Source organism: Poecilia reticulata, linkage group LG2 (assembly GCF_000633615.1).
Source record: "Poecilia reticulata strain Guanapo linkage group LG2, Guppy_female_1.0+MT, whole genome shotgun sequence".
NCBI lineage: Eukaryota > Metazoa > Chordata > Actinopteri > Cyprinodontiformes > Poeciliidae > Poecilia > Poecilia reticulata.
The window spans coordinates 16,928,097-16,998,067 of NC_024332.1; the positions used below are offsets into that span (position 1 = coordinate 16,928,097).

General features: G+C 40.5%; 8 protein-coding genes across 13 annotated transcripts in view; all 8 read left to right on the plus strand.

Moving 5' to 3' along the window:
* slain1a (SLAIN motif family, member 1a) overlaps positions 1 to 9,968 on the plus strand; it is an 11,568-nt gene extending 1,600 nt beyond the window's left edge. Inside the window, exons 2-9 of the mRNA XM_008433731.2 lie at positions 1,837 to 1,973; positions 3,854 to 3,970; positions 5,052 to 5,162; positions 5,339 to 5,488; positions 6,704 to 7,045; positions 7,628 to 7,816; positions 7,908 to 8,241; positions 9,103 to 9,968. Of these exons, the coding sequence (XP_008431953.1) occupies positions 1,837 to 1,973; positions 3,854 to 3,970; positions 5,052 to 5,162; positions 5,339 to 5,488; positions 6,704 to 7,045; positions 7,628 to 7,816; positions 7,908 to 8,241; positions 9,103 to 9,178 (1,456 nt within the window). The 3' untranslated portion in view covers positions 9,179 to 9,968. The remainder of the gene's footprint in view (positions 1 to 1,836; positions 1,974 to 3,853; positions 3,971 to 5,051; positions 5,163 to 5,338; positions 5,489 to 6,703; positions 7,046 to 7,627; positions 7,817 to 7,907; positions 8,242 to 9,102) is intronic.
* Positions 9,969 to 10,980: 1,012 nt separating this feature from the next.
* LOC103479367 (ankyrin-2) lies at positions 10,981 to 12,144 on the plus strand. The gene is made up of 3 exons (XM_008433751.1): positions 10,981 to 11,370; positions 11,470 to 11,633; positions 11,881 to 12,144. The coding sequence occupies exons 1-3, from the start codon at positions 11,350 to 11,352 to the stop codon at positions 12,113 to 12,115; spliced, it is 420 nt and encodes a 139-aa protein (XP_008431973.1). The 5' UTR covers positions 10,981 to 11,349; the 3' UTR covers positions 12,116 to 12,144.
* Positions 12,145 to 13,423: 1,279 nt separating this feature from the next.
* Positions 13,424 to 17,063, plus strand: kbtbd7 (kelch repeat and BTB (POZ) domain containing 7). The gene has a single exon (XM_008433764.2). The coding sequence runs from the start codon at positions 13,743 to 13,745 to the stop codon at positions 15,624 to 15,626; it is 1,884 nt and encodes a 627-aa protein (XP_008431986.1). The 5' UTR covers positions 13,424 to 13,742; the 3' UTR covers positions 15,627 to 17,063.
* Positions 17,064 to 17,873: 810 nt separating this feature from the next.
* LOC103479386 (ras-related protein Rab-33B) lies at positions 17,874 to 20,346 on the plus strand. Its single transcript, XM_008433774.1, has 2 exons — positions 17,874 to 18,164; positions 19,147 to 20,346. The coding sequence occupies exons 1-2, from the start codon at positions 17,907 to 17,909 to the stop codon at positions 19,591 to 19,593; spliced, it is 705 nt and encodes a 234-aa protein (XP_008431996.1). The 5' UTR covers positions 17,874 to 17,906; the 3' UTR covers positions 19,594 to 20,346.
* Positions 20,347 to 22,161: 1,815 nt separating this feature from the next.
* katnal1 (katanin p60 subunit A-like 1) lies at positions 22,162 to 31,236 on the plus strand. Of its 5 annotated transcripts, none has more exons than XM_008433797.2 (11): positions 22,162 to 22,341; positions 22,788 to 22,962; positions 24,835 to 24,989; positions 25,220 to 25,373; positions 25,452 to 25,576; positions 25,680 to 25,785; positions 27,531 to 27,689; positions 27,807 to 27,933; positions 28,110 to 28,244; positions 28,367 to 28,493; positions 29,988 to 31,236. In XM_008433797.2, the coding sequence occupies exons 2-11, from the start codon at positions 22,801 to 22,803 to the stop codon at positions 30,184 to 30,186; spliced, it is 1,449 nt and encodes a 482-aa protein (XP_008432019.1). In that variant the 5' UTR covers positions 22,162 to 22,341; positions 22,788 to 22,800; the 3' UTR covers positions 30,187 to 31,236. The 5 variants fall into 5 exon arrangements, with proteins under 5 accessions (XP_008432019.1, XP_008432011.1, XP_017159237.1 ...); XM_008433789.2 differs by having other exon boundaries at positions 22,162 to 22,337; XM_017303748.1 differs by having other exon boundaries at positions 22,162 to 22,337; positions 25,455 to 25,576.
* A 3,104-nt stretch (positions 31,237 to 34,340) lies between these two features.
* On the plus strand, positions 34,341 to 46,615 carry tspan7 (tetraspanin 7). The gene is made up of 8 exons (XM_008433824.2): positions 34,341 to 34,562; positions 42,403 to 42,591; positions 42,826 to 42,900; positions 42,983 to 43,078; positions 43,861 to 44,016; positions 44,209 to 44,292; positions 44,395 to 44,481; positions 44,586 to 46,615. The coding sequence occupies exons 1-7, from the start codon at positions 34,497 to 34,499 to the stop codon at positions 44,461 to 44,463; spliced, it is 735 nt and encodes a 244-aa protein (XP_008432046.1). The 5' UTR covers positions 34,341 to 34,496; the 3' UTR covers positions 44,464 to 44,481; positions 44,586 to 46,615.
* Positions 46,616 to 56,070: 9,455 nt separating this feature from the next.
* LOC103479424 (mid1-interacting protein 1-B-like) lies at positions 56,071 to 57,268 on the plus strand. Its single transcript, XM_008433833.2, has one exon. The coding sequence runs from the start codon at positions 56,089 to 56,091 to the stop codon at positions 56,590 to 56,592; it is 504 nt and encodes a 167-aa protein (XP_008432055.1). The 5' UTR covers positions 56,071 to 56,088; the 3' UTR covers positions 56,593 to 57,268.
* Positions 57,269 to 61,955: 4,687 nt separating this feature from the next.
* The window catches only part of LOC103479434 (cyclic AMP receptor-like protein A), an 18,978-nt gene continuing 10,962 nt past the window's right edge, over positions 61,956 to 69,971 (plus strand). For both annotated transcript variants that reach the window (XM_017303652.1, XM_008433853.2), the window contains exons 1-3: positions 61,956 to 62,124; positions 65,911 to 65,963; positions 68,642 to 68,696. In XM_017303652.1, coding sequence (XP_017159141.1) covers positions 62,053 to 62,124; positions 65,911 to 65,963; positions 68,642 to 68,696 — 180 coding nt within the window. In that variant the 5' untranslated portion in view covers positions 61,956 to 62,052. The remainder of the gene's footprint in view (positions 62,125 to 65,910; positions 65,964 to 68,641; positions 68,697 to 69,971) is intronic.

Genomic DNA, 69,971 nt, shown 5'->3' on the forward strand with positions numbered 1-69,971 from the left:
GTGGACTCAAAGCTAGTGCCGCTATCAGAAATCCCACAACGGCTTTGAACTCTTCTATGTGTTACAATCCATAGAAACACTGGCAAAGAAAACTGAAAATTAATATTGGCCAGGAAGAGTTTGATGGCTGCGTCTCTATGTCAACAACTATTATTTAAAGCTACAGTTAGTATTTGTTTTGTAAACAAACAAGAGAAATTAATTGACTCATTTGGTCTTAAGCTGCTGTAAAGATTTGCAAATACAACCCCCCACCCCCCCCAAAAAAAACAATGTCTTTACTGCTACCAAGATCCTATACATTTCATACCAAAATCTTGTAATTTACAGGATGTGACTGATCACATCCTCCAAGACCCTTGAATTTAAAGAATTCATTGTTCGTCCACAACTTGACTAACACAAAAGTACAAAGGATCGAGCTTGGCAGAATTTCTAAGACACGATAGCAATGCCGTGGTGATTGGCGGAAAATGGCCCCAAAATCAATTTCTTCCTCCGTGTGCCTCCTTTGATTATGCTGTTATTCTTCTCATGGATTACACTCAGAAGCACTGGAAAGACAGTGTTTTTATTTTCACGAGGAAGCTGCAGTAAAATGAACCTGAATCTTAGGATGCAGGGTGCAGCATATGTTCTGGGATGGATTTAGAAACAATGACCCCCTTCAGTCTATGATCAAACAGCTCGGCTTTGTGTGTGGTTGTTCAGCCCCGGGCTGAGCTAGTGCGGAGCGCCGGAGCTGCTGCTGACTTGGGTCGCTCTCAAACTGAACTGACATGCTGACTACTGAAGCAGCTTTATGTATCTGATGCGATGATGCGGAAAATGTAGCACACAGCTGATTGCAGCACTGATGGGGGTACGGCGCTCATCTCCTGCCCTATCTTTTTTCCGTCTAGCATGACAAGCTGACCTTAAAATCACTCTAACGCTCTGCTGGCCTAGTTGTTGAATTTAAGGTCGCTCCTGTCTTATTTATGTTCTCTTAACTTTGGAGAGACCGGGAATAGATCCTTGCTAGATTTATTTCAGCACTCTGCCGAGAAGGCGTAGCAGAGCTAACGGAGAAGCAACTTTTATCATTTTAGATGTGTCTTCTTGTTTTCTTGAGATCATTACATTTCTGTTATTTTTTTTTCCATATAGTCCTCTGTAACAGTTTTGGTCGGAGGCTTGCATACCCTCGTCGTTGATACGATTCCCATATTAATCATTTGTGTAACTGCTATTTTGGGGGATGGATTTATAACTCAGATTATTACGACGTCAAGCCTCAAATTCATGCAACTCCACTATTATCTGGTCAAATGTCCCGTTTTATGCTCATTATTATCTTCTGTAACCATCAATTTTCTGATGTAGCTCTGGCTGGATTTTTAACCAATCCTCTTCTCAGAGTAGGTAGACCTCATTAAACTTGGTTGAATAATGTCATATATGAAGTGTAAAGCATGGCCCATCAATTTGTCCAGTGACAGAGGCTTGCGATGTTTCATCTCCTTAATATTAGTGAACATCGCAAAACCCAGTTTTAACGTGTTTGGGGTCACTGTCCAGTTGGTTCAAGCTCACAGCTGCTGATTTGAGCTGAATTTGAAAAATATATGTGCGTGGATATCCTTTTTGATTGTTGCATCAAACAGAACAAAATTCAAAACTCTCTCTCTCTCTTACATTTAGTGAAAAAATACATAAAGCACTCACTGTGTTCAGTTTTGAGCTACTGGTAGTGAGAGATTTCTCTGTAAATGAGTAAGTACCGCAACGAGTGAGATTATTTAAATGTTGTCTGTGAAGGCTGCAGAACATGACTGAAGTGCTTCTGTGTCTCAGGCTGTATGTGAATCCCAGAGCCAAGCCGCCCAGTGAAAGCACGCTCAGCCCTCTCCGGTGGTGCAGGCAGGTCCTGGACCACCCTGGGCCGGAGGTGGAGCTGGCTAAGATGACGCTCTGTCTCAGACTGGACCAAGGTACAGCGTGCTTATCCCTCAGACAAACAGAATTCATCTACAATCACATTTTAAATGGTCAACATGGTCAATATGTTAATTGCTGTGCAATGTTTATCCCTGAACTTGTTCCTTCAGTGTTTGAATTTACAAACCTGAGAGAAATACCTTGTTGTTTGTTTGTATTGCTAATTCTAGCTAGCGCCCATGAATTAGCAAATTGGACTGTTTTCTTCAACTTGCAGCTAAAATGAACTCAACTCGGGTGTGATGAAATTGAGTTCTGACTTTAAACAAATGAAGCACAAGATAAAAACATTATACAGCAGGTTCTTTAGCATCTATTGCTAATTATGCATTCTATTTGAACTTCAAAGTTGCATTTTTTTAAGACCTTATGATGGAAAAAGTTAAAACTGAACATCCCCGGGAAGTCAGAAATTTAATTTGGAAAGTCGGAGGTTCCAAATTAAATTTATCATCAGCTTTTCTTGCTAATGGTAGTTAGCCTGGACACTGAGCACATCAGTTAGTAAATCCCACAGTTTTTCCTACTTGCAGCTATAACCAGCAAATCTGTCATTCATGTGCTATTATAAGTCACATCAACAATTTACAATAAACCAAATCTGATTTCTGCCCGTCTAGAAACAGATGGACAACCTCTTACCACTAAGGCCACAATCCAGTTTAAAATATATTATCAACATCTGGGACAAGGGATTATTAAAATTACCAAAAAAAAAGATATTATGAGATCAGTTTATATAGCTTATATGTATATAAATGCAATAACTGGTACATATGTGTGCCAGTAAATAACATTTGCTGCTGGACTAGACCCTTAGCTGTAATGCGTGGGGATGTTGTTACCATAGAAACACCGGTTACATTAAATGCACATTTGAAGCAGATTTCACAGTTTCAACAGCCTGCTGAAGAGACTCTTCTTCAGTGAAAGCTCGTACATTGGTACAAGATGTTCATGGATGTGATTTTGTTCACGAAATATTTCCCCGTGGTTAAATATTCTCACAGCGTGGGCCTGGGTCCACCCTGTGACTCGGTAATGAGCATCGGTGTAGACGTTTCAAGGACTTGTTCTTTCTCTCAAGTTGGCTCTCCTCCTCGTGGGTCCTGAATACACCCCTGTGTCTTGAACAAACCAGAAGCAGTTTTGTAACTTGCTGTGAATGCCGGTTTTATTCGGTAATGGTTGGGCCTAATTGTGTAAGGAATGCAAAGCGCTCCACTTCGTCGGGAGAGCCCCTCTCCGACTGCTAATAGGCGAGGATGGACCCGGCGTTTTACACATTGGACAGGTCAGACGATGAAGACCAATTTACTCAACATTTAAGAACATTTAAAACGTTAAGCATTTGCTTATGCCCTACTAAATTTCAGTCAACCTTAATTTGAAGTAAATAAGTTAGGCGTTCAGCTAAGATATTAGGTCACATTTGATGAAAATTAGCAATATTCAGAAACGTGATGAATTGAAAAGCATTGCAGTTTTGTGACATAAAAGATTTGAAATAAAATAGACGTAAGCTCAGATTCTGAAGCAGTCCATGGATATAATTTCATTTTTGGATTGTGATGTAGCTTATATGCACAATCCCTGCTTAACCTAAGACCCAGCTCCAAAAAAAATAAAAAATAAATATCTGTGCTTTAGTTTAGCTCAGTAAGCTGCTATTGGACACTAAAGCCTCTCTTACCATCTTTGCTTTTTCTGATCCAATCATTTAAAATATCAATTCTGATCTGTAAGAGGCAGATTAACAAGGGCGTGAGTGTGTTAAACTGTATTAATCAATGTGCCGTGGGCGAGTGCGTAACATAGGGGAAGGGCGGTCGGTCTAACATGTCCTTCACTGCATGTCATCTTGTTTCTGTAGCAAAGCGGTGGCGAGGAGTGTCCTCTGTCCGTCCGTACAGCTGCATAGAGGGACTGTCCACCCTCAGCTGTCCCGTCCTGCCTTACACTAAACCTGCTGCACTAACTGAGACCCCAGGTAACACAAAGTTGTGCATATCACCCCAACTAACCACAGGAGTCACTCCAGGATGATTCCATCAGAATTTTGATTCCGTTAAACCAGACTGGAGCATCCGACTGAGGCAAAATGCTTTACGGAACCAATAAAGTCAATCAATGATGGATATTGATCAGATTTTTTTGGTGTGTTTTTATTAGTGTTATATTTGCATTACGTTTATCATTACACAAAGGCAGGTTTTAGGATGTTCCTGACACTGCCTGCTGTGCTCATCTCAAAATGAAATATGACAGCAAATTAGTACCTGAACGTTTTTGCAGAGTTTATGGGATGTGGAGAAGAAAGATCAATAGGTTGTTGTGTCTTGTGCGATTATTCATAGCCCTTCAGTTTTTAGCAACACGAGCCTCAGTGTGTGCTATTGGGATTTTATTAAATTGATCAGCACTAAGAAGGACGTGATTGAAATGTGGAAGGAAACTGATACATGGTTTTGAAACCTTTTGTACAAATAAATACTTTGTAGAACTGAATTTCACTGCAGTAACACCTGGAGTCTGAATATCTACCAGCTTTGCACATCTGAACGCTGCTTTTTTTTTTKATGTAAAAAAGCTCAAGCTCAGTCAGATATGCTGGAAAACATCTGTGAACTTTCAAGTCTTACCACAGATTAGAGAAGGACACTTTGACTGGGTCGTTCCAAACCAATGATGGTGCTTTGAGCTAAATCTTTACATTTATCTTGCCCTTTGAATATTTAAAGTCCCTTAGACTCTGTGCGTAATCATCAGACGTAACCTTCTTCAACTTCAAATTCATATTCTAATCCAAATTAATATGAAAGTTGCGCCAAAAGCAGTTGTTGCTTCCGTTATTGACATAACCCAGATTCTCCAGTGACCTGCTTCATGCTGCTTGGAATCAGATTACATCAAATTGCAGAGAAGAGATTATATATACAGTCAGACCCTGAAGATGTTTGGAGACAAACGGTCTCATGTTCAGCTGGAGAACAACTCAATCCAGCATATTTTAAGGTAGAAACAGCAGTAAAGTAAGGCTTAAATATTGTGTGTTTTGTTTCCTTTTGAAGCCCCGGTGCCATCGTCAGTCCAGCCCGTTGTCCAACCGGCTCCCCCTCCCAGGGCCGGCTGCAGCCTCAACGACAGAGCGCCCACCTTCCTGTCAAACTCAGCCCTCCACAGTAAGACCTCGCTGTCAACATGTCTGTTAGTCACTCAACTCCTTTAGTCGGAGTGAATCAATTAGGGATGAACGCATGAGCACACATGCAAGTGTTATCTGCCCACGGAGCATCTTTAATGGGTGTTATAAAAAAAAAAAGCCTTTTGAGAATGAGTGCCGCCTTCATCGTTTTAGATGTCGGTCGCCGCCACGCAGCCATCACACCCCAGTCCTCACTGGACAGTGACATAGGTGTGTCAGAGCTGGAGGAGGACTCCATCTCCATGAGCTACAAACTGCAGGACATGACGGACGTGGAGGTCATGGCACGACTCCAAGAGGAGAGTGAGTCACCTCTAAACTGAAAATATTATTATTTTTTATTATTATTATTTACTCTTTATTTAGCTAAAGTAACTCACAGAGATTTAAAAGATCTTTTTAAAAGAATTCCTGAGCAAGGCAGACAGCAGTACAGGTTACGGTAGGAGGAGTTACAGCAGGCTAAATATTTTCATACATACAAATATAAATACATATTCATAATCAGCGTTTTCATCAAGAAATACATCTGCATCTTTCTTCTACTAGTAGAAAGCTCAAACACTTGCTAGTGGAGTTAAATTCAATTGGCGAACCTTAAGAAGAAGTGATGACTGTTAGCAGACAAAATTTTGAATTTTGCAGACAAAATTTTGAACAACTTGAGTGTTTTCTCTGAGTTTCAAGCATAAACTGACAAATAATTTTATTGCATACATTGTAAAATAAAAATCTGCAGCTTTTACTTTAGTATTGACTCATAGCTCTCCTGTGTATCGGTAATAGCCATGATGAGCAGAACTGACCCAGAGACCAGACCCTGAGGGACAACAAACGGGCACTTATCTAACCGTCCCAAAAAAAAAAAAAAACCTTAGAGGCCAATATGTGTATGTTATGTGTGTGTGAATGATTGTCTTGTTGTAAAAGAGTACATAAATAAATATTTTCCATCATGTGAGAAATTTGTAGAAAAGTATGAACGTTAAGCTTTCAAATTTGTGAAAAAAACTTTTAAAAAATTGCAGAAATTAATTGGTGGTTCAAAAAAAAAACCCCACCAAGTAATAACAACACAACATACAGTAAATTGTAATGTGAGTCAGCCAAATTATAGCAATTGTTTCTTCTTTTTTTTTTTCCCATTTGACCAAAGCATTCAATAATTTTATTGAAATGAAAGATGAATTTACTCTAAGGATTTTTAAGCACCTCGTGGATGGTGCTGTATCTCCGCTCGTGCTTCTTTGTTCTGTCTGTGGCCCACAATGAAAATGCTGATCCATGGTTGTATGGAGGGACCGAGAGGGGCGTATGACCTCTGAAACGTTGACTTTGAGTAGCCAGCTCATAAATTATGCAGACCATTTCAGAAATATGCCCTATATCAGTCTGGCTTACTTATACGGTGACTGAATAATAGATGAGCGGTGCCTCTATTCGGACTATATCGTATACACCATACAGCTCAGACTCGCGTTTTTATCAGGATAAAAGTATCCATCCCCTCTCCTCTAGGCCTTCGCCAGGACTACGCCTCTACCTCTACCTCAGCCACAGCCACAGCCGGCCGTCGCAGCTCCAGTTTCTCCTTGCACTCCCTCAGGCGCTGCGAGTTGGACCTGGAGGAGGAGGACGAGGAGGACGAAGGCTACGACCAGCTGCCACCTCCTCAGCCTCGACTCTTTCGCACGGGCTCTATGCAGCGGGGCAGCATGCCCCACTCTCACACCTTCTCCAGCTTCAGAGACTGCAGGCGCACGTCGGCCGGCCCCCAGTTTTCACTCAGCGGACTCTCTCAGCTGTCCGGACCCTCCAGCCTGATCGCAGACACACACGCAGCCTACAGGAGCGGCGCGGGTGAGTGTTTTCCGTTTGCAAATCCAAAGCTGATGTAGGACTTTTGCATGCAGCCCTTTTTTTTTTCTCAAAACGTTTTAATGCAGTAGTTCAATACTGCAAGATCTGAGCACAACTGTTAAAAATGTAGGGATGATATGCTGATATTAACAAAAGTTCTGAATGAAAAAGAGTAGTCGGAAGAAAAACATCTACCTAAAGCCCTAACTCTTCTCTCAAAGGTCAATTCATTATGCCATAAAAACTAAGCATCAATCAAATATGTAGATACACCTTTAAGCAAAATATATATAAAAAAGGAATAATAACAGAGAAAAAAAGAAATCTTTTCTACTGAGTCAATATGCCACATTTAGGGTATGATATTATTTTTTTTAAATCTACTCTCTTTGGGTTTTTTTTTTTTGCCAGATTACTACACAGATTTGTTCCATAAACAGAAATACAATGTTCCATTTGCTGAGTTATAGTTTTTTTTATTTTTTTTTTTATCTCAGATCCTCTCATAAGTGCTATTTCCTTTAATAAATCTTTTTTTTTTTTTTTGCAAACGTGCTAATGTGCGCTAACATTGTCGAACAGACAAGCTACGGAGAAGCATGCCCAACCTGATCCGAGCTCCCAGCATGCCCAGTGTTCCCAGTATTCCGTGCCTGGCCTCCCCCGTCAACCCACCCTCCAACGGCCCCTCCTCTTTACCACCTATGCCCTCCCTCCGGAGCAGCCAGAGCTTTGACTCGTCCAGCGGGCTCCTCCGACTCCAGTCCTCCAGTAAGACCCATGTGTCCAAAAAATCAGCCACATGGGGCTCGGTTCTCTCATAATTCAAGCCTGTCTTGTGTGTTTCCCACTGTGCTTTCAGTCCCTTCCCCGGGTCAGCTCACCCAGCGAGTCCAGAGTGTCGGAAACTTCTCCAGCACTCCACGACAGCAGCTGAAAGCCACAGCCTACGTCAGTCCCACGGTGCAGCAGGGCCCCACCTCCCCTTCCCTGTCCACCTCCATCAGTTTGAGCTGTATCCCGAGCAGTACGGCACTTCCTCAGCCCCTGAAAGCCAGCGGAAGTTTGCTGCCGCACGCCCTGAAGGCCGGCATCAACCAGTCGGCTGCCCTGCGCAGCTCGCTTCCTCGCCCGGCTTCCTTAGTGGGGGCAAGTGGACTTCCGCGTGCGAGTAAAATCATGCAGCCCACGCGCAGGTATGGTCCAAACTGCACCATCAGGTACAACAGTGGGGTTTTTATTAATCTTTTTGTGTTGTTGTTAGGACAGTAATTTTTTTTTTCAATTTTCATTTTCAGATTCATGTTCTTACTTGGAAAGTGCTGTGTTTTGTTTCTTTTAATATAAAACTTGAAAACAAAAATAAAACTGGGCGTCCTAATCATTAAACTAAATTTATGTGGTAGGTACTCATAAATTTTTATCAGTTATCTTTTTCAAAGGATCGTATCAAGTTAATTTAGGATGAAGCAAATACAATTTTTATTTTTTTTGTTGCTGACCTCTGTTCTTGTACAATTATGGCTTGGTGTGGTCCTATAATACTAGTAGCACTTCAGCATGCTTTGTTCTGTACGATATAAAAGCACAAAGCCTGATCTGGACAGGCTTCAGATATATTTTACTGAACTTTACAGTTTAAGTATGCTGGAGTTTAAGTCAAACTTTAAACCAAACAAATCCAGTTAGTGACGCAGAAAACAAAGCACAGAGAGGAAAAATTGAAACAAAGCGAAACTACTTGTGGCAAACGTGAAAAACATTTCCAATAGCTACAGATCAGAAGCGATAACTGAGCATCAGCGTAGCTGCAGTAATTATCTCATGCCAGTAGGGGGCGACGCTGGCTCAGGTCTATATACAAACTGCGCGTCCATGCTTCTACATATCTCGTTCTTCATTCACTGTTTTAAATGAAGCCTGATTGCACTAGCACGTGTTCCCTCTGTGTTCTGCATGTTTCCTAATCTTATTGTCAGTGTGTTTGATTGGGTTAATTTGTTATTTATTACGTGCTTATCAGATGCTCAGTAGACTTGTTTCCTTCTTCCCCACAGTTTGCTCGCTCCTCCGAAGAGCCTGGCTGCTCTGAGCGCCCTGAGGGACGGCAGCTGGAAAGACGGCTGCTACTGAACCCAAACGGACTGAACCAAGGTTGAAGCCTGAGGGCTGCACAGGGTTACTCCGCATGGGAGCAAAAGTACTGAAGTACAAAAATGATGCTGCCAAGAGCTCCCAGAGAAAGTGACTGTTAACGTGAACACAAAGACTGAGAAAAAGTGTGGATCCAGCAGGCTGGATCTAAGCTACCTGCTTCAACACTGATAACACAACAATAGCAACAGGCAATACTCTGATAATAAGATGCTAAATGTGAAAGAAGAAATCCACTTTTATGTTTTGTTTTTTTTTCTTTTTTGAGTTTTCTTTGTTGATGATTATTATTTTTATTCATTAGAATGGAAATTTCTCTCAAGCCTAACGCTTTCGTACACGCTTTGAATGCTTTGGATGGTTTTCTGTGGTTGATTTTGCGAGCAATATTATTTCATTTTTCATTCCGTGGTAAGATGTAGAAGAAGGCTCAAACTGGAATGACGTTACTTCCTGTTAAACAGTGTTGTGTTTCTTGACAGTTTTGTTTTATGGCTGGATCTTGCAGCACTTTAGATGGGAATCATGATTCACCTGTAAAAGTAAATCATCTGATATTTTTTTTTGCGTTTTTTTAAATCAAATATGATATTCATTTGCACACACATTTCATGTTGACGCTACTTTCTTTCATTTTCTGTAATTACATGAAATCTTTACACTTGTTTCATAAATTTAATCGCTGCAGTAATATTGCACATGCTTTTTATGGATCACAAGGACAAAAAGAGGGGCTTAATTTTTAAAATGAATAAATCATTTCAAAGCATCTTTGTCCGCTCTCTTTCTCTCCCCCGGTACAGTAAGGAACAAAATGGATTCAGAATCGGTTAAAGCTCAAGTTGAGCAGCACATTTCTGTTTTGTTTCTATGTGTAAAGAGATGTTGACGGTGTTCCGCAGCGTCTAGATCAGAGCTGTTTACTCAAAACTGTTCTTCCTAACAGGGAAAGATGTGCTCTAGAATTTTTAATTCTTAAGCCACAAGACGTAGTAAAAACTGACAAGAGATTTAACAGTAGAGCCGCAAAGAACATGGATATAGTTCCACAAAATAGTATTAAGAATGAAAAACAACAGCAACACCTTGAAGAAACATACCTTTCAAACACATTTTATCTCAGATTTAGATGTTTGTTTGTTTTTGTACACAGATTTGAGAAGCCAAGAGAATAACTGAATTTATGACATATCATTGTATCCTTGGGTGCTTGGGTTTTCATTTGTGTTTGTGTTTTGAGTTCCATATTTAGTCTTCCCATATTCAGTTCATTTCTTTGCGTTTAGTTTCTTCGTGTCTTCCTGTGTAAAGTTCTTTGTACCTTTGGATTTATTTCCTTTTTTCCTCTGGGTTTTGTGTCTAGTTCAGCTTTCTTTGTGTTAGTGACTCACATTGCCTTAGTTTGCCTGTTTGTTATCTTCCTAATTCCCATGTTTATTCATTTGTGCTCAGTGTCATTCTCCACTCTCACCTCAGTATATTACCTCTGTTTTTTTATTTGTTGGTTCTTCCTATTGGTCTGTCCATGTTCCATGTCCTGTCTGTCTTGTTCCACTTCTGCAAGTTTATCATTAAATCCTTTGCTGTGTTCATTTCTAGTTCATGTCTGCATTTTGGTCCTATTCACAATCACAAACTATTAAACATGACAGTAATAGTCGTTCTATTTTTCTGTTCTTTTTTCAATCAAAATTACATAGGATGCATAAAACATCCTGTGTTGTGATCAGATTCTGAGCAAATCGTTGATTCAAAACAAATATTTGTTTTGATACAAAAAAAATTGTATTTGGTGGATTTTAAATGGCTTTACATCAAACCCAATGATTGATATGTTTTTTTTTTGTAGCTTAATGCTGCAGGATACGTTTCATAATAAATGTAGAAAAGGAATGTTGAACTATTTATATGGTGTGGGCTGTAAAAGTGAGGCAGAGCATTGAACCGGACAGATGTTTGCTGCAGCGAAGACCCTGGAAGAGCTGAGCTGACTAATCTTTAACATGCTTGTGTTTTGAAGGGAAGTCTCCAAAGTAACGTTTAGCCTTGTACAGTTAAGAAGCCATAAGTATATTCTCCTGCTGTTGGGGAAACTTGCTCTGTACGTGCTAAAATCCTGGCCCCGGAGCGGAAGGCCGGTATTTCTAAAAATGCCTAACAAAGCTCAAGAGGTAAGTTTTAAGCCTTTTTTGACATACAAGCTTGACATACACTATATCTAAGATTGCTAGAGCATTTATCGTGCCTTTTAAAAAAAAAAAAAAAAACAGGATGCTGTGACCAACCTGAGTACGCTACAGGAGATTTCCCAACAACTGGGTTTTGAATGGACAGTTCTGGCATCTCAACTTGATTTCAGCAGGGCTGAAATACATCAGTTCCACACCAAATCAACAGAGAAGGGCGAACAGGCCAGGCTCATGTTGGAAAGATGGTACTATGTGTGTGTGTGTGTGTGTGTGTGTGTGTGTGTGGGTGCGTGTGGGTGGGTGTATGGGTGTGTGTCTGCGCATTCAGGTTTCAGAACTTGATCTTTTTGAAAGAAGAAAAAAAAACTAACACATTTTATTGTCAGTAGTTTTAGCACCACATTTACTTTGTACCACTGGATCCTGTATGGGATAAAAAACATTAGAAAATTTTGCACCTCTCCTTTTTTCTGATATTGGATTGATTACCAGGTACGAGAGGTCATGGGACAAGCCAAATAAGACCAAATTACTCCAAGACGCACTGGAGCGAGCGGGTCGGCGTGACCTCGCAGAATGGCTGCGCTGTCTCCACTGGGGTCATCAGAAGTTGAGTAAAAAGGTGGAACTGCCCTCAGCATTCCCCTTCATCATCACCGTCCATAAGACCATCCGCAACCAAAACGCCCTGCGCAGAATCAACGACCTCAATCACAAATTCACCTAAAAATACATGATTTTTGCATACAAAAGCCACTCATCTCTGGTCATATTTATTACTGATCTTACATTACATGAATAAATATTAAGCCTATAGATCAGTGTTTCTCAACCCTGGTCCTCTCCTCCCCCCTGTCCTGCATGTTTTAGGTATTTCCCTTCTGCCACACACCTGAATTGTATCTGGGTGATTAACAGGCTTTGACGGTCATGCAATCATTTGAATCAGCTGTTCTGGAATAGAGGCACATCTAAAACATGCAGAGCAGGGGGGCAGTGAGGACCAGGGATGAGAAACACTGCTATAGACTAAATTAATATCACTGACCAAACAATACAACTATCTTATGTGGAGCTTCTTGTCTTGTAACTAAATAAATACTTTGCAATAAAGCTACAACGCAGTTATCAGGGCTCCGAGTGAGTTATTTTAATTCAAAGTTTATTTGTTAGTCTTTAGGATTTTCTACAACTTGTAGGTTGTTGTGTTGGGGAAAGGGGTCAATTTTAGGTACATAAAAAACCACGTATTGTTATAAAATGAGGTTACCGAAATCACTCACGTTAGGGCTGATATTATTAATCAATGCAAAAATTATGATTTGTTTATCTTGTAACTAAAAGCCAAAAGCAAGTAAATTATCCCAGAAATCAAATACTATGGGTTTAAAATGTATTTGTACCTTTTAACCATCGCAGAGTTAAGACGAAAGTAAATGTGCAGTTATGCTTATGACATTTTGTGAATCAAAATCGTGCTGTTCAAGTTTTCGCTTCATTATGCTGTCCTTGAGTAAATTTAAGATAAGGTCATTGGTCATTTTGTATCTATTTACATCATTATTGCTCTCATCAGTTGTTAAAAATGATGCAATATTTATCCTATTCCATTTATTAGGACCTGACAAACGATACTATTCTGTTTAGTCATTTAGTTCCTTAAATTATTTATGTCTCTCACGGGGAAATAAGATTTCTCTAATAAAATCATTTGAACACTTAATTAATTGAATCTCGGTCAACCTAACCCGAATTGACACAGTTTTGCAAACCAATCAGAAGGTTGAGCTATATTCTAGCAAGGTTGTGAGAGCGTACAGGTTGAGCATGCAGTAAGGCTTCAAAATAAGAGATTTAATTTTCTGTTTTGGAGTTAGAAAGGTTTTGATCTTAAATAAACAAAGTAGCTAATGTTGTAAAATAAAATTATAGAACATTATAAGGAACTCAAGATATGAAAATAAAGCGGGAGAATAAGCAGTATTTGTGATAATTCACAGAGACGACACATTATTCTGAAACTCTTTCTCCGGAAGTAAGAAGCAGCCCACTCCAATAGACGCCTATTTAGTAGTATTGTAGCTGGCTGCTTGCTATCAAAACAAGAAGAAAAAGCTTTGACAGTAACATGAAGTGATGTTCTGTTTGTGATTAGTAGATTATATTTCATTCAGAAGTGAGACTAAGCTCATTTGGACACCGAGAAATGTTAGTTTTTGGACACTCAGGGTTCGGCAGGAGTGTATTTAACCAGGTTTGATTTTCATCGACGAGTCGGTAGAAACGCAGCATGTTTGCCGCCTGACAACTTGTGACTTGGGCTTTAAAAGTGTTAAAAGTGCGAATTTGCAGTAATGGCCTCGTCGCTGGGTTGCTTCAACGGTCCGGAGGTGCTGGAGGACGTGAACCACGCTCTGGGCTTGATGCACGAGCTGAAACTGATGTACGACTCTCGGTTGCTCTGCGACGTTACCATCGGGGTTGAGTGTAATGATGATGAGGAAGAGGAGGAATCGCTGGAGCAGCGCGAGGGAGGAAGAGTTGACGTGGGTCAAGTGTTTCTGTGCAGCCGCAACGTCCTGGCCGCTGCCAGCCCGTACTTCAAGAGCATGTTCACGGGCGGGCTGAACGAGAGCGCCCAGGAGCGGGTGCTCATCCGCGGCGTGGACTCTGGATCCATGTCGGTCATCATCGATTACTGCTACACGGGCAAGGTGACCATCACGGAGAGCAACGCGCAGAGGCTGTACGCGGCGGCCAACATGCTGCAGCTGGAGTACATCCGGAAAGCCTGCTCCGGCTTCATGAGCAGGAGGCTGGATCACTCCAACTGCGTGGGGATGCTGAAGTTTGCGGACACCTACGACAATCCGGAGTTAAAGGAGAACGCCCAAGCCTTCATTGCCAAGAACTTCTATCAGGTGTTTAACGGAGGGGATCTGTGCGAACTGAACTCGGATCAGTTTAAGGAACTGTTGTCTCTCGATACTTTGGACGTGGACTGTGAGAAGACGGTGTGCTCTGCAGCTATGCAGTGGCTGGAGGTGAACGCACCTGTGGATAAAGAGGACACCCTGCAGGTGCTGAAGTGTGTGCGCTGGAGCTTGTTCTGCGAGAAGGACAAGTGTTACCTGGAGAGCCTCGCGGCGAGCCCTTTAATCGAGACATACCTGGCATCTTTCTTCAGCAGGTCTGCGGAGGACGGCTGCGCCATGTCTGCGCCTCTGGACGCACTGAAACACAGAATAGGCGTGAGCGCGAAGGAGATGATCCTCTTCTTTGGCCTGCCCAACGACAACATCATGTGCTGCGACCCTTACTCCGACGACCTGTATTTCATGGCTCCGCCTTTGGAAGATCTCAGCAGTCAAGATTACAAACGCTCCACCATGGAGTCGCTTATCGTTTGCGCCACGCCGGACAACAACTTGTACTTGGCTTCCCACCTTTCCAAACACTTCTGGCTGTACAATCCAGTCCTCAACAGCTGGCAGGAGTTGGCGGAGAGGCTGCTGGGCAGAATCCACTCGGGGATGGGCTACCTGAACGGCCACGTGTACCTTCTGGGAGGAAGAAATCCAGTCACAGACGCCCGATTAAAGGAGGTGGAGTGCTACAGCATCCAGAGGAACCAGTGGACGTTGGTGGCCCCGCTGCCTCACTCTTTGGGGAAAATGCAAGTGGTGGCTCTGCACGATCACCTGTACGTGGTGAACAAAAGGAGGATGCTCTGCTACGACCCCAAGAGAAATCGCTGGCGCCACTGTGGCTCGCTCAGAAGGGACAAGCTTCACAAGGCCTGCGTCTTCCAGGAGCAGATCGTCTGCGTGTGCGACATCCCCGTGGTCAAAGCCTACAGCCCGGCAAGAGGTGAGTGGAAGAGGCTGGGGGACATCCCCATCGACAGCCGAGCGCTCAACTACCAGGTGATCCAGCACAGCGGCAAGCTGCTGCTCCTCACGCAGACACTGCTACAGCACAACAAGAACAGGGTCCTCATCCACGAGTACGACTCCGCTCGGGACGCGTGGAAGAACATCATGGCGGTGTACGTGTCCACCCTGGGGCCCGTGTGCGTGTCGACGCGCGTGTACCCGGCGTGCCTCGGGTCCGCTCACTGCTTCTCCACGGAGGAGGACGACGACAGCGGCTCCAGCGCCGACTGGGACCTGGACGGCTTAACGGATGCAGACTCCGATTCCGGCAGCTCCAGTTCGTTCTCTGATGAGAACTGGTAGGGAACCGATGTTCCCTTGTCAAAAGAAGTGTTTATTTATAATGGCTATTTATTTTTTATTGGGGGATTTTTGTTTGCCACTGGTGAGGTTTTAGTATTAAAGCAGCCATTTAACTTGAACACATAAGTTAAGGACTGGGAGGTTATTTTTCTTTTTTTTTCACCCACTTACAGTATTATATCACTTTGAGATTAAGTAAATACAGCAAATGTCTCTGTTTAATGACAGACCACACAAGGGCATGAATTGGGAGGGAAAAATAGAACATTGTTAAAGGTTTTTACAAATATTCTTAAAAGTGTGACATCCTTTCACTGCCAGCACATGGGATTGACACCTTTTTCTTGCCATTACCTGAACACTACTTTTACCATATATGTGTTATTCCTGCTTTCACAGGGACAACTTTTTTTTTTCTTTTTTTTCCCTAAGCTGTTAATTTTTCAGACCTTTTCATTATATGGTTTCCTCAGTGGGATCGTCTGATGCCTACATACACGTGAACAACTTGGGATGAAGTGTGGACTTTAGACATTTGAATTGGTGGTTTCGTCTCATGGTTGGTGCTTTAAGATCTCTCAGATGTATTTGTGTCTGTTTGCGAAACACCAGACTTCATTTGGCTCCTCCAAAGCTGTGGGAACTCTGGAACTACTTTTTTTCCCTATTTATTATTTTTAAACATATGGACACCTATAGAGGGTAGTTTTTAATTATTTATACTCAGAATTTTTCCATAATGACATGTTTTTGATCAAATTTGTGTTTAACTTGAACATACACTCGCACGCCAGCTTCAGATTGGTGTAAAATCAGAATATTGAGGTCTGGCAGCTTAAGTGCCTCTCGTTTATGACTCCAAACTAAACTGGACGAAAAACGGGGCTTTTTCTATGCAGATGATGTGATTCTGCGCTTAGCAAGTGGTTGTAAAATTTTTAGTTTGAAACCACAAAGTCAGTGTTTTGCCGCAGTCTCAGGTTTTGGCTCAGAAGCCTTCTTGCCATGTTCGACTTTCTTTTTGTTGTGATTACGAGTGGCTCATTTTGCGATTATGTATTCAGATCTATGATTTTTGTGTAGAAGGATAATTTAATTTCTGCATTCCAAAATGAAATGAAATTTATTCTTGTTTTGCTTTATCGGCAGTATTTGGTCCAAAATGCTGAGAGATGGTAGGCATTGAACTGCTTTTGGGAGCATAAAATTTATGAAATGCAAGACCAACAAACTGCTTCTGCTTAAACAATCATGATGTGGAGATGAATCGGTATTTCTGTCAGCATACAGCAATGCAACATTAGTATCTGTGGGTTTTATTTTACCCAAAGGGTTCATAGCGATGAGTGTTAGCCTGACTCTACATTTTACTTTTACATTTACTTTTTAGGAGGTGATTTTATTGTATATGTCAAAAATAAACTTGTGTCCAACATATCTAGAAAATGTCATTTTGGGGTCTTTTGTATTAAACCACATGTTTTGAAGTAGACTTCTGACACAGTCTGATCAGTACATGGAAATACAGTACAGAGAACCATGTGTTAACATGGAAAACTGGCTTTCTAAAAAATAAATTACAGCAGTTTTAACAATGAATTTAAACAAAAGATGGACCTTGTGACATGTTTTGATCAGTTGGTAATAAAATAGAACCCATGCTGACTATTAGTGTTTTTCTTGAGGTAAAATTGGAATTTTACCAATTTTACCTCTAAATGGGTAAAATATAGTCACATATTAAAAATCTGAAATAACCATGAAAACTTGAAATTGACTAACTTTAGTGTTTATAGAGCCCACACATGCTCATACTGCACAATTTTAAATATATATATATATATATATGGGGGTGGGCCAAGATTAGATTACCCCTGTATGACCTTGAGATATGATAGTTTTCCATATGGCAGTATAAATTAAAAAAATATAATCAAAATGTGAAAAAGAATAAAGAAAAGCAACTCCTTCAACTACCCAAGATATGTGGAAGTCTTTCATTAAACTATTTAAAAAATATGTTTTAGTGTATAAATGAAATAAAAATTCATTTAATTTAAACAATACAAGTGATGTTCTTTTTCATCATTCATTGCATGTAAAATGTGCACAGTCCGTTTGCTAATTTACCTCAAAGAACTCCCAAAACACCAAAACAATAACCTCAGACAGATTTTGCGTATTTCCAATTATTTCCTCTTGGCTACGGGTGACATCTAGCGACGCTTTTCTAAGTTCTCGCGATATCTTACCGCCGTCCAGACAGCAACGAGATGAGCCATGGCAATAGAAAACAAACCAGAGGAAGAATTTGACACAGTTTTCAGTCTGAATGATTCCCTGGAGCTCTCCTCTCATTCAGAGCATGACTGTGGAAAGGCACGAATCTTCAAGATAATAGTCATAGGAGACTCAAACGTGGGGAAGACGTGCCTGACTTACCGTTTCTGCGGGGGCACTTTCCTGAAAAACCCAGAGGCAACTATCGGGGTGGATTTCAGGGAGAGGACGGTGGTGCTGGACGGAGAGATCATCAAGGTGAGGTGACACACGTTAATAATTATCCACAAGAAACGATAAACGGGCTCTGTCTGGTGTGTTGGGTTTTATTGGAAGATTGGAGGAAAAGCGTTCTAGTCATCACATGAAATAATAGTTTGTTTAATGAAAAACGGGGCTAATGGGCTACGGCATTCCACAATTTAAGATTTTTATATTTTACTTTGACATTTTTTTTCTGTTTACAAAAGTCTATAATTAGAACTGTTCATTCAACAGTTTTCTCTTTGATGTTCTCATCAAAGGAAAACAGGTGCTACATCTCATGACACAATGCCTTGCAAAAATATCAGTATTCGTTACAGTCTCAAACACAAATATGTTTTCTTTGACTCTTACACGCTAAACCTCCAAAAAAAAAAAATGTGTTAGGACTTGTCTCTACCAGCTTTGTGCATTTAGAGACTTGTGTTAATGCCCATTCTTCTTCACAAACGGTCTTGTGTTCAGACAAATAGGAAGGAAAGCATCTATAGACATCCATTTTGTAAGGACTTTGACTAGGCCATTCTAATTCGTGGATTTGCTTTCATTTAAACCTTTCTATTCCTATTCTGTTTACGTTTGCTTTTATGCTGGAAGTGCAAGTTTTAGCTTAATAAGTATATTGGTTGTTTCCCCAGCAATTGGCCTTTGTTGAGTCTACAAAAAAATTGGCCAGTTAACAATTAATCTTCTACTAAATTAGTTGACAGTTATTTTAATAATTGATTAATCACAATTAGTTGCTTCAGCCGTAGTTTCTATTTCTTCTATAAATGCTACGACAAAATACTGTCAACCAGCTCAGTCCCAAATCACATTTCAAAGGCCTTTCATCATCATTATAATACGGATTCTTGAAACCAAACTCCGCAAACCAGACGTTTGTTTTCTCGTCCCGCTTGCTCGGTAAGAAAACGATGGCGTCGCTCTTGCTGTGCGCGCTGAACAACAAATCTGCTTCTGCCTCCTTTTCCAGTTGCAGATTTGGGACACAGCGGGTCAGGAGCGCTTCAGGAAGAGCATGGTGGAGCACTACTACCGCAGCGTTCACGCCGTCATCTTTGTGTATGATGTGACCAATCTGCCATCCTTCGAAAGCATCCCCGAGTGGATTGAAGAGTGCAGCAAACACTCCGTGGGGCCCCTGGTGCCGCGCATCATCGTGGGAAACAAATGTGACCTGAGGGAACATCGGCAGGTGGCCGCCTCTGCCGCCCACTGTCTGGCCGACAGCTACAACTTCCCCCTGTTCGAGACTTCGGCCAAAGACGCCGCTGAGAAAGAGCATGTTGACGCCATCTTTCTGACTTTAGCTTATCGGCTGAAGAGCCACAAGCCCCTGAGACTGAAGCAGCTGAGTGAGAGCTCTGTTAGGGAGCTGAGGAACCAGAGAGAACAGGAAACGACATTTTGTCGGTGCTAAGGTCTGCTGTGGGCTCACCAGGGTGGACAAAGGCCACGGGATCCGTCTGTACATCTGTTTAAAATCAACATTGTCACCAAATTAGTGAGCGGTATTTAAAAGGTAGAAAGAAGCTTTCTGTTGTTTCTAAAATGCTCTCTGGTTGATGTGAGGCACAGGTCATGGTCATGGCAGCAAAGACCGATCGGTAGGAGCAAAAGTTTAACCGATACTTCTACAAAATGCATGAGTCAATGTGGACATGTGTCAAGTATTTGCACTTCAGGAAACGATTATGATCGACAAGAAATGCCTACATCAATCTCTCTCTGGCAGAATTATGTTCCGTCATTGAATTACAATGCAGACTGCTGGACAGAAAATGAAAATAAAGTGTTTAAAGTCACCAAAGCAGATAGAATGACAATGGAACTGTGGTGAAATTTGCAATCAATTTCTTTTTCTGTATGCATTGCAAACACAAGTCTAGAATAATGATACGTATCAATGTTAAGTGGTAAAATGCTGCTACTTTGTAGGTACAAAATATAAATCCATACAGCTGACCTGCAAAACATATCTGGAATAAGCTGTAGTTCCTAGAAATCAACACGAAATGTATCAAACATGACTGATTATTAAGTTGCATGTAAACAGCTTAAACATGTTACAAAAGCATAACAATTTGACTATTTGAGCCTGAGTGATGGGAAAAAAATCCACACTTTGCTATGCATTATTTATAGAACTATAAAGGGAGCTGAAACCTTTGGATCAGTGCAGTGTTGTGATTGTTATAATCAATGTGGCTCTGTTTTGATCATTAAATGTGCAGATGATATCAAAGTAGAGGGACCGTTTCATGGTATTGGAAGCCAAAACAGCTAGAGGGCTGATGCAGGGGCGACCTCAATGAGGACAAAACAAAGGAAACGATCGTCTAGCTCTGAAGGTCATGAGCCAAACACAAAAGCCTCGGCATCAGAGCCCTTCCAGGAGAGAAAGTGAATGGCATTTCATTTATCAGAGTGCGGATCTCTGATGACCTCGCGCTGATCGAAGAACATCACCGCTATTGTGAAATGGGCCAAGCAGAGACTGCAATTTCTGGAGAAACTGAAACCAAAGTCGCTCCTCCCTACCAGCATCTCACATCATCCCACTAGGCTGTGGTTTAGTTGCGGTTTTCGATGAGGTGTTATAGATCTCTTCCCAGAGCAGCATGCAGAGAGTGTAGCAAAAATAAATAAATAAATAAAATTATTAAATTCTGTAAGTTGAGTGTGAAAAGAGTTTTCTAAGGCTCAATTGTATGTCCAGTTAGTAGGAACAGGTTCACCCCCTTGTGGTGTGAACCAGTGGTTATTTTATTACATGGAGTTTTAACTGGATTTACTCATCCCCAGTTTAACATCTGGCCTCATTAGTCATGGTATTTTGCATGGTATTTTGCTTATTATACACTGAACAATTACGTGTTAAAAACGGCAAAATTTATGGAATCTGTTTCTATTTTTGAAAAAAAAAAAAAGTGTTTTCAGTGTTTTCTTGCAATAAGTAAAATTGTGAAAAGCATGATGTATAGAAACTTGTAAAACCTGGACTTGTATTAGGAGTGCTTCTTATTCATTGTATTATATCTATGGACTTTCAGTTAAATTGGCTTTCTTTGGGGGTCTTGTTTGAGTGAGGGGCAGCATTCATGCAAGAACCACCACTGCTCATGATACTCCAGCTGCAATGACAGAAAAAGAGCGCTGCAGTGAATGTGAACGTTAATAGGTAGTTAAAATGTCTCTAGACTATCTTTCAGAGCTAATGCAGGAACAGGGCTCTGAAAAATATTACTTTTTAATTTACTTTTAAAATGATGTCACCAGTTAGATATACAATTAAATGGAAATAAATGAACTTTTGTGTTATTGTTGTCACGACCGATAAGCTCTATTATATGGCGGGCAGCACAGTGGTAACAACGTTGCCTTGCAGCAATATGGTCTTGAGTTTTAATCCTGGCCTGGGATCTTTCTGTTTTAGAGTTTGCATGTTTTCTCAGTACATGCGTGAGTTCTCTCCTGGTTCTCCAGCTTCATCCAAAAACATGTTACTGTTAGTTAATTGGTCTCTAAATTGACCTAAAGTGTAAGTGTGTAAGCTGGTTATTTGTCCTTTGTGCCTCTGTGATGATCTGGCGAGGTTGTACCCCGCCTCTCGCCAGTGGAGATGGGCACCTGCTCCCTGGCGACCCTTCAAGAACAGGCGGAAAATGGACGGATGGAAATAAAATGGGTCTAATGTTGAGACTGTCTCACCCAGATTTTAATATTTGACCTATTTTCAGCGACGACCAGCGGTCATCTCTTGCGTAGCAATAGCCCTGATGAGGCGTTTAATAAACCACGTAAAAAAATAATTATTTCAATTCAGTCCAGTCACTAAAAATGAATAGACTCGTTACATGTGGAATATTAATGTAAATGCACCTTCTCCATCGATTCTTTATCTTTTCTGCCTTCCCAATTAGCCATTCTCTTGATAATCTCTCATTCATGTGCTGTGCTCTCTTCTTTACCATTTTTTTTAACGCGCAAGTGAAAGCATCGCGGGAACCGAGACTGTCCATGTTCTTCACGCGGCGTCTCTCTGCGGCCATGGTAACACCTTGCTCAGCGTTGGACTGCTAATTCATTAACTACCTCACCAACAGCCGCATTTTGTGCAGGTGTAAAGAACACTTTCACAAAAAACGTATTGTTAAATGCACGGTACGTGTCTCTTGTCATTGTCTGCATGTGTGTTTAACGTTCTGTGGGAGGATTGCTTACTGACACACGGCGGCCAGTTGAATTTGTGTTTTGTCTGTCGCCGTCTGGCCGCGAGTTAGCACAAAGCTAACGTAAAAGCAGGTGTAAATATGTTCGTACAGTAATTTGGGTGTTGAATTGCTTTTGTTGCAGTTTTCCGTGCTGTTTGATCACCGCGTTAAAAAAGAAAGGCAAATCAGCGTCTCTTATCAGCTAGCTTATTTTCATGTAGCAGGTGTTGCTGTGTAACTGATAGTAAGCTTCATAATTAATTTAATCTTTTGACCATTTAACATTAATGAGACTTAATGAATTATTGTAGAGTTCCGGGGACTTTTCAGTAGCTAAAATGTGCAAACTCGTTGTTAAATCGCGCAGTTAATTCAGGAAATTGCGTGTTTTTCTTTGCAGCTGTGTATGAAGCATGAATTTGGCAGAGATATGTGACAACGCCAAGAAGGGCCGTGAGTATGCCCTGCTTGGAAACTATGACTCCTCCGTGGTGTACTACCAAGGCGTGATTCAGCAGATCCACAAGCACTCTCAGTCCCTCAGAGATCCAGCTCTGAAAGTTAAATGGCAACAGGTCAGTCAACCTTCCCTTTCACTTTGCATTGATAATAAACTGCAGATCAGCAGGACAAAGGCACAGGAGTCACCCTGGATTACTACTTACTTTCCTTTCTTTTGCATTGTTTGAATGTAGGTTTTTGGGGGTTTTTACTGTCAGGCTAGATATATATTTGGTTCTATTATAAGTCATGATCTCCCATCTAACATGCTGGTTATTGGGTTTCTAGGAGTTTTTCCAATATTGTTCTTATGCAGCCTATAAAGCCATTTTTCCATCCATCTGTCCAAGTATTCACACATACACTTGTCCTTATGCGTCTATCCTTCCATCCATCTACTTGTTCAACTTTTGTCTGTCAACTCTCATCAATTTGTCCTTCTCTATATCAATCCATCTGTCTGTTCATCCTTACCATTTCTGGAATTTGCAGGGTATATTTAAAGCAAGAGCACTAATATATATATATATATATATATATATATATATAGTTGTCACTAACTGGACATAAAAATAACTTTTGTACTTGCACTTTGGCCAAATGCCCAAGCTGATTTCAGCCTGAAAAACATGGAAAATCTGCAGGAACCCTGTAATGTTTTTTTTTCTTTCTAATTTTATGCACATTTTCTAAAGACTTTGAAATATAAATAAAACTAAATAATAAAAAGACTATACATTTATAAAATTTGTGAAAATACAGGAATGCATGAGGAAGATTAAGCTGTAACTGTTAACACTGTGAATTTAAATTAGTTCCCTGAGCTGAGTAAAAGAGTCCCTTGTGCTTGACTCTCTCTCAGTTGGAGAGCTGGACAACACAACAGGAAATGACCCCAGATCATGAACAGAGCATTGAACCCCACCCCCGCACCCCCATCCCCTGCGAATCTGAAACAAGACAGACATCCAGTAGCCACTCAACATAAGTGGGTAGAAGCCCTGTTGAAAACATCTGAAGAGTGAAGAAAGCTGTGATTACATAAAGCTACAAAAGTGATTTTTCTTAGGGGTTGCTATAAAAGTACAGCACAAAGAGCTCTTGGATCAAGACCGATGCATTCAGAGCAGAGATTCTCAAGACTTTTTCTAACAGCTACCACTTCAGTAAATACTGTACCCAGATTTCCGTTTTGAAATGCGTTTTAAAATAGTACTTTTTATAGGATATGGACTTATTTGTGTTATGCTGTAAAAAGAAAAACAAATCGTTTCTGTCACATATTTACTCCGAAGTTGTAATTTTTGAGTTTTAAGATGGAAAAATAAACAAAAATGCCACTAGAAGTTAGACTTCTTAGTGGAAACGTCAGAAGTTTCTCACCTCTACCTCAAAATCCAATATGGCTGCCTGACATGTACATTTACCTGATAGCTTTGGTGGAAAAATTATCATCTGATAATTTGCATCTTATCAAATCAGTTACAATGCTGCTACAGTGGCAAACAGTAGAGAAATACATTGATATTGGTTTAAACTGCTAATATTTGTTAGAATGGCCACTCATCTTATCAGTTAGCAAACTCAACTGGTTTTCAAACTCGACCAATTAAGTTGGGTTGGATGTCGTTCCTTGACTCGTTCTGTTTTAACTTGATGTAAATGGAACTGATCGTGACTCATTGTTGTCCATTTCTTCACAGTTTATGTATTTGTACTAACCTTAAAAATAATTTGGACTTGACAACCATAGGTAGAGATTCTGTCAGTAGCTTTTTTTTTTCCAGCTATCAAGTGTTCAAATCATATGTTGCTAATATTCCTGAATCTGTAAATTAAACTTCACTTGTCCAAACATGCCTACACACATTAGAGGCTGTTTTTTTTTTACTTAATGTTAAGATTAAGTTAAAATAAATAATCTTCTTCCTTCTGTGTGTGAGCAGCTCAGACAGGAACTGACAGAGGAATATGAGCAGGTGAAAAGCATCATGGGAACACTTGAGAGCTTCAAGTCCGAGAAACCAGTCGACATCCTTGTCCCTCTGGAGCGGCCAGAGGACCCGGCAGTTTGGCCCCCACCCATCCCAGTGGAACACAGGCGAGTGACGTTGTACCTGAATTGACTATGTGACAAAACGACACACTAAATTCCACAGTGTGGGATTTTGCATAGTCGGGTTTTATCTCTATAGTCTCCACTACATCACTATTCCACTTACAGATCTGGTTTTGAATGTTGGGGGGTGATTTCCTGTTTATTATTATTACCACCACTGTTTGCCTATCAGAAATGATCGTTGGTATGTTTAACCATCTGTGTATTTGTAGGAATCCTGTTGTGGTAAAGAGGCCTAACAGCGCAATAAAGCAGCACAGGAAGGAATCTCCTGGCATGCAGCACCGAGGAGCAGGAGGACGCGTTCACGCCAACCCCAAAGCAGAGCGGCAGGCCAACAGAGCCACAAAGGCCAAAGATGATAAGGTCTGACAGCTGTTGCTCATGTTTCGGTTGACCAGTAAATTAACATAGGGTGTTAAAGGAAACATTTTTTTTTTTCAGCAGGGTAAGAAAGTGGATCCTTTGGCGGAAGGAGAACAGAAGAAGTTTGATGGTACTGGGTATGACAGCGACTTGGTGGACTCACTAGAGAGAGACATCGTCTCCCGCAATCCTAATGTACACTGGTGGGTTTCGTGTGTACTTCTTTACATGTTTTGCTATTTTGATCGATTTTTTTTTTTTTTTTTTGTTCTGCTCTCTGACTATTTTTTTTTCTGTGATTTGTAGGGATGATATTGCTGATTTGGAAGACGCTAAGAAGCTTCTGAGAGAGGCTGTAGTGCTGCCCATGTGGATGCCTGACTTTTTCAAGGGAATTCGTCGACCGTGGAAGGTAGGTCTGCTGCACCGTCAAAAATATTGATACCCCTTTAGAATTTTTAAATTTTTTTTGTATGTTTTCATTTCAGTTTATATTACTTTATTTATTTTGTTACCAATAAAAATCTGAAAGATGTGACATGCATTTCTATTGATCTTCCCCCATTAGATTGACATACCTAAATAAAATGATTTGCAAAATTTTAGCCTCAGTCAATGAACATACTCCAAAAGACTTGCAGTGAAAGCTGGTTCTGCAAAGCATCGACTCAACATTCAGAGATGAATTTGACATTCTTTTCATATTTTTGGCAAAAAGGTTTATGTATCACTTTCTACCTTTGTAAAATGTACACTACTTTGTGTTTTTAGGTTTGTCACATACAGTTTTTGAAAATATTTTAGGTTTATGAATGAATTTGTTCGTGCATGATGTGTTCACACAGTTCCAAGTACTTATTAATGCCAGACATGTATGAGATGAGTGGATTGGCTCTGTTTATATGTGCTGCGCCCAACTTCTTTGCTTTAATCTATTTTATTGTAATTTATCTAAATCGTTTGAACCCCCATGTTTTCTCCCTGTCGACATCTTATGTGTCGGCCTCTCTTTAGCCTCATCATGTGAGACCTTTTCCCTTCAGGCCTGCCATTTGAGAGTCAACAATTTACTGTGTTTTACAAGAGCTCAGTTCTTATCGTTTTTCTACTGTATGCACACATACGTAAGCATTTCAGGCTGAAAACAAAGCAGTGCTTATTTCTCTTAGAATGCTGCAAATGGAGCAAAATGTTAGTTCAGAAGGAGAGTGTCATTAGTTTTAACATTCAGCCACATTTGTCCTTGGAGTTTATAACCATTATGCTGATAGTCTTTTCCGTTTGTAAACATGTGGCTAGAATTTTAAGACTTCAATACATACAAATGAACTAAAACACTTCCTGTATAGTCTAATATGTAAAATCTAATATTTGTTTTCCTATATGCGGTTGGCATTTCAGATGCAGTTAAACAGTTTTCTTATCTTATTACCAGAATGCTGCTTTTTCTTTATATTTTGTTTTTTTTGTTTTAAAATTCCTAATTGTGGCCTATGAGTACTTTCAACAAGACAATTTTATCCTGGGTGGCAAAACTCTTGGACACAGTGCCACAGATGGAGGATTTCAAGGTGATTTCTTTGTTTTGTTTTACCAATCAAATAAAAAAAATTGGAAGTGGGAAGGGACAAACCAACACAATTAAACAGAATAGTTAAAATGTATTAACCCAATTTAACAATGCAATACTGTCTCTCCATAACCCAAATAGAGTAGCAAATGCAAATAATTGTGCATGTTTGTAGATGGTGGAAAAATTTGACAAGTGGCTTAAAAGAGACAAATATTCAGCTAGTGACTGTGTCTGCTGTGCACGCGACTTAGATTTAAATCATTATTTTTACAATACGTTCCATGGAAAAAATTCTTTTGTTACCAGTGAAACGATAAAAAAGGCTGCGTTTCCTTAGTTCCAGCTTCTGGAATCAGATTTTCTAGTTAAGCTCGTCGTTTTAAACTCTGATGATGGAAATGCTTCCTCTGAGTGAGGAAGCATCATTGTTATGTTATCCCTTCATAACAATTACGTTTAGGAGTCATCCTCAGGCACCCAGCCCTGGATTGTAGATCCTCCCAGTGTGACTGCCGATCAGCTACCTTCAATTACCTGCAACAGTCTTATCTGATTATTTTCGTTTTTTACATCGTTCTCCTCAGGGCGTACTAATGGTTGGCCCTCCAGGAACCGGAAAGACAATGTTAGCCAAAGCCGTGGCCACAGAATGTGGGACTACTTTCTTCAACGTGTCCTCCTCCACCCTCACCTCCAAATACAGGGGCGAGTCAGAGAAACTTGTCCGCCTGCTGTTTGAAATGGTGAGTGTTTCTGCAGACTGCTTTACTGGCTGGAATATTAAACATTTCCAACCTGTCTCTGCATGCATGTATAAAAAACTGTTTTCATCTTTTTTTTTCTTCTTTTTTTTTCCTTAGGCTAGATTCTACGCTCCAACAACTATCTTCATCGATGAAATTGACTCCATCTGTGGCAGAAGAGGGACGTCAGACGAACACGAAGCCAGCCGGCGTGTTAAATCAGAACTTCTGATTCAGATGGACGGTTAGTGGACCACAGGGGCGGAGGTGTTGTGTGTTGTAGCTGTTCATTGAGTGGATCAGCCAAGAAAAAAAAAAAGTGGATTCACAGTATAAAACCTGCCACAATGTGAGCTTTTATACTTTTAGAATTAGAACTACTTTGGTAAAACGTCATTTGTAATTCTGCGAGTTTTTCAGGTGTTGGCGGAGCCTTGGAAAACGATGACCCCTCTAAAATGGTGATGGTGCTCGCCGCCACGAACTTCCCCTGGGACATCGACGAGGCGTTGCGGCGACGGCTGGAGAAGCGGATCTACATCCCGTTGCCCACAGGTGACCTTTCAAGCCACCGGCGTCCAACTCGTTTCCACACAAGACGAGGACGACGCATACTGATGGATCCATTCCCTGTTGAAGCCTCGCCTTAACGTCTGACCCGTTCTGTCCGCATGTAGCTGTGGGCCGTGTGGAGCTTTTAAAGATCAACCTGAGGGAAGTGGAATTGGCTCCCGACGTCAACCTCGACCWCATAGCGGAAAAGATTGAGGGATACTCGGGAGCGGACATCACCAACGTCTGCAGGTTTGTACATACTCGGGACAACTTGATCAGATGTTACGCTTGAAGATCTATCTTGTAGAATACACAGCAATGTGAATGCTGTCTTAAACTTCATCCTCTAGTATTCGGAACCTTCTTTAAAACAGTTGTAAAATGTGTTCGCACACAGTGGTGTTGGCATTTATCAGCAAGGACATGAAAACTGATCAGTTAGAGGCTGGGACAGAGGCTAACTTTCCAATAGCACAACAAGCCCAAACATGAAGCCAGAGCTTCAGGGAAAATCTAACTCATAATCTAATCTGTGGCCGGACTTGGAAAATTGATGTTCACAGAGGTTCTTTATCCTGTGTGACTGAACTCGAGCTGATTTACACAAAACAAATGGGCAAAAGTTTCACTCTCTAGTTGTGAAGCCTGACTAGAAAGGCACCACACAGTTTTGTGATATTTAGGTGTAAAAATATGTTGAAAACATTGAATCCATTTCACAATTTTTCATTTCATTGTGTTGACCTTTCTCCCATGTAAAATCCCAATAAAAATCCAGCTTGTTTAAAATTCTTGATTAAAAAAACCCACACATAACAACTCTTTATGCAACAGAACTCGGTAAATCACATTAAGGATTTGCAGTATGATGTGACTGACCCAAGGTGAGTACTGACGGCTGAAAATCTAGAGGTTCAGTCCAGCACTCAGAATCGTGTAACCAGACTGTTCATTTTTATTTTTTATTTTCTGCTCTATGTTGGAAACCAATCACAAATAAATTTAGTTATTTGATTTTTTTCCCCCCACATTTATTAGTCTGTTTTACGTAGTTAACCTTAATATACCGACATGAATTCTATTTTAAATTCTTGTCACTTAATGACCAGCTTCAGCTTTTACCAAAAAAAATAAATAAATTCAGCAAAAATGTTTAATTATCTACAAAGTTTTATTTAAAACAGAAAAACAGAAATTATTCCTACTAGTGCTGAAATAAAAGTCCTGTTATTAATGCTTAGCGATTAAACTTAATTTTATGCAAAAACAAAATATTTTTGAGCAACTCATTTCTCGTAATATTTCTATTACTTGTGTTTCTTTCCGATCGGAAAACTTTTTTACTTTCTTGTAAAAAAGGAAATGGTTAAAAAAAGGTTGTCATTAAACCACGTAACTGGCAGTTCCCAGCAACAGATGGGAGAGGTGCACCACTCTCACATCTCTCTTTTCCATTTTCGGAAATGAATATTATGTAAATAGATTTAGTTTTCTGTTGGTCTGTGGATTTGTTTTGCAAAAGCTGTGCAGGGGATTTCAGGAATGTTCTGTTCTGAAACTATCTCTGTTCATTTCTGAAATCATTGCTTCAGTGACCTTGTGTACTTCATCTAGGAACAGCCTCTAGCTTTAGGCAGCATTTCTTCATAGAAACCGCCCCATCTTATTTCTGAACATTTAACTATTAAAACACTTGAGTTCCGGGATATCTAGTAACCATCTTTTCTGCCGTGTCTGCATCAGAGATGCATCCATGATGGCCATGCGTCGTCGAATCCAAGGCCTGAGCCCGGAGGAGATACGAGCCCTGTCTAAAGACGAGCTGCAGATGCCCGTCACCATGGAGGATTTCACTACGACTCTGAAGAAGATCTCAAAATCCGTCTCTGCCGCAGACCTGGAAAAATACGAATCCTGGATGGCAGAGTTTGGCTCCGTATAGAGAATACATGCAAACTCGCACAGTTGGACCAGAGGGTTGAAAAGAGAATTCCCAGCTTTGAAGTGTAAAGGCTTTGAAGAGGAGGAGAACTGTAGAGTGAGCCAAGAAGCACATCAGGGATGTTAGAGTTCACATCAGAAGGCTGGCATCTTTGACAGAGCTTCATAAAAACTTTGAGAAGCTCCACTTCTGCTTTTTTACACCCCCCCCCTCTCCCCCTCCCGCCCTTTGCACTATATAGGAAGACTTCTGATATCTTCCACCTGGGTAACCTGAGGGATGTCAATATTATTAAGCTAAACATTTCTGACCTAAGAAAGATCTAGTAGTTGCCTAATAGTCAAAGATGGGAAAAATTGATTTGTTCTTGTGAGACATTCAATCTTGTTCACCTCTCATTAAAAAGGAAAAAAAAAAGTCTAGCATACAGCATTGGACCTTACATCTGATGAATTGATGTACAATAAATCTACAATTGTAATCAATACTTTAAAAAGAAACTGCTAACAATGCATCATCCAAACAAAGCTGTGTCACTTTTTACAGCAAAGGCAACTGTTGACATTTTTTTTTTTTAGCAAAGTTCAAATTGTCACTAACTCCACAAGAAAGTGGTCAGCTTTGCATTTGCAAGATGTTCTACAAAGCATAAAGTTTATGTAGCATAATTCAACACTCAGACTCAAGTATTGTAATAAATTGCTGTTGGCAACTTAAATCTGTTGTATTTGTATGAAGTCTTACTTCATTCATAAAGATTGTTGTCTTAAAGAACTGTGTATATAATTATATATATATATATATTCAGCACTTTAAATATATTTTCTTAAAACTTCCGTGTGTTGACTACTGACTGAACTCTTGCGTTTTAGTGATATGTGTTTGCTTTGTTGTGATTATTTTGTTGAGCTTTTTTTTTATTTGTCTTCAGTTTTAGATTAAATTTGGACAAACAAATATATGTAGAGCATACAAATGTGTTTGCTTACTTGTTGTTTTTTTTTGTTTTTGTTTTTTTAAATAAAAAGAAAAATTAGTTTTGACCTCAAACCTTGCCTGCTTCAGTTCACCTGTGGTGTACCGCAAGGCTTCATTCCTGAAAATGACATTTATATGATCCCAAAAAATAGACCTAGTTTATTTTTAGTAGGGTATGTCATTCTGAATGTGTCTCCACGGGTCTCTGGACAAGCAGTTCATCCAAAACAGTGAAGCCAGGAGTCCTGACCATCACCAGCTTAAACTGTGTTTTACAAATAAACTTGCCTCGCCTTAAAATAGAAATAGGATAGGTTTTCATGGTACTATAACATTGACTGCGGTATTTAATTTTGGGTATTGGTTGCTTAAAGTCAACAAGTATGTTTTTAGATTTTCATACACATCACAGTTGTTGAACAGGCAGCAGCTCAGTTGTTAATAGGAATGCATGTATCATAAACTTTGGCTTAGAGAATGACTTCCATAAGTCATATGAGACAAATGAATAATGTAACGGAGACTGACCTGGTCTGGGAGCCATGCAAGCCACTTGATCACTCAGACTCTTTTATTACACAGCCATGCTGTGTTGTAGCCTGATACGCGACTGAATATTTAACCTCTTCCCCTCTGTTTACACGGAGCAGTGACAGATATAGAAGTCTGGTACATTTTGTTTTAATGTTTGCAATGTTTGTCGCACTGGAATGGCAACGTGTGGAATGAAAACCTGATCAATTAAGTTCAACATTAATGCAAACTTTGATTGTACCAATTATGCGTTCATGCTACACCTCGGATTCAGGAAGAGCAGTGTGGTTTTCATTCTGGTCGTGGAACACTGGACCAGCTCTACACCCTCAGCAGGGTCCTGGAGGGTGCATGGGAGTTCGCCCAACCAGTCTACATGTGTTTTGTGGACTTAGAGAAGGCGTTCGACCGTGCCCCCAGGGGGGCATTGTGGGGAGTTCTCCGGGCGTATGGGGTACCGGGCCCTTTGATACGGGCTGTCAGGTCCCTGTATGACCAGTGTCAGAGTCTGGTCCGCATTGCCGGCAGTAAGTCGGGCTCCGCCAAGGCTGCCCTTTGTCACAGATTCTGTTCATTACTTTCATGGACAGAATTTCTAGGCGAGCTGAGGTGTTGAGGGGATCCGTTTTGGTGGCCTTAGGATCGCATCTCTGCTTTTTGCAGATGATGTGGTCCTGTTGGCTTCATCAGATCGTGATCTGCAGCTCTCACTGGAGCTGTTCGCGGCCGAGTATGAAGCGGCCGGGATGAGGCTCAGTGCCTCCAAATCTGAGGCCATGGTCTTGTGCCGGAAAAGGGTAGAGTGCCTTCTCCGGGTCGGGGGGGTCGTCCTGCCTCAAGTGGAGGAGTTTAAGTATCTGGGGATCTTGTTCACGAATGAGGGAAGAAGGGAGCAGGAGATCGACAGGCAGATTGGGGCAGTGTCTCCCGTGAAGCGGGCGCTGTACCGGTCCGTCGTGGTGAAAAGAGAGCTGAGTCAAAAAGCGAAGCTCTCGATTTACCGGTCGATATACGTTCCCACCCTCATCTATGGTCATGAGCTTTGGGTCATGACCGAAAGAACGAGATCACGGATACAAGCGGCCGAAATGGGTTTCCTCCGCAGGGTGGCTGGGCTCTCCCTTAGAGATAGGGTGAGAAGCTCGGTCATCCGGGAGGGACTCAGAGTAGAGCCGCTGCTCCTCCACGTCGAGAGGAGCCAGTTGAGGTGGCTTGGGCATCTGGTAAGGATGCCTCCTGGACGCCTCCCTGGTGAGGTGTTCCAGGCATGTTCCACAGGGAGGAGGCCTCGGGGAAGACCCAGGACATGCTGGAGGGACTATGTCTCTCGGCTGGCCTGGGAATGCCTTGGGATTCCCCCGGAGGAGCTGGAAGACGTGACTGGGTAGAGGGAAGTCTGGGCCTCCCTTCTGAAGCTGCTGCCCCCGCGACCTGACCCCGGATAAGCGGCAGAAAATGGATGGATGGCTACACCTTTCCTTGAACTCTGTTTTTTTTTCATTCTGAAATATGATTATTCAACATGTTTTAGCTGATTCCATCAAGAACACTGAACTCTATCTTCAGCTGCTCTCCTGAAGTTTTGTGATTTTTTATTGCTGCATTCTAAGATAGCAAATATTCTGCTTTTATGTTGTCTTTCATATCTCTTTGTTCATATCTGCTTTTCTATATTCAGTCATTCGGTATAAAAACATACGTTCCATCTTCACATTAACTCTGACAGCTTCCCTGTCTGCTGAAGAATAACATCCCCACAGCATGATGCTATCGCTACCGTAAGTCACAAAGCACACGGTGTGTTCATGGCAATGAACCAAAGAAGCTTTTATAGAACAGCAATATTTAAACTGGGATAACATCGCACACAGTTTGGACTCTAATTACTACTTAGATCACTTCTAAAGAGATTTTTTTTCACTGAATCTTATTTTGGGTATTGGTGCGAAGGGGACTGAACACTAACACACAGCACACACTTTCCATTTTCATTCATAAAAACATGGATCAAAGTATGCATCAATTTCTCTCCACTTAGCTTCACAGAAATGCACTACTTCGTTGGTCACTTAAAATACCAATAAACTAATGGGATTTTGTTATTGTAAGGGGACAAAATATGTAAAAGTTCAAGGGTGGTGGACTCTCGATTTGGCTGTTTCATGTCTTGTAGTTTAAAGGGAAATAAAATGATTTGAAATTAACATTCATTTGACAAAACAAGTTCGCAGTTAAAACACAATGCATAATTACATGTTATAAAAGCATTGTCTTTATGACTGCTACCTGTATCTCTTTAATTGCACCTATAAGGTGACTTCACCTTTTTTTTTTTACTGTTTCAGGTTAAACACAGATTTAAGTGACGGTGTGTAAACTGATTGGTTTGAATACGATTATTGTATTTATGGAAAATGTGACGAAACAAAATATATAAAAATATTTGAATATATTTCGCGCTGGTTTTGTTTTTTATGTAACCTACAAAACCCCCTAGTGCGCATGTGGGGGTGTTTTCAATGAAGTAGAGGATCTATATGTTCCTCCGCCGCTCAACAAACTCCATGCTTCCACAATAGGGACCACATTTGTCTCCACGGCGACGAAAGGGGGGAGGGGGAGGGAAGAGCTGTTTGTTGCTGCATAGCAACTAACAGCGCAACCTGCGGGCGGACAGTGACGCCGTGCGGCCGCATCCGCGAAGGACGCAGCGCAGCGCGACCAGCCGCGGAGACGTTTCTGTTTTTTTCCGCTCCTGTTATTATCGCCACAGCGGCTCGATCCGACACAGCACCACAATGGAGACCAAACCGGTCATCACCTGCCTTAAAACGCTCCTTATCGTCTACTCCTTCGTGTTTTGGGTATGTAGCCTCTCTCTTTCTTTCTCTCTCTCTCTATATATATTTTTTTACTCCCTCACCTTTCCTAACAGAGAACAAATCTTGCCGCCCCGCCTCCGCCGCTGCTGCTGTGCGTGTTTTTTGTTGTGCGTGATGAAAGGCCGCTCGGTGCCAGCATCAGCGATGGATCCGTGCTGTTGACTAAACCACCAAACCCCCCAAAAAAGAAAAAGAAAAAGAAAAAAAAAATCACGGACTGAGACTAATAACGCCGCGACTCTGTTTTTAGCGTTTGGAATCGCCTGCAGTAACTCCTTATGTAACCGGGGGTCTAAGGTTGCTCATTTATTGGCAGCTGGGCGTCAGCGCGTTTTATCTCACACTGTAGCATCATGGTCGATGTGAGCGAGGTGGAGGGAGGGAAAAAAAGATTAAAGAGCAGCATTGAAGGCGCTGCATAGGAGACTGGCCTGTTTTCTGTAGGATACTGTGCATTTTAGTGTTGCTCCAATACATTCTTAAAGGGCCGCTTTATTTACCCAGCCTCAGTGCTGGAATGTAACACCAATATAACCCACTTTCACTTTGAGTGGGATTATCCCCACAGGAAATCTCTGCTTACACTACCATCATTGAATATATATTGATTGCAAAGCTAAAAGCTACCATTTTATCCTAACATCTACCAAAATATGACGCTGCGTATACCTCAAATGCATTTTAATGCTTGGGTTGCTTTAGGAAAAATATAGGTTGAGATTTATAAACAAATACAGCATCATAATAAACATTAATATGCTATRATTATATACAATCAACAATGGCAGTAGTCCTTTGTAGTCTATAGTCCTTTGTGAACAAATAAGTTGCGGATGACGTGGAATTAAAAGTGAAACCTGCGTGAATATTGTGCTGTTAATATCCTAGCATCACCTCAGTGTCGGTGTGTGAACGAGAAAGAGACGAGCCCAAAAAAACAGAAACTCAATCTGGGTACACAACTTTCCCAGTCTTCACAGATTTTGCAAACACTTGGAGTTTGAACTAACAAACAGGTTTTTGCCGGTTTTTTTTTTTTCTTGTTTCACAACTGAAAAAAAAGCGAATTAGACACTTAACTGCACCTGCATCCCAGACTTCAGGGTTTATCAAACCAACTAAAGCAAAGGTATAACTTAACACACCAGCTGACTGTGTTGAGTTTCCACTTACAAGAAGATGTTGATTCTTTGAAAATTAAATCCTAGCTGAATCACTGGTGAAATAACCAGTTTTACTTTAGAATTTGATGAAACTTCTTAATTTAAGACGATGCTGAGCTTTCTTTTTATAATTAGAAAAATGCATCTCTATTTATCATCTCTCTGCCATGTGTGTTTTGTTTTTTGCTTATCTCTTTTATCACTATGCGTTTTGCTAGGTTTGATAAAGTAATTTAAAAAGTTGGGTTATAGTTTGGGCTGTAGCCCCTGTAGTTTTGAGTTTATGGTCGTATAGTTACAAATAAGGTGAAAAAAAGAAGAAGAAGGAAAAAAAAAAAGGTTTGAAACAAAACCACCTGCAGCTGTTCTGTCCCATCCAGGCTGGTTGTGTATTTTCCCGACTGGGAATTATGGGTAACGATGGACAAAAAAAAATCTGATCATTTGTCTCCAGTCTACCACAAATCTGTCATCTGGTGGAGCTTAAATTAGAGTTGCTGCTCCGTCACATCAAAAGGAGTCAGCTGTTGTTTTGGTGTCTGATGAGGATGGCTGCTGTCTTTTGAGGTTTTGCCCCACTGGAAGGAAACCTCGGGGCAAACTCAAGACAATATATCCTTCAGCTTATGCAAAAATATGATATGTATTTCATTGCTGTCATTTAGGTGGTTTTACAAGGACAAATGTTATCATATCAGAACCATTGAAATCTGTGAATAATTTGCACCTCTTTAAAACAGGAAGTGAGCACCGCATGAGGATGATGACGCTTTATCAAAATATAGCGATGGGCTATCGCTTTACATAAGGCACAGACAGTTTATTTTTATTTATTTATTTATTTATTTATTTATTTTTTCAAAAATGAACATCTAGAGGTTAAACTCTTGGTATTTATTGTTACTGTTACTGTAATAATTGAGTTAGGTTGCATGGTTTACGTATCAAACCCGTCCAGTTTACATCAGCTTAAAATAAAACCCAGAGAATTTACCACAAAAAAAAAGAAAAAAGAATGAAACCAAGACCAAACAAAAACAAAAAATTACATTAGGATTTCTAAGGCTGTATTGTTACAAGTAGCATGGTGACAAGTCTGAGATAAAAGAGAAGAAAGTGGGCTTTCTTTAGAGTGTGTACTACAGATTTATCTGCACTGTCTGGCTATCTTGCTGTTCTACAGCAGAGGAAGCAAAACATAAGACACACCCTGCAGTATAATGCAAACCAGTACAGCACTATGGGGCGTCTTTTATTTTTCCAGCATATTGAGTCGGTACATCTGGAGTATTTTTTTATAAAGGTTTTATACTACAAATCATTAACAGGGTTTTGTTATTATGCAAAGCTGCATTCATCATTCAAGACAAGTCAGATGTAACATATTTAGTTGTTTTTTTTTATAAATTCAGCCAGATTGTAGTTAATCACTAGGGAAGTTGTCTTGAAACCCAAGACGTTAACATACCAGTTGTTGATGAAAGGCAACAGTGTTATCATTTACTCCACTGTGAACCCCCCCTTCCAATTGTGACAGTAGATAAAAAAATATGCTAACTTTATTGCAGTCTTATAATCGATACAGTTGTATTGACACTTGCGGCAGCAAGTAAACAGCCAGACCACTGAGGTACTGCAGTGGCTGTTGATGTGCATTATAATGTAATGGTTTTCACTTCATATCCATCCTCTGTTAACACAAGGCCACCATAGAAGTCTGAAAATCACTTTCAGTCAGTGAATCTCGTTCAGTTTGACTAAAGTTTGACGTGACTTCAGCTGATTTGTTTTTTCTCTGTGTCTGAGCCAAGTGAAAAGAGAATAACTTGCCTGCCGCTGCAGTCTGTAGTTGACACTGTTATATTGATTACAAATTGTACTGATTATAACTAGAACTGAGAATCACTGAAGTTACATTTCTTGCAAAACAATTGAAGTGTTCATTCTGAATAAATTTTACTCCTGGGAAATACAGATGAAGCTCCTCGAATGGTTTATCATTTTCATTGGAAATGTCAAGAATTCATTCTTCAGACTGATGTTAATATAACATTTGAATACAAAATTAAAATAGTATAATCCTCTTTTAATCTATTTATTTAACCTTTGGGATCAATAAAGTACATCTAAATTTGAATTGAATTGCAACCAGGCAACAAACTGCAAGGTAAACAAGAGGAGTTATCGGGGTAATCGCAAAGTTTCGTTGGTTTTGGTGCAACTCTTCTGACACAGGCTCCTCTGACTCATTTCCAGGAATAAGGTCATTTAATTAATCTGGAAGTGATTTACCCATCAATAATTGTTTTAAGAGCTCATTATTATGCTTCCCACGCTCTCTGTAAACCCCGACTAACATGATTGAATACCTTTTCCTGGATCTCATTAAAGCTAAATGTTATAGGAAAGCTGATTTCAGCCGTCAGGTTTAAGTCCTGCAGAGCTGAGAGACGGAGCTGAGCAGAGCCTCAGTCACAGACGAGGACTTTTTATATTTAGTCGGTGGTCCACGAGCGCACTCTACCATAAGAGCGTCGGGTTTCAGGCAGCCAGGGTGGAGGAGAATCTCACAGCTTGGCACAACCCCCCTCACCCCCCCATTTTGAGGGCTGAAAAGCTGGTTCCGAAACAAGAGAGGTGTCCAAGTCTTGGGCCTGTAGGTTTCACTGTCTCGTAGCTTTGTCGTGAGCTTGTGGGGAAGTGGCACCATTCTTTAAATACACGCCAGGGGACAGGAGACGCAGTAACGCGGAGCAGGTGTTGCAGTCGGCTCCTCGTCCTTCGTGAGCATATTTTGTTATCGCACCTTCTGTTTCTTTATTAGGCCGAGTGGGAGGCGAATTGAAAGGGAAGCGAAGGGAGGAGAGGAGGGGAAGGGGGAAGGGAGGGGAGGGTGACCTGTTTTAAACTCAGCGCTGTAACCACGGTGGTCGGCGTTGAATTTCAAACAAAACATGCGAGACGGGGGCCGAGAGGCGACGAGGGGCTGTGGGGGCTCAAAAGAGGGAGGACGAAAGAAGGAGCGTCTCAGGGTGTTTGGAATTCAGCCTCAGACGTGCAGCTTCAATAATCCTCCCCAGACTTCAGCCCCTCGGCGGCATGGAGAGCTGCACTCCAGCAACGACACCAAATTGTTTGTTTGTGCGAAGCAGCAGCTGTTTGGAGGACAGGATCATGTACAACATGATTAGAGAGATTATGATAATCAAAGGTAATACTCACTGACATAGCTCCCTGTGCTGGCCAGCTCAATCACTGTTAATAGAAATACTAATAGTAATATTACTGGCAAATAAAATCATCAGCCTTAAGCCCTTTAGTTTTTATCAGGGCATCGACTAAATGGAGAGGAAGGCTTTACTTAAAAGGGCTTTAGATGTTTTGTTTGTCTTTTATTAGATGTTGGTTGACTTCAGCCCATAATAATAAGCTCCTGTCTTTTAATTGTTGGATTGGAATAAAAATGTTTACATTCATTGGCACAGAAAACATAACATGAAAGCATGCTATTTTATGAAGGATTTTAAAAAAAATTTTCACAGTCAACAAAATATTAAAGCTAAATAAACTAAAAGGAGAAAAAAAGCATTTCTAGACCCACCTTTCACTGCACTTACAGCTGTGAGTCATTTGGACTACTGCTCTTTACGCTTTCCACATCTAACAACTGAAGTTTTTGAAAAATAACTCCAACTCATTCACGATGGTAAAGTCTACAAATGTAGACTTTACAGCTCGTTGATTTTAATATCGTGTGTCAATGGTCTTCACCCGTTAATATTTATGTAAGCAAAACTTCAAAGACTGAAGGAGCTGGTTTGAAACCTGGAATTTTATCAACAATTTTTTTTTTTTAAAAGATCAGAAGCAGAAAAATTATTTAATGGTGGGAAGTGTTGTAAGACGCACTTTGCATGAAGATGCCTTCATCTTGAAAGCGTGGCACATGAATTATTTTATTTTTGTTGGGTTCCAACTTATATTTTGTTTTTGTTGTGTTTTTTTTTTTGCAATTTTAATGCAAAAATTGGATTTGATTGGCTGTTTTGGATTATGTTGAAATGAGGTTTCGTCATCTTTTGTAGAAAGTTGCCATAGCAACACAAACGTGTTGACGGAAGAGGTACATTCTTACGAGTGGTGGAAGCTAACACATGGAAACTGTATCAATATAGAATTTTTTTGTTTGTTTGTATGTGTCTTAAATGACTAAAGTAAAATGTCTGGCAGGCTGTTTGGAATCCACCAATCAGAGGATTTATTTAAGTTTTTTGTAAACTCAGTGATACATTTTTCTACCAGAAGTGAGGAAAGTGTTGCCCACAACTTCTAAGAACCTCACTTGAAAACATTTTAACTAACATTTTAAAACAGTACTTTTATTTGGCCAACTTTTATATGCAATTAGTCTTTGATAAACCGTTCCGTTGTAACTCTGGTTGCATATTTTGAGGTTGTTGACCTGCTGGAAGGTGAACCTTCACTCCAGTCTCCAGTCGTATTCTCTGGGTTACTCTGCCCATCTTTCCGTCAACTTTGACCAGTTTCCCTTTCTCAACTGAAGAAAGTCATCCCACATTTCCTAGAGGGGAAAGTGCTGTACTGTTGTGTACATTTAAATGTTTAAAATATAGGCAAAAACGTTAAAACTGGGTAGGTTTGGTCCCCCTACATCTAGGGTAGCAAACATGGCCCACATGGTTAGTGACGAACTTTGCGCATGACTTTATCACAAATAGTTGTCCTGTCAACACATTCTTCCATCCTCTCATTTGCTAGTTGTTGTTTTTTTTATTCCTAGTTTAGGAATTATGCACCAAAATATAAGAAACAACAGATATACAAAGTAAATACACAGGCGCTCTCTCTCTAAAATTATTCATACCACTTGTACGGATGAGAATATGTTCATTTTTGTCGCAGTAGTATCATCCTACCCTGAAAATCTGATGAAGATCCAACCTTCGGTTTGTGAACAGAAATAAAAAACCTCGACTGTGTGTGACGGCATCCTGTGTGGGCTTCCTCACCTCTGCATCTTACTGCCCACAAGTTGTCAATAACGCTCATTTTCACCAGTTTTGCTTACTTTAAAAAATATTCCTTTATGTGAATAATATCAACACACACACGCACACACACACACACGCACGCACACGCACACACACACACACACACACACACACACACACACACACACACACACGCAGTGTTAAGACTGAAAGGTGAAACAACTGATAGTGGTACAGCAATACTAACAAATGACTGAATATCTTCAAGCTTTTGAACTGAAAACAAGTAAAGTCGATCATGTAATGCAAGGCTTTTTAAAATACCAAAGCGGCATTGGGTTAATCATCACCCAGACTGGTCATTTCTATACATAATTATGACTCTTTCTTCTATACCTGGTCTCAAATTTATGCAAATTTATGAGTGCCCACATTGTATCGCAACACGTTACTAAGGCCCTTCATTAAAGATGCAGGCAGTAGAGACAGTTGGTAGCCTCTTTTGCAATGTGTCAATAAATGCTCAAACACTCATCTGTTGACATATGCTTGCAGATCCAGCTGCAGATTCTCAGTTGGATTTAGGCCTGAACTTTGAGTAGGCCATTCAAATACGGAAATATGCTTTAAATCAAACGGTCTCGCTTAGATGTATGTTAGATGATGTTTATCCAGGAATGCTTTGCAACCTCCAACATGTTTCCCTCCTGAATTTATTTGTTTTATTGTGATTACCGTTTCTTTTTGGTGTAAACCAAAAAGAAACATAAAGTGTATTTTTTTATGTTATTTTTTTTATTAGCTTTTTTGAATGTAAACCAGAAAGATTTAGCCTCATCTGACAAAAGTAGCCTCTTCCATATTTGCTCTTCCCAATAGAATCTAAAATGGCTAATTTTGAAGAAACCCTGCCGAAGTTACAGACAAAAATAAACGCGAGAAGCTCCGACGCGTTAAATAAAAATAATTCTATCCCCTTTTGTCTCAGAACAGCACAGTTTAGAGGAAGGGGCCGTTAAAAGTAGGGAGGGGAATGTCGCGCGCACATCAGTTTTAAAGGAGCAGAGAACATTAGCGCCGAGCGTTCCCTTTGTAATCAGAAGGTCTGGCAGCTGGATGCTGAGCAGCCTCGTCTCTAGCAGACAATGGTTAGCAGGATGAGGCATCCCTCGCCGGAGTCGGATCATCCGCAGCCGCTCACCGCCCCGCTCTGTTTCCAGCGCCAGCGAGACAAACCCAGCTGAGACACACGCTGCTTCATCTGCCTCGAACAACGCGCTCTTTTATCCGCCGCATTCATTTGAAATGCTAAAAGAGGCGCAACAGGAGGAAGCGTCTCGCCTCGGATCAAAGAGCTCCTTTGATTTGATGTTCTCGTGCGTGAATGTAGGCATATTCACGGAGCAGGTGATTGGCACCTCGTGCTCCTGATGATTTTCTTTTTTTTTTTTCTTCCTGTCTGCTATCTTCCGGCTCCTCCTCCTACTATAATTGCTCTCATTTTTGTTCCACCTTGATCCCCATTTCTTACTCTCTCCCCCTCTGCRTGCCTCAGAAACACAACCGTTRAAATAAGTGTAAAGAATAAGRCCTCTCCTTCCCTGCTCTCACTCGGCTCCTTGTGYCATGTCTGTTTCATTCGTTTAGATAACGGGAGCCATCCTGCTGGCAGTGGGAGTCTGGGGGAAGTTGATGCTGGGCCCGTACATCTCCCTGATCGCTGACAACTCGACCAACGCCCCGTACGTCCTCATCGGCACCGGGACCGTCATCATCGTTTTCGGCCTGTTTGGATGCTTCGCCACCTGCAGAGGAAGCCCATGGATGCTGAAGCTGGTAAGATCCTGCAGGTGTTGCTCTGCAGTAAGAGTGAGAAGTGCTGATGAATGAACCTCAGGTCACACGACCTGTATCCTGAGTGAGGATATGAGTTGTTCAGTAGGTCCTTCTGGGTACCCTGTTCGCTTAACYGTGGTTATGTGAGAGTAAGCATCGAAAGACAAATGATATTCACCTCAAGGTTTTCATGTTATCAATGCAAATCTCYCGCTTTCATTCCTCTTCGTGTAGTACGCCATGTTTCTCTCACTGGTCTTCCTTGCGGAGCTCGTGGCGGGGATCTCTGGATTTGTGTTTCGTCACGAGGTCAGTCACTTCGCTGCAGCTTTTGCAGTTCTGCAAGTCTGTGTCGACGTGCCGGACTAAGTGTGTGTCCGTGTTTTTGCAGATCAAGGGAACCTTTCGCAGGACTTACACCGATGCAGTCCTGAACTACAATGCCAAGGACGAGGCGAGCCGTGCTGTTGACTACTTGCAGAAGAGTGTGAGTGTTAAYATAAAGCTGAGTCACAGACTCGGAAAATTATACTGTTTGCACTTTAAAAGGTTGGTTACCTTTGATGAAGTGCTTTACAGCCTGCCTCTTAATCACACAGGTATATGAGATATAGTAGACCAGCCTGCAGTACACTCAAAAACGTTTACAAAATCTTAATAAAGGAGCTGAAATGGAGACTTTGCAATTTCGAGTCAAATTACGTGGAATTACGCTATAAGGACAACTTGAACTCAAGGTCTTGGACTCAAGTCGTGCTTCAGCCACATGAATCAGATCTTAGACTTACCCTTAGAAGATTCTTGGTCCTTGGAATTTGGTCCTCTCTAAGTCACCATAGTGTATACAAATTATTCTCGTTGTCATGGTAATGGTGCACACAGTAAGTATGGCTCTCTGTATTGCTTGACAGCATGTTCAAGTTAAAGTAGTACACATCACCTTCCAATTATTTAGTTAATTCTACCATGTAGCAAGCAGATTGCAGTTTTGGCAGAGACGTACATGTTGTCCTGTTAAAGGGGATGTTTTATTTATTAGCCGGAGACTTACTAAAGGTTTTTAACAACCTGTTTGTGTTTGTTGTGAAATCATATTTACGATAGAGGAAGACCGGAGGAAGGTGCATTTCCATGAACAACAGCACCATAGTCCCAGAAAACTSTTAAAAGTTGTCAGTACTAGTGTTTTTTTATTGTTGAATTTTTGCCCGTATATGACTAAGAGGAATAAGGTTTTTTTTTTTTTTGGTTTGTTTTTTGGGTTTGCAGCTGCGTTGCTGTGGAGTTTATAACTACACCAACTGGTTTGGCAGCGTGTTTTACCCCTCCAACGGTATCCCTGCCAGCTGCTGCTTTAACTCCTCTGATTGCAACCCAGACGATCTCCGCAATGCAACCGTAGCGCCAAGCAAGGTCTACCACCAGGTAGGTTCTGATTGTTCACCTTTTTTTTTTTGATGCTTTTCCAAAAATAAAATGAATCTCTTAAAACCTCCTGGCTTCTCCATACACTAACAGCTGCCTCAGATACTCTCCCATATACCCGTCTTGCCTTTACTTTGCGCATATAACTTGTCCCTGTTTCCTGTGCAGACTAACATGCCCCCTTTGTTTCAGGGCTGCTTTGAGTTGGTCACTTCGTTCATGGAAACCAACATGGCCATCATTGCTGGGGTGACGTTCGGGATCGCCTTCTCGCAGGTTGAGAAAAATGCAAAACAAATAATTGGTTCATTACGATTTGCAACAGTTCATCAAAGCTCACTTTGTGTGTGTGTGTGTGTTTTTTTTGTTTGTTTTCAGCTGATTGGCATGTTGCTGGCCTGCTGTCTGTCCAGGATCATCACAGCCAATCAATATGAGATGGTCTAGTTGATGTGACCGTGGCAGGTGAGACACAGTTATTAAACTCAAAGCGCATCTCCAAAAAAAAAGAAAGAAAAAAAAAGAAAAACAAACTACTCCAACACTAAAATGTTATTTATCTTATCAAGGAGATGGAGAGAAGAAGAGACAAAGCGTCTTGTCGCAGGACTGGAACAAATTCCCAAAACTCCCATCACGCACCTGCATCGGAAGCTGCCTCCGTCCGTCTCTCTGCCTGTGATCTCAGTGTAATATCTTTATGTAACTTATTGTAAAGCACCATTCCTCGACTCGCTGCAGTTGCATCAAAGCTTTCTGTACCACGCACCACATCGACGCTTGACATAAAAGTTGCTCATTGGCGTTTTTTTTTTTTGTTGTTGTTTTTTGTTCTCTGATCGGTGCGGCAGGGGAAGCAGAGCGGACAGCGTCAGAAGGGCATTACTTTTAAAAAAAACCTGAAAGTAACCCTTCCATTGGTAGGTTTAGTTTTCCATTTGTTGTTGCTCATCACTGTGTATTCCCGTAGGGGTCGTAGTCTTTAGTTACTTGATTATGTGCACTAAGGAGGAGAGGTTATGTTGCTAAAGGAGGCGAAAGGGGAAACTGCTGTAGAGTATTTTTAACCACGATAATGAGAAATATTTTTTTGCCCATAGTATATGAAATTTAGAAAGCCAAATAAGTTAACAAAGTACTTTTTAATTCTCACTGTGAAACAAGAAAATGCATTTTTAGGCAAAAGATGGGTAAAAAGGAACTAATATTGAAGCTATTTAGCCAGTTTTACATGTGGAAATGAATTAATCAGAGTTTGAAGAGCCCATCAAACCTAATGTCGACACCAGACATAATCTGGGGAATCTTTATTTAGTGGYATCATGAAAGTTACAATATTAAAACTTGTCCCACTGTTCCTATGATTTAAAGAAACAGAAGGGAAAAACTTCTTTCTGGCTATTTTCATCATCCTGGCTTGATCCAAACTCACCTTGTTAAATATGACAACTTGCACCTGGCATTAAAATCAGGCATGCTAAATTCTTGCAGTTTTGGATAAAGTTGTGACCAGGTCTCTTCAGACTCTGAATGCATTTTGTGACTTAGCCATACTTTTGTTTTCRTTACCATTGTCGCCTTGCRCAGGCACCTAGTTAGGACACTGTCAGATAAAAAGAACAACATCTGAGAATCACTGTTTGGATCTGAACRTACGTAGTTTGTGTTAGGACTCTGTCGTGTGGTCGGTAGGACGTGGGAAGAGATTTAGATCGTAGGATGCTGCTYGTTGATCTGAGAGTATAGTTTTGCAATTTTTAGTAAAGTTTTCTGCTAAGCTTTTGTAGTGTTTACATTTTAGCCGTTGTCGACAATTTTCCTCTTCGAGCGATCGGGATKTTAGATCCTTTTCTTCTGGTGAAATATTCAGCAGTCTGTCTGCAAGCGGAGAACATCGACGACTTACGGTTGTTCTGTGTAATTCATCGACCTGCTGCTGCCATCATCATCATCATCATCATCATCGTCCTCATCTGTAGATATGTATGGGAAATGTAATTTATATGACGTGTTGTTTCACAATCTAATATGCTAATCAGTATAACTGTCGTGTCACGGTTTTTCAATCCACATCGAGCTCTCTGAGTCAGTATTTGTTTGATAGTTTGTAAGAAACTTGCACTGAGAAAAACAAAAAACAAAAAAAAATAATTGTGGCTGATGTTTAGTTGAGAAATAATGCACACTTTAGCTCTAAACTTATTATGGTTTGTTAGTATTTCGTTTACAGCTTCACTCAGATGTTTTCGATCTCTCTTTTTATGTCTGTCTGTGTGTGTGTGTGTGTGTGTGTGCGTGTGTGAGTGTGTGTGCGAGCATTTAGTAGACATTGTGGCTCCAGCTGTGATTTTTTTTTCTTTTGTTTCTTTGGTCAGTATTTAATTGTGGCGTTTCCTTATAAAAATCTGTAAATTTGATTTGTGGATGTATGTTTTCCTGCGCTCTCTTCTYTGAACTTTTGTTCTGTAAATACTAAACTGTAATACCATCCAGCTTACACTAGGGGTCACTAGAGGCCCAAGAAGAACCGCACCGTGCTGTCTACTACTGACTAAGTCACCATCAGTGGTCTTATTATCAATAAATATACAGAATAACAGTTTTGCTTGGTGTAAATTAATTTCTGCCTTGTATAGATCGCATTTGCATGGCGAGACAATCATTTATTGTCTATTCAAATCACTACATATAGAAAACCCACTGCAACACAAGTGAATTAGTTTATCACATTAACGCTTTATTCCTGTGATTTTTTTTTTGGGGGGGGGGGGTCTTTACTTTTTGTTCCTTACTTAAAATATCATTTGGGATGTACTGGGGTGGCAACATGAGGTTGCAAAGGTATTTTGCTGCAGACGTCATAAGACGTCCATAACGTCTGTGGAAGAAATGAACCAAAATTCCATCAAACTATAATGTGAAGCTTGAGGAAGGACATGTGAATGTTTTACTAAATTTGGATTTAAAATTGTTTATTTAAGCTAAGATATTTRCAGTTTATGATTTTACAACATAGTTTCTCCACTTACCAAGAACCCCTGGGCATTTCCGGTTAGCTGACCTTGCCTCAGCCTGCAGATTTTTTCAGGATAGTCATGTGTGTGTAGGTTTTCATGTTTCCCCCYTAATTGCGCAGACCCAATATCTTGTCAATGACACTTTAACGTTTTGGATGATGGATTSKACAACTAAAACATCCTAGAGCTTCTACGTCCAACAGTCAGAAGGTGAGAGGCAACACGGACTCTTATGAGGGCAATTAAGAGAAACAAATTGACCTGTAGATAGGAGGAAGATGGAGCATCCAGTGAGAACTCACGCATGCATCGGGAGAGCGTGCAAACGATGTGGAAAGGTTTCAACCCCGACTGAATTTTATTTTATTTGTTGCAAAAACTCGCATTATGTCCTTATTTCTCTTGTGGCGTTTGTCCATCATTTATAATATTCTAATAAGAATACACGTCATTGTGTTCATAATGTGAAAACAATGAGCRAAAGTTCCAGGAGCGTGAGCACCTTGCCGAGACGCCGTCTATTTTTTTTTTCCTCTGCTACTACGCATCTGCTTTGGCGGCTGTGCCATTTTTGTCCACATGATGGCGCTTGAGCATCGGCGGAAAACGGAACCTCGGAGCGAAATAAATGAAGCGAAACGGAAGGCTGCCGCACACACACATACACGCACATACAACGCGCGCGCGCGCACACACACACACACACACACACACACACACACACACACACACACACACACACACACACACACACACACAAGCGCTTAATCTCCACCTCTCTCTCCCTGTCTGTCTATCCTCCTCCGCTCCTACGGGCTGCATCGGAGGCAGCGCGGTGACAGGCGGTGTGAACACGAGGAGCAGAGAGGAGAGCAGCTCCGCTCGGTCAGACCGCGGCCAGCCAGCGGAACTCGCTCCAACCTCGTTACGCAAATTACCGGCAGAGCGGCGCGGCAGTGGGTCCGCTAATGGAGCGTGCGTGCTGCTGGCTCTCCGCGCTCCTCCTCGCCCCTCGCCTCCGCCTCTCCGCGGCACATAATGGGCTGTGGGCTGCAGGGAGGCATTCAGCGGGGAAGCGCTATTACTCACTCAGACACACACACACACACACACACACACACACACACACACACACACACACACTGAACGGACTCCGCAGCGCACAGACACCTCAATGTGCAGCCAGACTAATTATTAACAGGGCGAGCGCACTTACACCCACCCTTTTTGTAACATCAAAATAAACAACAAGGCGATTTACTTTTTTTTATTTTTTATTTTTCGTAGAATGAAAACATGCTTGCGAAAGCAGTTTACCTCGACACTCGGCTCTAACGTTTCAGTCCATTTCAGCATCTGAGGGCCTCAATAACAGAACCACCTGTCTGTATATTGCATTACATGTCACCAGCMCCAAAAATAACCTATACTGTTGATTCAACGGCTCTCCAAACAGCTTCACCAATGACTTAGCAAGATTTACTTTGGAAGTCTGGATTTAAACTGCTTTATTATTATTATTATTATTTATTTATTTTATTTTATTTTACCTTTTTAGCGCTTTACTTTTTCAACAGACTGTGTTGTTCCTTAATTTAAAAAATAGATCTTAATAATTAGTAATCAGTACAAATTTTCCATTTCAAAATTTCCGACTTTTCCATATTTCATTAAAATATAAATTGATCTAGAGAACCCTTCTACTTTTTGTGTGTTGGGGATCCCGCTTTGGGTCCTGAATAAACCCGTTTGGGGTCTTGAGATCTTCTTTCATAAATGAATCAAAACGGAGAAAATGATTCACTAAAAGCGCACTTGTGCTTAAAATGTTGAGATTAAAAAAATATGTTAACATGGGCTTTTTTAAATGATTTAGTAAAAACTATTACAAGGCAAAAAACTGGCAATTAGACTCAAATGTTTCTTTCACTGATCTAGCGTGAGTGAAAAGCTAAACTTTCTAGAAATGTTCTAGTTTGTCCACAGTCATCCAGATTTTTTTGGAAAGTGGTTCTGAAGCAGATTTCTTGCTTTTCGAGACTGGGTGGGAAATCTATAGAACATTCTGCTTTGCTGTAGAAACGAGGCTAAATGTGGATCAGCTTGGAGATCCTCAAACATTTGACATTTTAAACCACAAACCGATGATCAAACAACTACGACCATGACCCTTGACCCTGGTTAATGTTTCCAATTACAGCAAATAATCAGTCATAGCTACTTCTGCTGTTTTTTTTATTTTTATTTACTTGTAACGATTACAGTCAGAACAGAATTGTAATAAGTTATTGTTTAAAAATACGAGTTCTGACTGATTTTATGCAACATCCTTCAATTATTCACTACATTTTCACGGAACAGTCAGAAAAAATTACAAACTTATCCAATCAGAGCTTATCTACGTTTTGAAAATGTTATCTTAAAAGACACTGCAGTTAATTCATAATTCAAATAGTTTATTTAAAAGAAAACAAAACAGAAAAAAACAAAGGAGCGGCCTTTGCGTTTCGGAGTTTCATTCATCACCTATGAGTGTTTTATTAAGAATCCTTGGCATCACATTTGAATACTCGGTGTACTTTGGAGTAAAATGCGTGAGCTCAGAGACTAACATTCTCTGACTCTTGTCACCACTCCGGTATTTGTCACATCAGCACACCAAAAACGTGAAGAAATGTTCCCTGCACAATGTTTCATCTAAAATATGCTTTTAATTATTTTTGTTTTAAAGGAAAATATGTTTGCTGGATCTTGCAAAGAGGTTCTACTGCTCTAACTGAACTGGATTTCCGTATTTTAATCTTTAAAATTCAATACACCATTAAGTGATGGTATGTAAAATAATTACATTACACCCTCACACTAATATTTAGAAGCAGTGAGTCTTCCTGAGTTTCCATATCATCAATTTTGGTGAACCTCATTAAGCTGTAATAAACTTCAGATGTCTTGAATGGGGTTTCTCTGACATTCACATCGTTAAAGCCACAGTTTGCAGAGAAGAAACAAAGGATCAAAACGATCTCATCGTACAAAGGCATCAATCAGGTGAGAGGTTTTATGGTCTAATGGAACCAAATTTAAAGTTTTCTCAGCAATTTGAAAAGGGCAAGAACTGGTTCAAATTAGAGTAAAGGTAAATATTAGTTTATTTATGTTTTATGTGACAGAAACCCAAGCATTTTATTAGGGGTGTGTACACTCAGAACCACCTTGCATAACACACAAACACACACACACACACATGCACGCACGCACACACACACACACACTTTCCTTTGATATCCACCCTCTTATGCGCTTACAAGGGTTTGCTTGTACACGAACCATCCTTGAAAGCCTGCAGACTCAATCTGTCTGGAACTAATTTTCCAGCTATTTGGTTTGTCTGATGAGTATTTCTTCACTCCTTTTAACAAATCCCACAACATTTTTGATGCTTAAACGGGTAGAACGTTCGGATAGCACCAGGAAGCATCAAGATCCTGATGTTGATAGCTGAAAGGAGTGCGTCCTCGGATATAAGCAACATCTGTTATTTCTAAGCTGCAATAAAAAAAATAAAAAAAAACACAATCCAATGCTTTCATCTCAATAGGAAAGTCAGTGTTTTAAAGGGGCAGTATTATTTAAATTTTACTCCTTTTTTATTTATTTTTTTGCTTTACATCATGTCAGTGTTATTCCCTCATTAAAAACATAACTGGAGTGTTGCTTTGATTCTTTCATGCATGTTTAAGAAATCCTTCAATCTCCCGTGGCAACGGTTCAGCTGGGTGGCCCTAGCTCCGCCTTTGAGACGCAGCTCCTCCTCAGACCAGCGTTTTCCAAGCTTCAGAGGTTCCGCCTCACAGAGCTGTCCTCCATCCACTCAGCTCCTTCGGACTAGCTGGCAGCAATTAGCAAACACTGGAACTGTGCATCTGCTGAAGTCGTTGCGCAAGACACTTCTCAGCGCAAGGCTGGTGAAAACGTCGTTAAATGGTTAACAGAGGAGCCATGGTGTGGTGACTTGCTGGAGTTTGAGAAAGAGCAGGAGTTTTTAAAGCGACAGAGGCCCAATCTCATGGCGAGAAAAAAAGTAAACTTTATTTTAATTCATATTTGATTTTTTTTAACAACAGAAGCTAACATAATTACTTGATTGTGCTGGAAGACGGCCCTTTGCCCCCTTTAGAGTTAAATATGCTAGGTGTTGCTCATGACAAGATTTGACGAGAATTTGTCAAGATAGATCACCGTTTTACAATGATGACATAAAGAAGTTCATGATGCTGAGAAAAAAATCTGTCTTCAAAAAAAATTAAAAGAAAAATGGCAGCTTAGTCACATCAAAACGTGCAAAAGGTCCAGGGCGCGAACGACTTTGCTTCACAACGGTCTTAATGCAGATTTCGTCTTGAAAGGCAGCAACCCAGCCTTCCTCCCGTCGAAGCGCGGAGACAAAGACAGACACTCCCTCATGCATGCCACTAAAATGCCTCATTTACTACCTTATAAAGTAAACGCAGCAAAGCCTGTCTCACTTCACCTTCCTGCTCGTGATGGGAGCTGTTATCACTGCTGTTTTTTCTGCTGCTGCTGTTGTTGTTGTTGTTCTAATTGCTGTTGCTGCTTTGCCTGCAGCCTTCCCGCTGACACCCCTTGCCTCACGCTTTCCAGCAACATGTCGCCGCGATGACAAGTACTAGAGTTCCCACTCAAGCTGCCTGTTCCTGTAGCTCAACGCACCACTAACCCTCATTCCCTCTCCACCCCACACCCACACCTACCCAGCCCYTTCTCCACCCCCCACCCCTCCCTCTCTTCCTCTCTCCCTTCCCTCGCCCTTTGAAGCCTCAGAGATGATGATGATGATGACACCCRCGGTAATCTGTGGATGCTCAGCTTTCTGACATGACACACAATTGAGGAACCCTCCCGACTTGATCCGGGTTTCGCTGTTGCATTCAGGCGCGGCGCGTCCTCCCTGACAAGTGGAGAGCCCCCCAACCCCCCTTTTTTTTTTCTTCTTTTTTTTTTTATTCCGCAGGAGAATAGATGAAGTCAGTGAGGTGGGGCGCATGACTGACAGCGCTGTTGAGAGCAGTAAAGCCAGCCCCTGTTTCTCTCTGATCTCTGCTCAGCAGCTGTACACACTGGCTCTGCTGACCTGGTTTAGTCTCTCTGTTTTCAGGCTGAATCTGGGATCAGCTAATCTGCAGAGAGGAAGCCGAGAGACCGTTAGTGGAGCTTTGTTCCTGAAGCAGCAAAAGCAAAAAAAAAAAAAAAAMAGCTTCAAACTCAGGAGAAAAATTAATAATTACATTTGTCCATGTAGACCGCTGGAAATGGGCACCGGACCTGTCAGATCTGTCTGAATTAGACATATTCTGTAAAGAAGAATGGGCTAACAGAGACCAGCTCCAAAAGAGCTGCTGGTTCGATTGCAACTAAACGTTGCTCTACGACTGGGTAACTCTTAAAAACTTTCCTCCCGTTTTACATTTAYGCTCCACTTAGTGCTGGTCAGTCACATGAAATCCCAGTAAAATATGWTGAAGTCTGTTGGGGTAGCGTGGCAAATTGCTCAAGGTGTACGAACACTTTGGTGAGGCGCTGTGTATAGTTTTTGCACTGAAAGAGAAATGCTGATGCTGACAAAGAGAAAAACAGAAGCTAGCATTGAATCGCAGAGCAAATTCACGTATACYAAGGAGAGACTTGAAACTGGATGTTCAAAGACGCTGGTAAAAATTGCAAAGAAAAATGGGCAAAAATGTGACATTGACTCATTGAAGCTGAATACAAATGGTCACCAGRTGKGGAAAAAAAGAAAATCACACGYATTTTTTCATCAGATTTCGAAAATGAGCACTTAAGTGTTTCACCATGACACATTTGAGCAATTTTAAATATAAGTAAGAAGAATTTTTTTCAAGGGTCTTCCCTTTGCATAGAAAAAAACCCCTCTAAATGATTCCTAAGTTTAAAAGATACAAAGTTGCATTTACGGATGAAAGAATTGTAAATGCTACACTTTTGATGTGTTTTATTGTTCTTTCCAGGCCACAGGACAACMAGATCCAACCAGTGACCTCATGYGTTTGTACACAATTTACTCTTGTTTAGCTGCAGCCACAACTGCGCGAGGAGCAGCCAGTTTTGTCTGGTTTGTGTTGAACTGATTTTCCTGCTAACCACCTGAAATTGGTGAGATGAAGAAAGTATGACATCACCAGAAAGAAAAAAGGCTAGTTTTGTMTRGCCTACAGAACTAGGCCATGGTTACCCAACCTAGTCACAAAAATATARAAACGCAATATTTTAACGTTGCATGATTGTCTGTTTGTGCATTTTGTTGAGAATCTGGTCATCTTTTCACAGATCTTTGTTATATCTATGTATGATATAAACCATTTACACAGTTGTGTTACATGTTTTCCATTGCTTTTATGCATGTGCRGTACAATTGGGGGGAGAAATAATATGACTTCCATCATTTCTACTGGTTGGGGTCACCTYGTTGGACGGTTTTTGATCACAAACAACCGGTTCAAATCCTGCATCTCAGTCGGATTTAAACCCAGACTTTGACTAAGCCATCGAAAATGGGAAGTTTTTTGTTTAGATGTTTTTGTCGCGTTTCAGACTTAGATTTGCTTAAGGTGCTTTGGATTATTGCCCTGTAGTCAATAATTTCAAGATTAGAAAAGAAGGCAACCATATTTTTACAGTCATTTTAGTTTAGATAGTTCTTTGACTCTCTATAAACAAACGCATTATTTGAAAACCTTTTTTATAAATAAAAAAACCCCTCAAAAAACAACAACTAATCTTTATGTAATAGCTTAGATTTCATCTGATGTTTTATGTGAAGTCTTTGCGTCTGACGTGACAGATTTCTACGGCCCCAATTTAGGTTAGAGATTCAGGAGAACAATAAACTTACCATAGACAGGGCTTCCAGAAGTAGGCTGGGACCCAGAGACAGAAACGAACCCAGCAGGTTTTACCACCTCACAGCTCACATTCCCTTAATTCTTACCCAGCAACAATGTCCAAACATTTACTCATCTCCTCCCATGCAGAACAACCTGTGCTATCAGCAAATAGTCTCGGTCAGCCCGCCTCACTTCCTGTCTGGCTTCGTCGCTGGTCTCTGAGCTCATCCTTTTTTATATAACGCTGACCTGTCTCCACATTCAGGGGGCACCAACACATATGTCATTTAACTTTCAACGCAAGTGGGGCGCGYGGGGGAAAACCTTTCTATAGTTTCATTTTGAGAAGAGGTATTTACAGGAGCTCAGATTTCAATCTGAACCCTCCCACCAAGCCAGTGCACATACAGTAACAAGAACTGCACCAGAGGCTATTTTTGTGGCAGGAGTCGTGGAAGTCCCTGTGTTTACCCCACAGCCGAAGGGTAGCGGGGCGTGGGGGGGTGGGGGGGGGAAGCTCAGCTGTTTATCTTCTCTACGGGAAAACGGCTGGTGCAACAGTTTGGGTGTATGTGTAATTTAAAAATCCGGTGGACTGCAGTCACCCTTAAGAAAATACCCAAACATGACTGCCACTGGGCACGTTCCTGCACCCATCAAAATGGAAAACTTTTCCCGATATAACGATTACATCCTCTATCAGGATATCTTTCATAAGTCACTGGAGCTATTCTAACCGTAGTTGGAAGTTGCCTGCTGTGTTTGATCCAGAATTTCTAGTTTTGAGCCAGAAGTGGAAAAAGTCCAAATCCTGCTGCCAAGCGTTGTTTAGCACTCACTGCTTTCAAGTTAAAGACGGGGTTTGGCAGTTTTACTGAATACCCGCTAGATCCGTAAGTTGAAGTTGTCTTGAAGAAGRGGAAACATGTTTTCATGATATTCTACAACCAGTTAAATCAACATAAATCCATTCGGCCTACGCATAATTTTGGTCATGAGAGGAAATTGACTTTTTTTGATTAATGAAAACATCCAAAATCAATAGCTGGATGCATTCCCAAAGGCTACAGCGACAACACTAAAATGTCTGTCATTGAAGGTTTTTTGGACTTTATTGTAGTAGGTGCACCATCTTGCTATAGGGGATTTTCGCAAGCTAAAGTCTGAATTTTGTAGAGTTTTTTTTGGTCACATTCAGCAGCCCATGCTAGTGTTTATTTTTTACGTTGGTCTATCATATAAAATCCTAATAACTGTAGTTGTAATGCTCCAAAATGAGAGAAAAAAAAAAGTTGAAGTGGCTTGAACGGTTTTGTGAAGTACTGTATAAGTCTAAAATAGATCGCTGTGATCGAATGACATCAAGTTGAAARAAGTTCGGGAAACTTCTAGCTGACAAACGTGTCCTTTCTAAGTTTGGATCGTTTTSATCCTTCACTAGAAGAGAAAACACGTGTTGCTTGGTTCTTCTGTAAGTTTAGTAGGACTACACTGGCTTCACATTGGTGCACCTTGCTTTTGGCCCGCCCAGACAGAAGCAAACCCCGGCCTGTGATTGGCTGCCGTGCGTCAGCTCAGTGGCCTGATTTTCTCTGCGGCTGACACAGCCCCGCCCATGACCAACTACTTGCTCATCAGAACAGAATGTGTGGTATGTGGATTAAATCTTTGCCATCTTTCACCGGAAGGGAATGTTTTAAAGATCTACAGAACACCGGCACTGAGGTAGAAGGATGAGTCGTGGGTCTAAAACTTATGTGCATTAAAAGCAAATATTAGTATTAAGTTTTTTGTTTTTTTTTTCTTAATTGTCATTATTATTTGCATGAGATCTGCACCTGTTTCTGAATGAGTGTTCCGCAAAGAAGAGCCCGTCCAACCGGTCTGTGCAGACGGCCACTGTACCAGATCTAGGTGTTAATGTTCCCGTCTCTGTGCTACTTCAGGTCATCCGGTTCAGGTTTCAAACGTGACAAACAGGTTTTAGGAACCGCCTCAGAAGCCGCTATAAGAAGGGATCCTCSAGAGCTGGGAACCACAACGAAAGAGAAGAGCTCAAAGAAGCCTGAMAAGAAGAAGAGAAGCAGAAACAAAACAAAACAAYAACAAAAATCAGAGCAACTTCAATCAAGATGATGATGCAGCTGTCAGAAACCTCCAAGCAGAAGAACTCGCTCTTTAACGCCATGAACCGCTTCATCGGCGCCGTGAACGACATGGACCAGACCATCCTGGTGCCCACCCTGCTGCGGGACGTCCCGCTGGAGGAGGACAGGGAGATGGGCGTCCTCAAGTCGGACGTGGAAGACGGGGACATGTACAGCTACTACGAGCTGCTCAAGTCCATCCGCAGTGACATGGAGTGGGGCGTCCGCTGCGCGTCGGCCGACGAGAGGCTCAAGGAGAGCATGAAAGTCAGCCGCTCGCACTCCTCCGCATCCACCTGCTCCTCCATGTCCTCTTGTTCGGCGTCGTGCTCCGAGGAGGAGGACGAGGGAGAGGACGAGGACCTGCAGAAGCAGTTCCAGTACCACCTGACCGGACTGCAGGGGGTTCTGTCCAAGCTGACCCAGCAAGCCAACTCGCTCACCAAGCGCTACAAACAGGAAATTGGCATCGGAGGATGGGGCGTGTAAAGAGAGGCGCGCGCACCAACTGGACTGTAGATTTATTTTATAATACATATATTGAAAAGGCTCACTGGCTGAACTGAACTTTCTTCCTCAGCGGGCCTGACTTCTGCTGCTGTTGAAAACAATTATCTGAAAGGTGGTGAAGAGCGCAGCGGTCTTTGGTCCTGATTAAAAACATTGACGAAACTATTTAAGCCTCTATTTAACGTATTTATTACCCCCCCCCGTCGTGCGCTCGAGCTATACACTCGAAAGCTTGTAACGTGGGGAAGAAGTGGACTGAACCAAGACTGTCAAATGACTCGTCATCTCCTCTGCCGAGATGACGGTGATGTCAGTGGGTTCACGTGGATGTGTCTTTTGCTGACTCGCTCGGTCTGATGTTTTGCTTAGATTTTTTGTTCTCTTTGTTTAGAAGGAGGCAGATGCTTACTGTACAGCTTGCCCGTGATCTCTTTGTGTCCTACATGGTCAATGAACTGGAATCAAATGATAATTCTTCTGCCCGGAGAATGATGAGGGTTTCCATGAGATGCTTGTCTCTGTTGTTATTGTCGTTTAGCCTGTTCGGTATTACTGTTATTACAAGGTCCATCTGTCAAAACAAGCAATTACTTTTGTATGCACTTTTAAAAAAAACATATAAATATACGTGCACTTAATAAACTTTTATACAAATKTACTACTTTTTGGAGTGTCATTTTTCTGCCTGACTGCATTTATGTCACACGATCAGCAGCTTTCACATTTCAGCGCACCGTTACTGCAACTTAGAAGTTTGCTATATTTTTTTTTTTTTTGGGCAATGATGCTACACCTACTAACTGCTTGGGTGTTAAAAATAGTCACATATGTTGGCTGTTATATTTTTAGGATAGGGATCYAACTAATCGAAACTGGTTGTTGCGAACATGTATTTAAAATTTTTGCAACATTTAGCTATAAACTTAAATGTGTTACAGAACACACATTTGCACCCTTAGAGAGTTACACAAAAATGACTAATGATGATTTTTTTTTATTTCTTAGAGAAAACAAGCAACCTAGACCAACATAAGTGAAGTACACCTGTCCTATTTCTAGGACTTAAATTTGCTAAGATTAATCCATGTTTTTGTGAAGCAAAAGGTTAAACTAGCCTCATAGTTGCATTGCTGTACTGCCAGGTTTGTAAATCCAAGAAACAACTCAAACAAACCTGTATGATGACAGGAAGTATAGGCAAGAAGAGCTAAAACAGCTAAACATGATCCAATCTAAAGAAACTTGAGAAAAGATAATAAAAACAAAAAAAAAAAACAAGATCATTCCAATAACTTCAGTCTTGACAAGAATTAAGTAATTTTTAAGGTTTAGAAACAAAAATCATGTCTATGGAAAAGCTACGGGACACCCCACCAAAACAAAAATAACCGCTAACCAAAAATTAATCMAAGACTTGTCTCAGATTAACTCACAGGACATTTTGACGACACCCAACACTTCTGGGAGAATATTCCATGGACCGATGAAACAAAAGTGAATCTTTTTGGGAAATAAACCTTCCAATACATTTTCTTATCYTGCAAAACTAACAGAATAAGAAAAAAGGACTGAAAAAGAAAAAAACGGACTGTGTCATGATCTGGATCTGTTTAGCTGCCTGTTAGCAGTCTTCTTGTCCGACTCTGATCCCTGGTCATGATCAACCTTCAACGATGGTCTGCTGAAGAACATCCATCCATTTTCTTGCACCCTTGTCCCTTGGTGGGGTCAGGAGGGGTTGCTGGTGCCCATCTCCAGCTAACGTTTCAGGCGAGAGGCGGGGTCACCCTGGACAGGTCGCCAGTTTGTCGCAGGGCAACACAGAGAGACAGACAGGACACACAACCATACCATGCACACACACACTCACACCTAGCGACAATTTGTAGAGGCCAATTAACCTGACAGTCATGTTTTTTGGACTGTGGGAGGAAACCAGAGTACCAGAGTGCCAGAACATGCAAACTCCATGCAGAAAGACCAGGGCCAGGAATYGAACCCAGAACCTTCTTGCTGCAAGGCAACAGCTCTACCAACTGCRCCWCTGTGCAGCCCGCTGAAGAACATACAATAAATAATATCACTATTTGTACCATTAGTGTTCAAAATACACTGTTAAAATTTGCCTCATTGTGGTGCAAATTCACTATGACACAATTAGCTTTAATGTGGTGGACGTTAATTTTGGTGATAAACAATGCTTTGCATAATTGAGTTCTAGCAATATACCACTGACTGTGTTTTCCCAAAACAAGCTGTTAGTGGGGAAAGGTGGCTAATGTGAGAACAAAACAACAACAGGAAAAATGACTTCATCTGTTTATGGTTTGGCTAAATACAGTAGCTCTGAAAGAGAGATACACATTTTGTGCACATAATTTCGCTTGCAATCATAGGTTACTTTATGTGGTAACAGTATTACCAGTAKMYATATTAATAGAAGCTTTGCATAGCCACTTACTATGCTGAGTGTGTTTAAAGAGGGTTGTGATTAAATGACTAGCAGGTTGAGGAACATTCCCTGAGTGTTAAGTTTCAAGTGCCAACACCTTGAACCACTGATACTCAGCGAACTGGAGTCTGTTTTGGTATGTTTTGATGCTCCATGCAAAGGTGCAAAGGTGATTGGATCAAGAAATACATTTCTTTTCTTCTTTCAGGTTTCGCAGCTGAATAAAAATCGAAATGCCTCAAACTTCTGTGACGTGACTCGCTTGAGAAACATTGCTTCCGTTTTCTGAATCTAAGTCGTGTTATCTTAGTTATGTAAGGTCTCAACATGAAAAACAGGAAAGAAATTCCAGTTTTCTTTCATTATATCGCGGCTGACTCACAACAAAGGCCGCGGGTGCAGCTGGACGTTCGGTGACACCATAAGTCAATAAAGTTCAACACCCTCTTTCGCCTTTGATCGCCTGGCATTATGGCTGCTGCGCACAAACATAGAAATAAAGCACAGAAAAATCCAGTACTTCACATGAGTTGGTCAACTTATTATTACTATTACCATTAAACATAGCAAACATATATATATTTTTTAAAACTCACTGTCACTGTGTGTGTACTAATGGCCAACAATTGTATGCAAAAGTTGTGAATTCCTTCAATTTTAAATAACGTCTGTTGAACAAATCAGACTTTCTTTAAATCCACTAAAATTCGTCTTGAGGAATATTTTTTCAAGGTTTTAGTCGTTTTATTTTGACATATGCTGCTTTTTACTATATTTTTTTTGGTCATTAATTAACTAAAAATCTGGCATGCCTGAGTATTGTGTGCAGTGAATTCCTTAAGAAATTGAGGATTTTGGATAACTGGATAACAAAATGAAGGAGCAGCATGTCAGAAATAAATGGGTTTTAAAAAATAAATGGGTTTAAAAAATAAATGGGTTTTTGTCATTCTACAAATGAATCTGAACCTGAAATAAACTCATGGATGCAACATACATCAGTTGTCCATTTTTATGCAAAGTACCTGGCTGATATTGTTATATGGGAACACAATTGCTTATATAACAAATTTTGCTGTCTTTTTTTATGTCTACAGATGTAACAAAAACAGTAAGTATAAAATGTATTTCTCTAGTCCAAAGGCATAGTAATAAAGTAACAAGCAAGAAATATGGATGTTACTTTATAACGATCTCCTGAACCAGATGTCCGTTGTATGTTTAACCTCTGGAAAATAATTAATCTTAAATCTCTGACCCTAAATAAGCTTTATAAATAAAGTTTGATTGAATGATTGTAAATTAGTTTGCAAGTATAACAGATACTAACACAAAGATAAGTGCATTGAATTGTAAAAGGAGGACGTTATAAATAACCATATGATTAACCACAGAGATAATAGTGTTACACAATAAAACAAAAAAATCTGGGCTGGGCCATCTTACTGTAAATTGTAGTATCACCAAAAATATATCTTTTCAGGAAATAAAAGGAAAAACAACAAATCTTGCTTCTAAATGTAAATTTACACTTTTAGTCAAAGTTATGTGCTTTTTTTTATTTTAAATACACAGTTCAATGGAAACCCCAGACAAATTTGGAGTGTGATCAAAGTTGATTTTCCCCAAGAACACCCACACACACACAAAAAATAAATAAATAAATAAATAAAAAAAAATAATATAGACGGATTAAATCCTAACATGTTAAATAAAAGTTAACATGTTAGAAGCAACTTTATATGATGTAAAAACTATTGTTGGAAGGCCAGCAACAACAAAAGCATCAGGACAAAGACACAGTACAACACACCTCTAGGCAGTTCATTCATGTTTCGTAAGAGCGGTTAGACGACTTCTCATCTCTTACAGATATAATCTTTGTTACATAACAAGTTTCTGCTTTGTCCTTATGGATACTCACACATTCCAAAAGAAGAGGTTAATTTAAGAGTATACCAACAATCACCATGTACTAAAGCATAACATTCAGAATGTAGTGCAAAGTTTTTTAAATGGCTTTACAGAAATAGTGTGATATTATTTACTCAGAAGTAACCAGGCAAGTGTCCAACCTATGTGTAATTTAATCGCCGTATAAATATGAATACAGGTGTTCTGTCAAAACATCCATACTAACTCTGGAGGAGCTGCAGAGATTCACAGCCAAGATGGGAGAATTTGTTGATGTATAACTCTCTAATTCTTTGTACCTTGCTGGCAAGATTTTAWGTGATAAAGAAAAAAATGGCAAGAAGAAAGCAGTTGTTGAAAGAACGTCATAAATGTCGCCTTTGAAGTTTTACACAAGTCACAGCAAACATTTTGGTGAAGTCGCTCTCATAAGAGAGATCAAAACTAAGCTAATTTTCTGTGTGGTAGAAGCCCTGGACATACAACATATTTCATGAAAGGTGCTGTTGGCAGGATCATGCACATAGTATGATGGTGTAGTTCAATTGAAGGCAATTCTAGAAAAGGAAAACATTTTTGGAAGGCAAAACCGAAACATAAAGTCAAAGGAATTCAATCCATTTTGTGAGAGAGCCAGAATTTCAGTCTCCATAGATACAAAATTAGTGCAGACCCATTCAAAAGTACTCTATCACATAAAATCCCAATAACATACATTAATATTTATGTTTGTAACATAATTACGTTTGGAAAAGCTCAAGGGTTACAAATTCTTTAGGTCAGGATTCTTAGGACAATTTTATTTAACAAATTAAGTTTCTAAACTTAAATGCTGAATATATAAAATGTCTTCCTCTGAGTGGAATTTCAAAATAACCCAAAAATATTTAAAGTATGTTTGAACAGAAAAAAAATTCCCTCATGTCACACAGGGTTTCATCATGCACATACTGGGAGAGTTACCCTTTATGTCCCTTCGCGCGCACGGTAGTAACAGGAAGTAAAAGGGAAGCTACAACCAAACCATAACAAGCTGAGCAGAAGTATTTATTTTAAAGAAGTGTTGTCTTAAAATGGACTCTCGGAGTTTAAATAACGAGTCACGCTGCGTGTTTTTTAACTCCTCCTCAAAGGACAATCGATGTGTAAGTAGCCACTGTTAGAGTAGCAGTAGCTTTAGCTTTGGAGCTAATTAGCCACATAATCACGTTGCTTGTCAGTTTGTAGTAGAYAATTATTGTCATTATTAACACGAGTATTATTTATCAATGATGTTTTGTTTTTTTTTGGGGGGGGGTCAGTAATTATCAGTTGGCCAACTGATGAACGGAGCTTGACAGCTGCATGTTTTCTCATGCTAATAATAGCAGTGAGCTGCCAGCCATCCTGAACAATTAGCATCATTTCACCGTTGCTGACAGGAATCCCACTGAATCAGCGCCWGTTTTCAGGTATAGCGTTATTTATTAGCCCTGAAAAAGACATCGATCTGTTAAAATACCCAGCAAACATGGGGTACAAAACAAACTAATACTGTAACTGGAGCTATTAGCGTCATAGCTTTGTATCGAATCCATTGTTTACAAATAACTAACAGCTCATTAGCAGCAGGAAGTGAATGATTTGATCCATGTCCAAGAAACACGATGACACTGAAGTTTAGTTCTGTATTTCACACAATTGAGATTTTGAATATATCGCATTAGCTGTGTGAAGCTCGTTCACAAATGCAGTTCCTGTCAGAAGTTTGTACATCACAGTCATCACCATTAATTCAGACATTTGATTTTGACTTATTTTTCATAAAACTTAATTAAAACTGAAATACAAGAATAGGTTGCACTATTTTTTAACTTATTTAGAATTTCTTTCTAATCCACGCTGTTTCAAAACTAAATGTACGATTTTAACGATTATAATGATATTAATAATTAGTACAGTAATAAATATTATTATTGCTATTMTGAGTATCTGTCATAATTCTGGATGGATATTTGAACTTTAACAATCAGATATGGTAGCAGTCATATAAATAGGTTGGTTCTCTGGCTCCGACGTGACATTCTAGCATATTCTAAATATTTTCAAAAAGACTGGGGTTGCGGCTTTAAGCAGGACTTTCAGGAAGCATTCCAAATCCAGTTTTGATGGGTCTGACGGATTGTTTTCTTTTTTGTTTTTTCCCAAATCATCAACTTCTCCAGGTTTTAAATAGCCGACCCAAACAGACAAACAAGAAAATCACTTGGGATGTTCAGGGACAACCTAAGAGCTACTAAAGCCTATCATGAACTGGAAAGTTGCTAAAGTGCTGCTGTCTTCAGTAAAGCAGCTGTTACATCAACATGGACTCTGAAGGCACTAAGCTAGAAAAAAGCTTTAAGCATGTCTGAAATTTTTCAGCTACCTGCATGGACAAAGCCAAACATCTCCCAGATAAAACTGTACTGATTACAAGAGACAAATATTGAGCTTTTTGGCCACAAGTACATGGCTCAGATTTAGAGGAATCAAATTTAGAGAGGCCTTAAGATCAAGCACGGTGGTGGCACCAGCAAACTGACGATCTCTGTTCTTGCTTCCAGGAATACCATTGCACAAGGGTTCGGAGGAATGATGAAGGAGCACTCTAAATATCCAGCCAGATCTATTACATAAGCTTGTTGAAGTTTACAAATAGTACCTGGTGTCTCTGTAACTTTCCAAGAAATGTTTACCCGAATATATATTGGGGGTTGTATGTAAATATTAGTAGTTCAGCATTGCTTGGATCAGAGAAAATTCACAATACATTTAAACTTGCGATCCCAGTTCTTGTTTTAAACGTATGTAAACCTCTTAGCGGCACCACAAGAAATGTCTTACATCAGAATTAAGAGTTCCTCTGTCATGGCTGCTGCCTAGCTGCTATTTGAATTAAATAATACTGTRCTGTGCATAGATATGCTGAAAGAAAAATGTTAAACATCCATTAGAGATTATTTTGGCTCAGTTTGATAGACAGTYCTGCAACTCTTATGCAAATATTCGACTTTCTTGAAGTTGGTGTATTTAAAAAAAGTACACACGACACAGACAGACAGTGAAGGCCATCAGACACTGTAAACAGTAAATGCCCCCGTAGATGTATCGCATTACCATCATGAGGTGGGATGGTTAAAGTACATGTGGGGCACACAGATGCCCCAGTCGCCCAACATCACTAAGTTATCTGGACTGAGTCAGTTGGTGAACTGACTTCAAAATAATTCATTTGAGTTTTGATCAGTTTTGTTAAGCAGCCTTTTTTTTTTTTTTTTTTTTTAGCTACTTTTAAAAATGTAACCTGGTAACCCCTGATACCAGCAACCCCTCCATGTTTACTGGGGATGCACCAATCAACTTTTTTCACTTCCAATACCGATACAGATATCTGAGGTTTAGTATCAGCTGATGCCAATCCAATACAGAAAAACGGTGCTGAATTAACTTAAAACATCTTTTTTTTTTAAACACATACATAAATGTACTGAATTACAAATTTATTTGATAACTCTGCACTAGTGCAGCACACTTAAATACACCGGTAGCTTCATAAGCTTGGCCAAACATGTAAAAAGAACACAGCTTTAATTTGTTCAGTCAGTGCAATTAGGAGTATAGCAGCGAATGTGAGACTAATTATATATATATATATATATATATATAAAACTTAAACTGACAAAAACAATAGGTTGCCTATCTTGTTCAAACATGTACAATAAATAACTTTATACCATGATGCCGTTCAGAGCACAAAGCATAGACTTAGACTGAATAGATCTACCCTTATGGATAGATCTATTCATAAGGGTAGATCTATCCATAGATCTATTCATAAGGGTAGATCTATCCATAGATCTACCCTATGGATAGGGTAGATCCATAGGGTAGATCCATAGGCTGAAATTGGAATCGGTCCCAATTTCAGTATTGGGACCGATTCAGTTTCGGTCCCAATACTGAAATTTCTTCCAGTATTGGGACCGATACTGATATTGAATCAGTGCATCTCTAAATATGGAAGGTCTTTCAATTATTCAACAGATAGATGTTTTGTAAAAACAGCAACATGTTGCAGTGATGCTTCCCCCCCCAGGCCTTTATATAGATTATCAAAGTGATCGAAGGATGTTTTTTCCTTTTTGTTTGCTTGTTGACGATGCGGCTTTCCTCACACACTGCTGCTAACCGCGTGTAACAYGATAACAGCGACGTTCCAGATCTGAGCGCGTGGGCATGCCCTTCTCTGCTTTGCATGCGAGACGTCTGCTGGCCTTTTCATTTTCCCCGAAGCCCGCCGGACYGAGTAGCAGCCTTCTCATTCTCTTCATTCCTCGGTGCTTTTCCTTTCATTTCGGCGCGCCACTATCCTTTGAGTTTAGCAAACACGCAAAGCGTCTGGTTCCTAGCTCTGCTCATTATCACATCTGCCTGCGYCTGTACGTCGTGTGTCTCTCAGCTGTCACTAACCAGCACCCCGCATCCCCGCCCCCCTCTTTGTTTGCTGCCTGGCAAAATAGGTCGGATTCGTGTGGATGTGACATCCGCGAACACCTTTGAGTACACGTCTCAGGTGTCAGTACATTGCAGCTGTTTATGCTTAGCGAGCTGGAGTACTCTGAGTGCAAATCTAATTTTGCAATCCCTCCCCAGTCTCTGGTGTGTTTGCATACACGTACACACACACAAACACACACACACACAGGTAAGCTGGAACAAATGGCAGTCTTGTCGTCCTGTTGGCGTCTGAGCTCGTGATTATTATGATGATAGCGCAGCATTTTCTCCGCACTTCCGAATATGTTTCCAGAGGGCTTTACCTGAAACAAATTGCAAAACACACGGTTAAGTGTGCCAACCACTTTAATATGTYGTGAGCCGTGGACTAATCAATTGTTTCTGTTTCACAGGCGGTGATTTTATCAGTAAAACGAGCCACAGGAACCTTCTCCTTAGTYGGATGGTGAATATTTCCCTGTCTTTTATTCTGTCAAATTAGCAGAGCCGGAAAAGTAACGGGGATTTGTGTTTTCCCAATTTAGAAAGCCTGTTTATTTCCTTTGTAAATGGTTCAACATTTGTAATGGGTTAATCAGCAGAGGGGGTTGCATCCACTAACAACTTGTCAAATTCTATTTGCCAATACTGAATAGGTCTCGATGGAGGCGTTGGGATGTTGTGGGGAGGCGTCTTACTGAAACGTAAGCAGTCGACGTAGGTTGGACAAAATGACTTCAAAATAAAACCTTCAATTGTTTTATACCGGGTCCGATTTTCAATTTTAATCCTTTTTTATTCTCTAAAGAAGAAATTGCAAATGACAAGGAATATTTTCAAAAAGTGGCTCGATCATCCCATTAAAACATTATTTGGACGGCAGAATATTAGGGCCAGAGTATGAGTTTTTTTTTAAATAATGAGAATATAGTCATATTATTAGCAGCATAAAGATGCGATTTTACCAGAAAAACATCTTAAAATTATGAGAAAAAAAGTTTTTTCATAAAAAAATAAATGCTTGGATTAATTTTTTATTTTTCGTGTTCGAGTTCTCCTAAGATTATTCTTCATTGTTCTTGTAATATTAACACTTTAATATATTCCAGAAACATTATGACTTTATTTTTGTTAAAAGCATACCTTAGCCTGACCCTCAAATTTTGTGGTACAGGTGGCTTGAATTCAAAGTCCAAATAAACAGAAGCTGTAAGCAYGMTTGTCAAACAAGATGGCCGCCCTYGGTGTGCTGATATCACTCAGAACTATTGAAACCCGACGATCAGTCAAATAAAATCCTGATTTTCCAAGCATTTAAAAAAAACTAATTGGATTAATCGATAAAACCGATTTATCGCCCAGGGAATCACAACGCAGAGAAATGTTCAGGTGACTTTCCTCAGCCACTGTAATCTCACATCCCAGCTCTTRGCGACTGAACTCTTTCCCTCTAGAAGTCACAGTGCTTTCCTTCCTGAAGAAGGGAGTATCAGAGACTACATCCAGAATTTGGGAGTTGAGACGATGGACTGCAGTCTTGCTTTCAACCCCACTGCCGGGATGAAGTCAGGTTCTCTGAGTTTGACTTTTTGTGTCAGAGTAACGCATCCTAAATGCTGGTTGAAAAAAAGGGATGCCAATCTGGTGACCATCGTAAAGAGAAGGTGCCAGGATATTGCGGTTGTGTGCTGTTCTCCAAAGCAATACAACACCTCCTGTTTGCTAAATAAAAAAAGTCTTTGTCCAACTTTATCTGATCCAATTAACAAGCATCAAAGAAAGTCAGTAAAAGTTTAAGTTGTGATGCTTTCATGGTTGAAACTCTTATACTATGCACAGTTTTGCTTCTCGAACCAGAAATGCTTTTTTCTTTTCTTTTCTTTTCTACTGTTTCAAGGGAAATAAACAGGCTTTTAAACAGTACATTATTTTTAACGAGAAGCATTGCTACTGCAAAGCAATAATCTGGCAACCAAAATGTTCRTACCTTTTGTGCTGTGTTTCTTAAATGAGCTGTTGAGTTTTCCTTCCTAAAGAAAACATAAAGGACCTCGTATTTAGCATGTGTAGTAAACGGATATGTTAGATCTGTGATTGAGACTCTGAAATTGGGGTGTGCAAAATATTAAGATTAAGATTATTTCTTAACATGATTTTCTTGCCACTCAAATTATTGTTGGTTTATTCTAAAATTGTCGGTGCGAGATTATGCCGTTGCAATAAAGCATTCATTTATTTACACGCCATTACATGTTAACCATGGGTCCCAATAAAAGGGACAATTAAGGACAAAATAACAAAGAGGAGTTAACGGTTATAAGTGGTTGGGTGATAATTGTCGGTGCTCATTAAGGACGTGGCAGTACCTGTCTTGGCCGTTGTAAATAAATTGTATGTCATCTCGGGAGTAATTGATGTCATTCTTAAAGGGAGCATACCGTAGTTTGCAAGTTTCAGTGACATCAGCTGCAAACGATTCGTATTGCAGCCAATTTATTACAATTTCAGGCTGCACTGCAACAAACAAGCAATAAAAAGTAACAAGGTAAATAAAGCTTTTCGGGGAAAAAAAGCGTCTTAACAAAAAGAACAATAAAAGAAAAAAGTGCTCATTAAGGCTTAAAGCCTAAACATCTGGAAACATTCCKACACTTAAACAGTTGTGCATTTCCTCGAAAATAACCTAAAGAACCGGATACCATCCGATGAGCTCGGATGAGATTTGCGTTATAGATCTGAGGTGTGCCGGCCCGGATGGAGGAGTTAATCATGACATTAACCTTTACAACCAAGTTTTAACCTTTATACTAATCATGCCATAAATTCTATATTCATAAAGCGTTTAGCTCTTTTTAAATCTTAACATGGTTGATTGATTTCCGGTGCTGTGTATGCGCCACACCCAGCGCTGTCAGGTGTGATATTAACTTAATAATGCATAAAATGCTCATGGAGGGTGCTCCTGTCTGTTTTCTTGATTAAGTTGAAAATATAAGATTCATTTTACTTTCGCTCTGGAAGTCCCAGTCCAGAGCGAAGGTATTTATAAAACCCTTATTTTAAAAGTTATTATTAAATTAAATAGAAGTTTAATACTGCAGTGTTTGAATCTCATTATCGTTTTTCTTTTCTTCCTCTCCTCAGTGTTTTCATGCTGTTTGTAATCTGGCTGCTCCGACGCTATCACTCCCTGGCTCAGGTAAATTTGCACTACACTGCATGCTGCCTCTCCGACGGTTCTTTTTCTCTTTTTTTTTTTTTCTTTTCTGTTTGCTCCATTTCCACTGGAAATCTGTTCAATTAGCCATGGTAAATCTTGGCGTAATTGAACCCAATTAAAATGCACAGATTAATGAATCGGGGGGTGTTAATTGACTCACGGTCATTCTGTGATAGCGACTGCCGTCCCGAGCTTCTTTTCCCCCCACCCACTTCCCCTCTCTTCAAGCGAAGCTGTTTAAATAAACGTAATATTTATGGATTTCTTCCCCCACCTTTTTACTCTCCCGCTTCCGATTCCGTCTTCTTTATATCGAAGGGATTTAGCTTTCATAGAGAGTTTGTTTGCGGCGTTGCTATGAGCGTGCAGCTTCAGGATTTTGTGTTTTCTGAACCCGGTCCAGCGGGTCCGTCTGGTTTAGCAGCGCGGCAMGCTATCCTTGTAATCTGAAGTAAATGACAGTTTAGCGTGAAGCTCTCCGACGGAAACTCATTACCTCCRGACCACATTGCTGAGAGCGACCTCGCGTCCCYCTACGCTTCCCTTCCCCCTCATCTCATTCCTCCTCCTCTTCTTATACAACATAAACCTTCTCCTTACTTGCATCCTCTCTGAAAAGGTTATCTGTCAGTCAGTAGTCTTTAGTGCTCTCAAGGCCCTCCTGCGCGCTTATTGTGTCTTCCCATCCCTCTCCCACACCCCCTTTCCGTAGCCTTGGCAGGGTCACTGCAAGACATGAATTGATAAAGGGCTCTGTGTGTGTTTGCGTGTGTGTGTGCGCGTGTGCACGCACGTGTTTCTCTCGCTGTGTGCAGCCGCAGATTATTACCGCCGCTGCAGGAAAATATGAGTGGTGTGTACCATGGTTCCTGTAGTCTGCGGATTATTGATTTGTTTTACATAAAATGAACAATTTCAGAGAGGAAACAGGAGATCTGCGTCTGCTGTGATAATTTTCCAGCGTTGTCACGGAGATGGCATTCAGCAGACTTCCTGGACAAGTATGAAGCATATCCTGTGGTATCATAAATAGTCTGTCCGTCCATCCATCCAACCACGTAGCTGTCCAACCATTTCTAATCATCCAACCATTTCTGATTAATCCTTCCTTCTGACCTTCTGTCCATCCATCCAACCATCCRTCCTCCGTCCATCACCTTTTTGCAGATTCTGTATTTAAACGTGGGGGAGCACTGTTGCCTCACAGACAGGTTGTGTGTTTTAATGCATCTGGGCTCTGCATGGAGGTCGCAG

Coding starts and splice junctions, on each gene's coding strand:
- LOC103479367 (XM_008433751.1), top strand. CDS start 11,350: ATGCCTAACAAAGCTCAAGAG. Junction 11,371..11,469: donor TGCCTAACAAAGCTCAAGAG/GTAAGTTTTAAG, acceptor AAAAAAAAACAG/GATGCTGTGACCAACCTGAG. Junction 11,634..11,880: donor AGGCTCATGTTGGAAAGATG/GTACTATGTGTG, acceptor ATTGATTACCAG/GTACGAGAGGTCATGGGACA.
- kbtbd7 (XM_008433764.2), top strand. CDS start 13,743: ATGGCCTCGTCGCTGGGTTGCTTCAACGGTCCGGAGGTGCTGGAGGAC.
- LOC103479386 (XM_008433774.1), top strand. CDS start 17,907: ATGGCAATAGAAAACAAACCAGAGGAAGAATTTGACACAGTTTTCAGT. Junction 18,165..19,146: donor TGGACGGAGAGATCATCAAG/GTGAGGTGACAC, acceptor CTCCTTTTCCAG/TTGCAGATTTGGGACACAGC.
- tspan7 (XM_008433824.2), top strand. CDS start 34,497: ATGGAGACCAAACCGGTCATCACCTGCCTTAAAACGCTCCTTATCGTC. Junction 44,017..44,208: donor CAAGCAAGGTCTACCACCAG/GTAGGTTCTGAT, acceptor CCTTTGTTTCAG/GGCTGCTTTGAGTTGGTCAC. Junction 44,293..44,394: donor TCGGGATCGCCTTCTCGCAG/GTTGAGAAAAAT, acceptor GTTTGTTTTCAG/CTGATTGGCATGTTGCTGGC.
- LOC103479424 (XM_008433833.2), top strand. CDS start 56,089: ATGATGATGCAGCTGTCAGAAACCTCCAAGCAGAAGAACTCGCTCTTT.